At 44.0% G+C, this 64,052-nt stretch overlaps 1 protein-coding gene and 1 non-coding gene across 4 annotated transcripts; both read right to left on the bottom strand.

The window, feature by feature from the left end:
* Positions 1–5,486: 5,486 nt before the first annotated feature.
* On the bottom strand, positions 5,487–45,055 carry RBP2 (retinol binding protein 2). 3 transcript variants are annotated; one of them, XM_045539278.1, is made up of 5 exons: positions 44,914–45,055; positions 41,990–42,113; positions 28,510–28,688; positions 21,288–21,389; positions 5,487–5,607 (listed from the first exon to the last, which is right to left on the bottom strand). In XM_045539278.1, the coding sequence occupies exons 2-5, from the start codon at positions 42,060–42,062 to the stop codon at positions 5,590–5,592; spliced, it is 372 nt and encodes a 123-aa protein (XP_045395234.1). In that variant the 5' UTR covers positions 42,063–42,113; positions 44,914–45,055; the 3' UTR covers positions 5,487–5,589. The 3 variants fall into 3 exon arrangements, with proteins under 3 accessions (XP_045395234.1, XP_045395225.1, XP_045395226.1); XM_045539269.1 differs by lacking the exon at positions 5,487–5,607 and adding an exon at positions 8,436–8,876; XM_045539270.1 differs by lacking the exon at positions 5,487–5,607 and adding an exon at positions 19,480–19,752.
* An 8,821-nt stretch (positions 45,056–53,876) lies between these two features.
* On the bottom strand, positions 53,877–53,983 carry LOC123631070. The gene has a single exon (XR_006732947.1). It is a non-coding gene; the product is annotated as a U6 spliceosomal RNA (small nuclear RNA).
* Positions 53,984–64,052: the final 10,069 nt, after the last annotated feature.

A 64,052-nucleotide genomic window follows, 5' to 3' on the forward strand; every position in this document is an offset into this window, starting at 1 on the left:
CACTTACACATACAGCTGATTATTTTTTTACTTTTTATTTTGCAACAACTTTTGACTTACAGAAAAGTTGCAAAAAAAAAAAAAAAAAAAAAAAAAGCAGACAGAGAGTATCCATAAACTCATTGCTTGGCTTCCCTAAATGTTTAGGTAACATCTTACATTAAAGCCATAAAATTAACATTGGTACTGTTAATGTTATTATTGATGCCATTAGTTATTATTAATTAAAGTGCAGGCCTAATTTGAATTTTGCCAGTTCTTCCACCAATGTGGATCTCACATTGCATTTGGTGATCATGTCTCCTAAGTCTCCTCCAGTCTGCAACGGTTCCTCAGGCTTTCCTTGTCTTTTGTGACCTTGCCACTTTTAAAGAACACTGTCAGTTATCTCGCAGAATAGCTGTCACTTAGCGTTTGTTTGATGTTTTCTCACTATGGTTTGAGGTCATGCGTTTTGGGCACAAATACCACAGTGATGCGACCTTCTCAGCCTGTGTCTCGGTGTACATGGTGTCAACACGTCTTAGCACTAGCGATAATTAACCTTGATCATTTGGTTAAGGTGGTGTCTGCTGGCTTTCTCCACTGCAAAATTACCATTTTTCCTGCTATATCATAAGTAGTAAATATCTTGAAGGAGATACTTTGAGTCTATGCAACTCTTTGGTTTCTCCTCAAACTTTCTCACACTAATTTGAGCATCTATTAGATTTTGCCTGTAATAATTATTACTGTAGTGTTTGCCTAATGATGATTTTTTAAAAAACAATTCTCACTTCATGTACATTTATGAATTGGAATTCTTCCACTGCTACTCAGCAAAACAAACAAACAAAAACAAAAGGGAGTGAACATGCAACCATGGATGGCTCCCAGAAACCTGATGAATGAAAGAAGGCAGATAAAAAAGTCTACATGTCACAAAATTCCACTTATATGACATTCTGGCAACTTTACATAAGGGTGTTTTGGAAAAAACAACATGGTGATGTACAGGTGGCCTGACTTGCAGAGATCCCCGGGATGGGGCACCTGCCAGGAAGTTGGTTTGGTTACCCTGGCTTGACCTCATGGCAGATGGAACTGGGGGTTGGTCAGAGAGGGAGGTGTGAACATCAAGGGAATTGTACAGAGACCTGCCTTTGCATCCTGGCTCTGCTGGGTATAAAATGTATGCTGTTGGGCAAGTCACTTAACCACTCTGGGTTTCAGTTTTCTCATCAGTAAAATAGGAATAAAAATCTAGCCCTAAGGAAAGTGAGAGGTGAGCTGGGGTTACAGGTAAAGTGTCTCACACAGGGAAACTCTGTGAAGATTAATTTCCTTCCCTGTTGGTTTCTTCCCATTGACCCTCAGTGATGTGTGTCTTGCTCCTTCCCTCCACCTCACTTCTTTACGAAATGTAAGCACTAACCTAAGCTGGGTCAAATATGTCTCCTAGGCAGCTTCTTTCCAGCACCAGCCCTCAGTGGGGTCCTTCTTGGGTACACCTTAGCCCCTAACTCCCATGTGACTTTGGGCAAGCCCACCTCCTTCTCTGGTGTCTTCTCTAAAGTGAAGAGCTTAGATCAGATGATTTCTATGGGTGCCAATTTCAGCTTCTTCACTCCAGGATTCTAGTTCGGGAATGAAAAGCAGAACTGAAGAAGCAGTTGCATATGAAAGTCCGAGGGAGGAGTAAGATCCTCTGAGACCTTGGGCCTGGGTCTGTGGTCCAGCCCAGAGTGGAAAGAGGGCCTTAGGAGGAGTCTGTGTGGAGGAAAAGGGTGATGGAATCAAGGGGGCTCCTATCCCCTTACCCCCTGCACAATGCCCTTCCCTGCAAAGTGCTGAGTGGTGGGTGGGGACACTGTCCTTTTTCCAAGGAAAGTCAGGCCCTGAGTGCTCTAAACCAGAGGTGCCAATCTCTGCTCTCCCTGGCACATCAGATTTATCAATAGCTTCCAATGAATAATGACTCTTGGCCATAGCCCATCTTCTTGAATTACTGGTTTTCAAAGAATAATGCCCTGTGATTTCTGTCAGGCTTAAATGCCAAAGCAATGACAAAAAAATCTACTTTCTCAGCTGTCTCCTTGGGGGAGCTGCCTATTTTGGGATGTTTTGATGAGTGGCAATTCCAGAGTGGATTTGGCTCCTTCCTTATCTGTATTCCTTGTGATGATTAAGACATTTCATATGGGAATAAACTGCCCGTTCAGGGAGTTCTTCATGTCCTGAGATTAACCAGACACCAATAAGGTCTGCATTCCCAGATCCCCTCCTGTCCTCTCTACTGGCCTCCAGGAAGTAGTGCCTGGTCTCTGCAGTGAACAAGGAGGCCCCGGGCCCCACTCATGTGGCGGCGAGGGCAAGACAGGATTAGGATGTGTGGGGGCGTGGCTGGTTGCACAGGCCTCCAGCAACACCCGCTGTGTGGGGAGGATGGCAGAGCGCCACTGTGGACCCTGTGGCTTCTGCCTCCAGGGCGGAGCTTTCAAGCAGGCAGCTGAGCAGCCTCAGGGGAAAGAGCCAAAGAAGAGCCATTCGCCTCCCTAGGCTGGGGATGATTGGTTTCAGCCAGAGATGCCCTTTTTCTTCAAGCTATGATACTTAGTAATTTCTGAATTGTCCTTGCTGCATCAGCCCCGAGTTCTAGCTAGACCAGCATTTTGTCTCTGATGGGCACATATTTTGTAAAAAGACCATGTAGTCACATCCATCTGGGTCCAGACTTTGGTTCTTGTCTTCAGACAAGTAACTTAGCTTGTGTGTGCCTCAGTTTCCCCGTCTGTTTAATGAGGTTGGTAAACCCACTTCAAAGAGTCATCGTGAAAAGTAACTAAATAAATGCAAAATGTCCAGTGCAGTGGTCTGTACTGGTGGATACTCCATAAATGGTGATTATTTTTATAATTGTTTTAAGACCCCCGCCATAGGAAAGGATCACATATACCAGACTGTTTTGGGTACACTAAGGTTCATTTTACTAGATCAGTAGTTCTCAGTGTGGCATGCTGACTGGCAGTATCTGGGAACTGGTTAGAAATGCAAATTCTCAGGCTTCACCTCAGATGTGCTAAATCAGAAGCTGTGCAAGTGAGCCTCAGTAATCTGTTTCAATAAGCCCTCTAGATGATTGTGATGCACACTCGGGTTTGAAAACAATTATGCTTTTTTATTTTTTTGCAAATTTGAGCTAAGAAGATTTAAATAGTGTAGTATAATACATTAATTGGTCTCATTTTATGTACCAAATTTGAAATAATGCAAATTTTCCAAATAAATATGTCATCATGATTGGTATCATTTTAAATCTAGTGAGTTGAATGAATTTTGAACAATATTTTACACTGTATCTACTTGGTAGTGCCTTTTTATTTGGCATCAGTTAGGATGCTTTTGGTAGCTGATAATAGAAGATCCTGACTGAAACTGGCTTAAGAAATAGGAAAATGCATTAGTTCGTATGATAAAAACTCCACAGATGGGTGCATCTGGAAAGAGTCTGTCAGGGCACTTGGCTGCTCTGGAATTCTTTCTGTTCTGTGTGCGTCTCCATGTTGGTTTATCCTAAGGGTGGGGGCATTTGACTGCAGTAGTTCCAGATGCCACACCCAGACTTGACAACTCTTTGGGGAAGAAGCCTATTTTTGTGACTCTTTGGGAACGAAGAAGCCTTTCCTATGAAATTCTGGAAGGTTTCCCCTCAGGTCTCATTGGCTATTCCTAAATTACATGCCTATTTATAAACTAGTGACCAGCAAGAAGGGAAGAACATAATTGGCTTATACCAATCTCTTGGGGTTGTTATGGGTTGAATCATGTCCCTCCCTTCAAAATTCATATGTTGAAGTCCTTACCCCCAGTACCTCAGAATGTGACCTTATTTGGAAATAGGGTCATTGTAGATGTAACCAGTTAAGATGAGGTCATAATACAGCAGGGTGGACCCTAATCTACTCTGGCTGAGTTCTTACACCAAGGGGAAATTGAGACTCACACAGGGATAACATCATGCGACGTGAAGGCAGAGACTGGGGTAATGCAGCAGAAGGCAAAGAATGCCAGGGACTGGGAGTGGCATGGAACAGATTTTCAACTTCACAGCCCTTACAAGTAGCCAATCCTGCCAACATCTCGATCTTGGACTTCTATCCTCCAGAACTGTGAGACAATACATTTCTGTTGTTTAAGCCACCCACTTTGTGGTACTTTGTTATGGAAGCCTTAGCAAATTAATAACATAGAGGTGGACTAGATGCTGGGGAATCAATCACCATGACCACTGCACTTGTCATCAGGTAATGAATGTTATCTAATATCTCTTTTACAATGTACAGCTAAAATGTGAGAGAAGCAGCATCATGAAATAGAAAGTCCCCAGGCTTTGGGATCCAAAGATCTGGGTTTAAGCTGTATTCCAGATTAGCTGCGTGACCTTGGGAAAATTCCTTAGTTCTTTGAACCCCTCAACTGTGAAGTCTACCACTGAACTATGAGATGCGATATCAATTATTAGCATGGAAGTTTTTAAAGATATTCCACCTCTTCCAGCCCACGAAAGACAGCACCACCAAATTTCCACCTGCTTCAATTGTATCCCTACCTCAATTCCTCCACACTCCACCTCCACCCCCACACCATGACAGTTTGAGTTTGTTTCTGCAGAACTAATTGGGTGGAGAAGGACAAGAGAGTAGGGAAGAAGGAAGGAAGAGGGGAAGACCTTAGACTCTAGGGAAGGAGGGCAGTCTGAAGAATAGAGTTGAGAAAAAGATGGGAGGAGACGAGGGGGGAAATGTTGAGAAGGCTAGGGGTAGAGAGAATTTTGAGGGCCTTCAGCTAGTGAGGAACTTTAGAGATAGTGGGGTACAAGAGATTTAGGAAGAAAAGAAAATAGATTTTCAAGATTTGTTAGGGGTTATGGATTAGATCACCTTTTTACACTTTCAAAAGGCTCCAATAGGGAATGGAATTCCTGGGCTTTGGATAGGGAATGAAACTGGATCATAAACTTGCCCTTCCAGAATGCTTAATGAAAAAAAGTTAAAAGTTAAAGTTTAAAGTTAAAACCATCTCCCCCTCCAATCCCCTGGTCTCCAGCAGCAGCCAGTCAAATGTCAGTTCCCTCCTTGAAGTCTTTCCATTTTGCTGTTATAATTAGACTTTCATTTTATTGATGATTGGATCTTGGGTTGAGGGCAAATATATTTGGAAATGTTTGTGGCAGGATGAATACCCTCCCTGCCCCCCAGTCTACCCCACAAACCGAGTGGTCAACACACTTCAGGATTTCACGACTGGTAGGAGTCTTATACTTTGAATATTTGTTTCCAGAACTTGATTTCCCCATGCATTATCTCATTTGATATGTGAGAAACAAGAGAATTCTACTGTAATTTCTATGAATAGAACATGATTAAACAGTTGTCAGAAAATCAGAACAAAGGGAATGCTTTGCACTCAAAAGGCTCACAAGCAGCGATCAAAGTCCAGGATGGCCTCAGTCATCTGAGATAGAGATGGGGTTTCCATTACCCCGCAGGGTGATGGGCTCTTGTCTCCCAGATTTTCATCTCTGGATTTCAGCTCAATTAAACAGCGGAGTCAGCCTGCTGCCCTGGGCTGAAACACAAGTTGAGCACATTTGGTTACTCCAGTTTATTCAGAGCAGCAATTTAGGAGTTTAAAAAATAATTAAGAAGAGTTAACCAGTCATTCTCTTTCTGGAGGGACAGGGTTTCCTGGGGTGTGGTGGAAACATTTTCCCTAAAGTCAGTTTAACATAGGAACCAAGCAAAAAGGAACTGCTCACCATATTAGAGTTCTGGAAACAATGTTTAAAACAAAAAATATTTTGTGGCAACAAGTATACCAAAGCAGTGAGTGCAAAGAGCTGGATTCCAGTTTGGGCACCAAGCATGTGGCCATGGGATCCAGGATTAAATCAGAACAAATAAACATTTTACATAGTCCAGGCAGTTCTCCCTCAGCTGACGTTTGTGTTTGAATGTTGAGGAAGGATGGATTCACAAGCAAACCTAGATGCCTGCTTGGGCCAGGGGCTTCGGGAATAAAAAACGTAGAAAGGGCCATGCAGTAACTTGCCCAGGTCAGAGTCCCTGACCAGGCAGATTTCCCCTCTGTTGGGGCAAGCGTGTGAGCACGGGCTTGACAACATCTTGAACCTCACAAACGTGCTCTGTTTGAGAGGAGGGGAGTGGGGAAGCTTTGAGGGTTCTTGGGTTGAACACATTAGGGAGTGACGATGCCAATGAATCAACCACCACCAAATAGTTTGGCATTGGTAACCATGGAATTAGTAAGTTGGCCCATCTTGAGTGTCACTGTATGTATGCGTGTGTGTGTTTGTGCACACACCCATTAAGTGGAATAAGAACAGAAAAAAAATTCTGAACAATTGCCCAATTAGCTGTCCTCGCAATTACCGGAATGTGCCATTCAGTTAAAAATGCAGTGATCGTTTTAAATTAAATTGCTCATTTTGAAAGCATTCTCCTGGCTCAGTCACCATGTCAACTGGTTCTTAGAGTGGTGCCCATTGCTTTTCAGAGGCGGGCACAATACTGTCCCTCACGCCAAGTCCGAGCCAGCTTTCTTAATTAACAGAGTTGAAACCAGGGAGGGAAAGCGTTGTGCTGGGAGCTGGGGGCTCAGCCAGACTCCCTTTGCGGTGATTTCCCAGGCTTGAGGATGGCCTGCGCGGCCACTGCGTCTGAGGAAACATGCCGGGGAGAGGTAGGGCAGGGCTGGGACGCCTGCCTGCGCAGGGACGTCATTGTGCAATCAGTTAAAGTCCCTTTGCAAAGCAGGGTGGTGTATGGCAAAAATGAAAGACAAGTGAATAGGAGCAAAATGGCAGATCCCGAGAGTCAGCAACATTACTGATGGCCCAACTGGATTCTGGCCAACATTTCCTCCTGGCATTCAGAAAACTGAGAGGGCGACAGAACCTAAAAACTCTTCTTCCTCCCTTTGTTTGCAAGTGCCTGGTCTCATGGACTGACCTGCTTGCCTCCCCCCCCAGAGCCCATCTCCTGGGCACACAAGAACCTCAGTTTCCTTTGGCCGTGTTCCCTCCTGGCTCTGCGCCCACCGGCCGCCCACCCATAAAGGGAACAAAGCCTGAATACAGTGGGTCCCACTGTTCCCACACGTATTGTTTTCACATCCTGGAGCTCAGAAAGAAGGGGCTGAGGAGAATGAGGATTTCAAAAGGCACTGGGCCTGCTCTAGGACAGGCTTCTGCCTTGGGTGGCAGCTCAGATCCCGGAGCCTGGGGAGGGCTCTGCACCCCGTGAATGCTTAACAAATGCAGGTTCCTCTGACACAGAGGCATTCCTGAGAAAGCCCATTAGCCAACACTTCTGCTCCCCTGCACTATGAAATGTGGTGCTCGTAATGGTCCTATTGTAGGACATTAAGCAGCACTTGCTTAAGAGCCACGGGGGCTTTGAGAGTTGGGTTCGCTGTAGGCTCTGCTGCTTTGCAGCTGGGGGAAATAGGATAAGTTACCTGAATGTTCCGAGCATCAGGGAGCCTTGTCTGTAAAATGGGGATTAAAATGGTCCCTACCCCACTGAGTTATTGTGAGAACTAAATAAGCAAATGCTTGGGAGGGGCCCGGCTCTGCACCTGATACAAGGTAATACTAAAAAATGGTGGCCTTTGTTACTACTGATGTATTAGTCCTTTCAAAAGATGACTCAGTGTCGAAGCTGGGCCTCCCAGAGAGGATCCATCAACCAATCCCTCAGCCCGGCACACAGCCCCTGGGGCCTGGTTGCTGAGACACTGGTCACTGGGGCCCAGTTTATGATTCACCCTCCACACGGCCTCCAGTGGGTCTTTCTAATAATGTAGCTCCAAAGCATATTTCCTGCACTACCTGAAGCCCTTCAGTGGCTGTCACTGACCACAGGATACAGCTGGGGCTTCTTGCATGACCAGAGAGTCCCTTAATATCACCTGGGGCCTGGGGTGAAGAGATGTGCCCAACTGAGGACACTGCCCCTTGGGGAAAGGGCCTGGGGTCCTGCAAGGCTCAGGGTCCAGGGTTCAGTCAGGTCTAGGGAAGACTCTGGAATGGAATGAAACAGATCTGGGCAAACATTTCAGGACCTAAGGCAGGCTGGGAGGAAGGGAGAGCCTTCGTGATGGCTGGACCTGAGAGTGACCGTTGATCCTGGGGACTTCCCTCTGTCCCACCATGTGGCTGCCTCACCTCCTAGTGTGTGTGGAGATGTCGCAGCCTCCACCAGCACCTGCGACCACTTCAGTGTCTGGCTTGTGAAAGAAGCCCTCACCTTCGGCAGTGAAGATGCTTTGGGTTGTAAGTAACAGAAACTCCAATTCAAATGGACTTGAAAAATAGAGACATTTGTTTTCTTATGACTCTAGAAGTCCAGAGGTAAGGCAGACTCCAGGTAAGGGACTACTGGTGGCTCAGTGATGTCATCAAGAATGCTGGCTCTCCTTGTGTCTCGGCTCTGCCATCCTTACAGTGGACCTCCTCCTCAGGGGCCTTTCTTCAGAGTCTCAGGATGGCGGCCAGGGAACAGTTGCCTTCTGGTGAGGGTGGGGGAGAGCACAAGAGACCTCTCCCCCAACCATGAAATGTCTTTCTCTTCATCCTTTCTGGGCCAAGGTAGGGAACCCTGGACCATTAGTGTGGTTCTCCTCTGGAGATGGATAGACCTCAGAACAAATGTGAGGCTCTACTGGAAAAGGAGCCGGGGAGAAATGTAGGTTGGGTAGGCAAGCAACCTTCAGTCCTGTCCTAATGAATAACATTCCTCACACTGGCACATGGTAAACACTCCCAGATTTTCAGGGCTGTGATGTCCTCCAGCTCCTTGAAGATCCATAGCAACCTTGTGAGGGAAACAAGGATAAGTTGACAGAAAAGTGCTCAGAGAGGTTAAGAAACTGGCTCAAGGTCACACAGGTGGAGAAGCAGCAGTGACGGGTCTTTCTTTTACCTCCCTGCCCACTCAGAGCTTGTTTGTGGTCTGGTATCCTATGGAGGTCCAGAGGGAGGCCTATGGGTGGTTGATAACTATTAATATTGACTCAGAGACAACCCCGCAACACAAATATCTTAGAACTTTGGCACGACTCCCCTCTTGTCCCCAGCCCCAGCCCTTAGCCAGCCAGCTAATTGCTCACCAACTCCCAGCCTTCCCTGCCACTGTTTGCACGTCCTACCTATGGCCTTGCTTCTCCATGTTTTCTCTGCCCACCTCTGTGAGACCTTTGTCTCAAAACTCCTCACTGATATCAATGAATGACAAAGGCCTTCTAATGGAAGTGTGGCAAGCAAAGGCCTCCCAGCATGAGGAGGAAGGAGAGAGGAAGGACTTTCTTGTGCAGAGGCTGGGGCAGCTGCCCCCAAGGCAACCTGGCAGTGAAGCCCACTTGAGCAGATCTGGGCACATTGGCCCAGGGATTGGCTGCCAGAGCAGCAACTCCATTAGGGCAGACACATCAATTTGTCCATTGTAAGATGTGGTTCCTTCCAAGCAGTTTCCCTGTTGATACTTGGTGTAAAATAAGGGATTGGGAGTAGGACTTTGGACAAGCTGGCTTTCAAAGTAGCCAAGGGGCAGAGTCCACTGGTTGGCTGGTGGGCTTAACTTTTGTTCCTAGAGGGGAGCAAAGGAGGGGGATGTGTTTTTTTTCTCTTTCATCTTCCTACTTTAATGGGAGAACCAGAGTCAAGGGGTATCTATTCTCTCTCCTGCCCTTGACAAGGAGGCTCCTCTGAACACTGAGACGCCCTCCCTGCCAGGGAGTCTGAGGTGGCACCAGGGACTGCCTGAGCTTCTCACTTTTTCCAGAGCCCCTGCTCTTCCTTCTCAGAGGAAGTCTCCCAAATGTGAATGGGGATTCCTGGGCACCCTTGGGTTTCTTCTCCTGTTTGGAATTCCAGACAGTAAATATGAGCCCCCAAAGAGTGGGGGAAACTCTGGGACAAGGGCTAGGAGAGGGGTGGTAAAGTGCCAGCTCTGCCGTTAGCTTCCTGGACCAGGAAAAATCATCTAACCCCTTTGTGCCTCAGTTTCCTTATCTCCCAATGGGATTTTGATACTATCTTTTCTTCCTGGTTCTTATAAAGATTACACAAGATAAGTATGAAAATGTCATAAAGACTGGCTCTTCATAAATGTAAGGTGGTCCTTTTAGTTACCGCAGCTCAATGCTGTGCTTTGCAATGGAAATTTGGAAATCATTTCCCATTTGGAAATCAGAGCATGGGAGGAGCAGTGTGGCTTTCAGTGAGGTGGCTATTTTCCTTAGACATCATCAAAATTGGGAAAAGCTCTGGAGAGCAAGTCAGGAAAATCTGAATTTGAGTCCCTGCTTCCTCTATCACTAAGTGACCTTAGTAAGTCCCTTCTCTGGCCTCTAGCAGAGAGGAGGAGTGTCAGGTGACCTCTGAGGCCCCTCCAGCTCTAGCTCTGTAAGTTACTGAACTCCTTACCCCCATAGCCAGAGATAACCAGGTCCCATCATAGAGTCTTGACTTAAAAATAAAAAATAAGTAAAAGCTTTATTGAAGTATAACTGACATACAATAAACCAGGGACTCCCACTTCTGGCCGAGGTAAAGTACCAGGGACCAGAGTTTCGACACTTGTGGGTATTTAATAGCCTCCTGTTTTAGAGAAAATGGAGTTGCTTCCCAGCGGATGCCTTTGCAGCCCCCAGAGCCTCACCCTGATTAAGGAAAGCAGCACTATTTTTTCTAATTATCCTGACATTTCTGACAAGGCCATTGTTCCGTAATCCTAAAAAGATTTGGAATAGTTATAATCTGGCTGGGCTCATGTCACATGGCACTGGCTTCCAGGGTTCCCATTAGCGAGAAGTGCGTTAACATTTCCCAAAGGTCATAATGGGCTAAGAAGGGGCCTCTAGGCCTGTGATATGGGAGAGAAAGAAGTCTGAGACAGTGATCCTTTACAATTGTAACTCAAGCTTTGGAACCCTGACTCTTTCTGCAAGGATCCTTCCACACACCTCCTGCGGGCTCCCTGAGAGAGCCAGTCAGACCCAAGGAGGGTGGGATGAGCCAAACCGGGGCAACACCTCAAAGCCATTCTCTAGTGGAATCTATAGGCAATGGCAACTCTTCTGAAGTCTCTGAAGTTGGGGTAAAGCAGATTAGTCCTATGCTAGGGTTACAAGAAACAAAACGTCTTTTTTTCCAATTTATTCCAGGAAGTCATCAGCCATGTGATCAATCACTCTGTATCTACTGAGAATAATGTTATAAAAGAATAATTAACAACCCTGGAAAAGTACTTACTAGACCAGTTTGTCATCCTCTGTACTAGTGACATTTGGGGCTGAAAAATTCTTTCTTGTGGGGGCTGCTCTGTGTGTTGTAGGGTGGTTAGCAGCATCCCTGGCCTTTACCCAGTAGGTGCCAGTAGCACCCCACCCCCGGTTATGACAACCAAAAATGTCTCCAGACATTGCTGAATGTCCTTTGGGGGGCAAAATTGTCCCTCATTGAGAAGCACTGCATTAGAGCAATATGGTCCCATTTTGGTTTAAAACAAGAAAGTAATAATAGACTATTGTTTTAGCTACTATTTATTGTGTGATTGTTACTTGCCAGGCACTGTGTTAAGACTTACAGATACGATCTCATTTATCTGTGGCTAGTACATTATGAGGACCACTGATTTATTATTACAAGAAACACATAAAGCAACAGGGTCTTCCAATTTCTCTGGTTATTAATAATTTGCAGGTTCTCCCTCTGCCTGCTGTCCCACCGAGCAAGGGGGAGGGGCAGTGCTGGGCAGGGAAAAGAAGAGTCCTGGCCCCGCCACTCCTTAGGAGTGTGCTTTTGAACATTCTGCTCACCGTGTGTGAGCCTCAGTCTTCCCATTTATAAAATGAGGACAATGACACCCGCCTTGCAAGGCTGTGAGGCTTAAAAACAAAATCTGTGATGAAAGGGAACGTGTCTGCTTTACTTACCACTATCTCTTTATCCCAGATGATCAATAAATGCTCCTTAAATGAATAGGCTGATTAAAAAAATGTCTGGCATCTATCACAGGCGCTGGCACTGGTAAGTGCTGCATGAATACTGACTGGCTGACTGGGAGGGACGCAGCCAGGCAAAGGACAGCGACGCCAGCCGGCTTCTGATGCAACAGAGGACAGGACACAAACGGAGCTGCCGCGGCCCTGGTGGAGTTTCTAACCCAGGAGAACGGGAACAACGATTAACAATAGGTGCAAATCATTAAATAGCTGCAAGTGCAAGGAGCACTGCAAAGTGGAAAAGTGGAGGTTCACATCGCCGCATGTGCACGTCTGGCGCAAGCACACCCAGCCTCTGCCAGGTTGAGACCGCCTGCGTGCCCAGGGGCTGTCCGGCCTGTGGGTTTGTGGTTAGACCAAGGAGCTGGGCTCTGGAGAAGTTTTAAGTTTTAAAACATTGCCTTTGAAGCTTAAAACAAGAACTTATAATAAGAGAAAACATTTCCATTGAGCTTTTAAACACTTAATAGGAGTTAAAAGTTGTAATGCTGATAAATAGTCTGTTTTGTTCCAATTCACTAAATACTTTCTTTTATTAACGTCATTGTCTTTTTTTTTTTTTTTTTGAGACAGAGTCTCCCTTTGTTGCCCTGGCTAGAGTGAGTGCCGTGGCATCAGCCTAGCTCACAGCAACCTCAAACTCCTGGGCTTAAGCGATCCTACTGCCTCAGCCTCCCGAGTAGCTGGGACTACAGGCATGCGCCACCATGCCCGGCTAATTTTTTCTATATATATTTTTAGTTGTCCAGATAATTTCTTTCTATTTTTAGTAGAGACGGGGTCTCGCTCTTGCTGGTCTCGAACTTCTGACCTCGAGCAATCCACCCGCCTCGGCCTCTCAGAGTGCTAGGATTACAGGCGTGAGCCACCGCACCCAGCCAACGTCATTGTCTTTTAAGATTTGGTTTAAGATTTGTTTGCATTTGGAAAAGGTCACATTTGCCTGAGGACTGATGGGTGCCGGCAGGAAGGCACCCCTCATGCTGGGGGAAGCCAGCAAGAAACTGGGCTCTGTGAAACTGCATTCCAGCTCCCGCCCCTCATGCCCTGGCTGTCACCTGGGCATGTTTTTCATGTCCTGCTAAGCCTCGGCTCCCTCATTTGTAGACTGAGAGCAATGCCACAGAGTGAGGTGGTGTTGAGGATTACAGGTGCCAAGGTGTGTATGTAAAGCACCTGGCACAGCCCAGGGTGCAGGAGGGCGGTGTTAGTTCAGGATGACCCCCTCGCCTCTTCCCTTTGCTTCAGAGATGTCCTCTCCGAGTCACATTCACTCTTCAAAACTCAGGGCAGGCGACAGTGCTGGTGCCTGGCATGGTTTCTGTTTCCCTGCCGGGACTCAGACTGGTGCATTCGGGGTGCCCAGCCTCTGACACAGCACCTGACCTGTGGTGGGATCTCAGGAAGGTCTTTTTGGCTGAGTACATGTTCCACTGCAATATTCCGGAAAAGGTGGGATTTTGTTCACCTTTTGTAGGCTTTCTCCTGGGTCCCCCGTCACTGTTCATAACTTCAGCAATCCAGAAGCATGAACACTCCAAGTGAGGGCCAGTCCCAGAAAATTCATGGCTAAATCGTTAAAGTTCTTAAAAGGTCTATTTCTATTTCATTTTCTCAAGCCCCAGCTTCTAATTGTATCCATCTCCATAACAAGTGTAATCAGTGAGCCAAAATTAAATATCCCCAACCCCTGCCCTTGTAATCAATCACAGATGAAAAGAGCAGGTTCAAGTGGAAGAATCGGCTCTGGGAGGCAGCTCTGTCGTCAGCTCTGTTAGGCTCTGCAGGGAGGCAGGACCTAACCCCCCAGCAGGGAAAATGCAAATGAGCCACTTCCAGTGAAATCCTGCCGTCTGCAGTGGTGTTAGTCTTGAAGGAGATTTCAAGTGAATAGTGATTTAAGAAAAGTAAAGCCGATTTCAAATGATCGGGAAGAAATAGGATTAGAGGTCTCTGGAGATGCCAGGGGTCTGGAGCTTGCTGCAGAAGGGCTGCCCTGGCCTGTCAGGGGTTGCCTCCTATGTGGAGGGCCTCGGGCTCTGGACAGAGCCACCAGGGTTCAAATTCTGCCTCTGCCACTTACTGGATGGGGGGCCTTGGGTGAGTGAGTGATCCAGTCTGAGTCTCAGTTTCTTCATCTGTAAAATGGGCACCTACTTTGTAATACGGGAGAGAGCTCTTATAAGGACAGAGGAGACACTTAACAAAGAGTTAAGCCTATAACCTGGATCTGTTCCTTGCCTTGAGGACCAGTTAAGGGTCCAGGCCAAGCCTCCGGTGGGTGCACTAGCTCTGCCTTAATTGTCTAGTTGTTTTTAAATGACTCTTCCTGTGCTTTGGAGAAAAACAACAAAAACTAGAGAAAGCCCCTAGGATCTGCTGCTGTTGTTATTGCTCTGGCTATGGCCTGGGTACCTGGCTAGTCGAGATGCAGTTCCCATCACTCCTTCTCTCTGCGCTCCTTGGTGACGAACAGCTTCTCCTCCCCACCCCTCTCCCTTCTTTTCACTTATTCGTCTCTTCCCCTCCTCTCCCTGTCCTCCTCCTATTCCCTCCTCTCCTCTCTCCCATTATTCCCCCTCCTCTGCCCTCTCCTCCTCTCCTTGTCTTTCCTCTCCCTCTCCCCCCCCCTTTACTTCCCTCTCCTCCTATACTTCCCCACCTTTCCCCCTCCCCCTCCTCGCCTCCCTTCTTCTCTGCCTCCTCCCGTTCCACTCCCTTCTGTTCTCTCTCTTCCTCCTTTCTCTTCTCTCCCATTCTCCCCTCCCTTTCTCTCTTACTCCCCTTACCCTGGTGACTTGTCATCTCCCAGCCTCAAAAAACTGGCTGCAGCAGGCTGACTTCTCCATCAGCTCCGGCCCTGGCCCAGGCCTCCCTCCCTCCGCAATTGGCAGGTGCTGTTAGGTTCCTTGAAGTGGGCAAGGCTTAGTTACTGGAGGGTGGCAGTGGGCGAGGGGGACAGGGCACGCTGGCCTTTGTGATCATTGCTCTGTCGCCTCACGTGAACAGGCCTAACCCAAACCCATGATGTTCGCCCTGGAACCCCCCCGTCCCCCTGCCGCTGCTGAGCTGTGCTGAGGACCGCCCTTCTCTCCCTTCCTAAAATCCACAACCATCTCTATGTCCTCACCTCCCTGTGAGCTTCATGCCCTTGTTGCCCAGGGCAGCAGCTCCTCCAAGCAGCTCTCTTGTTCTTCCCTTTCGTCCTGTGACCACTCCGCAGCCCGCATGTGGGTCCCTGACTGCTTCACCCCTGAGCTACTTGAGCCTGGGTTCCTCTCCCCGCCCTCATCTCTCCTGCCGACGGTGGCTGGAGTGCTTTCCTGGGCCGTGTCCCTGTAGGGGCGAAAAGGTGTGATCCCTCTCCTTCCCATCAGAAGAACAAAAGACAGGTTAACAAGAGAAAAGAATAACAAATTCAGTTAATCAAAGTTTTCTATGATACCACAGCCTTCAGGAATGAAGACCCAAAGACCCAGGGAAAACTTTTATGCTTATGTTCGATGAAGAGTGGACAGCCGTGTAGAAATGTGATTGCACAAAAAGAGTGTGATCTAACGGTCATAGACTGAGTGGAGAAGCCCAGCAAGTTCTGTCTGTTTGGGTTCTTCTTGGCCTCTCTGTTGTAGCATTTTCTCCTCCCAGGTATGGGGTAGGATCCTTCTGGAATGAAGGTCTTACGACCTAATATCAGACTAGGCTAAGTCTTTTCCTAGACAGAAAGGCAAGAGAAGGTTAGAGTAATATTTCTAGGCTTTACAGGCAGCTTTGGAGGAGAGGGGTTCTAGTTTCTACGACCCGCCTAGGAGAAGAGGAATTCTGGTTTCTATAACTCGCTTTGGGGGAGGATGGGGGCGAGGGCAGGAGGTCAGTGAGACCTTGGTTCTGAGCTGCTTCTGAGGCCTTCCAATGCTCTTTAGTTCTAAGTACTCAGCATGCCACAGCAGCACACTTTGTGGGCATCATTTTCTGAGCTCCAACATCCCAGATCACATCACTCTGTGCTCAGAAGCCTGCACTGGCTCCCATGGTGCACTGACTGAGGCCAAGCGAGGCGTTCACAACCTACCCTAGTCTGAGATGACAGCCCCTGGCCCTCCCTTCTTCCACCACAGGCTGGTGGCCACACACCCACTTCTTTGCCTTTTTCTGCCTCGTGCCTTTGCTTGTGCTAGTTCCTTCTCCACTATACCCTGTCCCACCACCGGCAGCCATCTCCCTGTGCCTAAACACCTCCCCCATCACAAAGCTGCTGCAGAGAGGGCAACATCACTTCTCTTGCAGGACTCATGGGACACAGGCAGGGGCCCTGATACTGCATCAGCAGAGAGATATGTGAATGGTTCACACGAAATTTGGACACCAGCTAACCTAGCTTTGCCCACCTGTGGAGATGGACTTGGGCTTTTGCTTGAGAGTGTGGGTACGCATAAGTGGGTGAATATGTGTTTTAAAATGATCATGTTTTAAATGAACGAGGCAGGGTTTATCAGTGTGCTTGCCAAGCACCTGAAGGGGACTCACCTGAGGAGCTTGCAATGGTACAGATTTCTGGGCCCTATCCCTGACCGCAGAACCAGAACTGGTGAGTGGGCAGAAATCTGTGTCTTCAATAAATCCTTTTGTTTGATCTTCAAGTTTGAAAATGACCATAGTGAGGGATCACAGTGCTAAAGCTTTCAGAAAACAAAGAGTTTTCATGAAGGGAATCACCACCTCGTCATATATATATATGTGAAGGAGAATGTATGTGTGTGTGTGTGTGTGTGTGTGTGTGTGTGTGTGTGTGTGTGAGAGAGAGAGAGAGAGAGAGAGAGAGAGAGAGAGAGAGAGAGAGAGAGAGAGAGAGGGAGAATTGACTGTTTCAGGCATTGTGCTAGGATCTTATTCAGCCTTCACTACCCCCTATGCAGCAAGTTCTGTAGTCCTCATTTTACAGATGAGAGGATACAGGCCCAGAGAGGGGAAGTAACTGCCACATAGTCACACAGCTGGAGAGTACTGAGGTTTGAACCAAAGGCTGATGACAAAGTCCATGCTTGAGCCACCCTGCAGTGCTGCCCATTTGTGAACCTGGACTTTCCTGGCACAAGTGTTCTTTAACTTGCAAGAACAGCCACCCTGGTTGATAGCTAAGTCCATCTTTTCTCATGATACCCCTAGGGGCTGGGTTCTGAGATTCTGAGAGTCCTTCCCACCAGACCCCCAGCCCCACCCCCAGTGTAAGCCCCAGATGGGAATTAAAAGGTAACCTTTCCCCTTCCATTCCCACCTAGGCTTGTTGGTGCTGGAGTGAAGCATTCCTGCCATGGTTGGGTTTTGAAACAGGCCAAGGAAATAGAAATATGAGGCAGGTGACGACTCATCCTGTCCACAGTGAGAAACAGAAGGGAGGCCCTGGCCCAAATAACTACCCTGGCTTTGAAGTGGGGCCTCAAATTTGAGTTTAGATGCATCTTTTTGGAAAAAGAATTATTAGTAGCATGAGTACAGCCACTATCAGTCTTTCACACTGTAGGCAAACTAATTCATTCAGTTACATATCAGTTGTGGAAAAAATATAATGAGAGTATCCCACTTGGAAAATGAGAGTTTTAAATTATATTGTTTGTTATCCATAATGTAAAAAGTGGTATGCACATGTGGGGAACGAGTACAGTGCTTCTGAAACACCCGTGGAGTCAAACTCTGTTGGGTGAAAGGGATCCCAAGGATTATTTGCTGCAGAATTTTTCAGAGCTTTAAAAATACTAATTCTCATTGTGAAGTTCTAGGAAGGGGATATGGTTCTCCAAATTTCTGAAGTTAATTTGACTATGAACATTTTCACAGAATCTTGGGGGACTATTGTCTTTCAGAAACCCAGGATCAAAAGTCACTAATAAATACTAACCCCTTCCCTGGGCAGAACACTTCCCAGTTCCCAGTGGGCTTCAGACATCTCGTTCAGTAGGGTTTTCTTGAGGGGCAAAAGAGAGGGTCATTGAGGCTGCTCAGGGAGCAAGGGCGAGACTGGGGGAGCACCAGGGCTGTGGGGCTCCTGGGCAACCTCTGGGAAGGTAGCACAAAGGGCCCACTTCATCAGTCCCTCTGCTTAGCCCCCCGTCTTTTCCCCAGTTGGCACGAGGCTCCAGCCAGGTGCTTTCCTGGCTTTTCTGCTGCAGGAATGTGGCACGGTCATTTGGGACCACAGCTTGCTAGGAGGCCCATGGCATGGCCGCTTGGTCAGAGGGCTTGAGCCAAGGCTGGCCCTGGGCCACATGGCCAGATTGCAGCCTTTCTAGCCATCCCCCTAGTCCCATTTACGATGCTCAGGGTCAATGGGAAGATCTGATCATTCAAATCACACATGGTGCTAACACCATGTGCTACCCTCTTGGGATACACCTGCTTTTCAAAGGACATTCTTTCCTCATGGTGGGATTCCAGGCCCTCTGCAGAGGGATGAAGGAGATGGCTTTGACCTATAGGACCCTATGGACTCAGGACCCCTTGAATGATCCATCACAAATCCATCCTCATTAACCACTATGCCCTTCCAAGTGCATTATTTCATTTGTGTATGCAGCAGCAAGATGCACTTCTGCTCAGAGTAATAAACCTAAGGTTTGAAATCACCAGGCCATGGAGGTACTGACCTATTGTTACTTAGCATCCACTCACCCGGACCCCTGAGATCGTGGAGGGAGTAATTTAGCATAAGGCTCAGAGATAACAGGGACTGAGCCCTTACCAGGTACAAGGACCCGTTTCAAGCATTCTGAGGATATTAAATTGCTTAATCCTCACAGTGACCCAGTGGAGGAGATGATAGTTTTATCTCTCCTCTATTTTATAGGAAAGGAAAATGAGTACAGAGAGGCCAAATGCCAGGCCCATGGTCACCCAGCTAAGAAGTAGAGTGGCAGGACTTGAACTCAGGCCTCCTGGCCCCAGAGCCTGCAGAGTCCTTCATGGGGCAGTGGTTGAGAAGCCACACTGAGGCTGGGCAGACACGTGCTCAGTGACTCTCTGCAGCACAGGGCTGAAGGGCAGAGGGCTGGCCTGGGCCAAGAGCAGCTGGCACTGCCTATCTGCTGAAGCTTTTGGGGATATCTCTGCCCGGGCTATTCAGGGCAAGGTGTAAACTGGAAGTCACATGTATCTTGAAATAGAATTTTTGAGAAATAATGTGCTGGTGAAAGGAATGAATCTCAAATGAGGGATGTTCAGGAATCAGTAGGCAATGCTGTGTTTGCCAGAGAATGCTTCTAGGTAAAACAGGCCCCCATCCGTAACCCCAAAAAACAAACAAAAATGAAAAAATAAAATAAAATGAAATGAAATGAACAAACAACAACAATGAAGCCATGCAAAAAAACCAAGCAGGCAGTCACCTCTTTTGACAGCTCTAGAAATAAAGGGAGACAGATATGAAAGGTTTCAAAGTACAGTAGTGATTTTTGTCTTTCCATTTAATGCTAGGTTTCAAAGGAGAAAGAATAAGTCTGTCACGGTTGCGCGGCCATTCTGTTTAAAACACACCCAGATGCCCTGATGGGGCTCCATCAGGAGTGTGAGGTCCCCACGCTGCTTCCCAAGGCCAGCGGGGAGGGAAGTGGGGAGCACGTGGTGAGCAGGCCTCCCGTGCGGCCATTACTTCTTTTTGAACGCTTGGCGGCACACCTGGTCGCCACAGGTCAGCTCCTGCAACATCAGAAAGTGGATGAGGGGCCAACAAACCAGGGCTTCCGTCTGCCCAGCTGCTGGCCCTCCCCGTGTCTGGGGATGGGAGGTTGGAATGAAAAAGACACTTAGTCATTCTGGGCAAAGGGCATCTCACAGACCCCTCAGCTGGCATGCCCTGTAGGTAGCAGTAATTCAGTTTTGACACTTGAATTGAGCCTGAACAACTATAAAAATGAAAAATGCAAAGAAATGACCCTCTCGGGTGGGATTTCTCCTACTCCTATGATGAAAGCAACATCACCTAATTTATAAAAGGCAGCAAAGCCATGAGGAAGGGAAGGGTCTAGTGTGGAGAAGTGTTTGGCAGGTAAGGGCCCGGAGGATGCTGCCTGGGGAGCTGGCCCCAACCTGTGGGCTTTCTGTCCTCTGATGATTAGAACATAGGCTGGTGGAGGCACACGAAATGACTGGGGTGACCTGCAGAAGGGCTCTCTTAGGCCTGCCTGTGCAGCCACAGGTGCTGTTTTTCATACAGACACAGGGAGATCCAGGCCTTATTTGACCCTCTCTGACCCTTGAAGGAGGACAGAAAAACGTGAGCGTGGGGACAACCACCACAATCACGCAGCTGATGATGGATCCATTGTCTCAGCCACAGGGACCATTGGGATTGTATTACAATTAAAAAAATCCATCATCTAACCCAGAGCAGGTAGAGAAAGTCGTCAATGGAAAACATGGTGGATGCCTCCCATATATCATTGGCCGACATTGCCTCTGAAATACAGATCTCAGATGAAGCAAGGCTGTCTCTGAAGGGCACAATGGCACCAGGAATACTGACATTGGAGTCAGGCACCTGCCTGACTCCATAGGTGAATGAAGGAAGGAAGGAAGGAAGGGCTATTGATTGAGACATTCATTTACAAATGAATGACTGAATGCACGAAGGAGGGAAAGATTTTTCACCATTTGAATGCTGGATCCATAAATTACCTTGAAGATTGAAGAGTGAAAAATTAAACTGTCTAGACAGATATAAATTATTTAAGGATATCAGCTATTGTTCCTACCACTCTGTTTTAATACCAAATTAACCTAAAATATTTGGGGGTCAGGCAGACACACGTCATAGAGAGAGGTCAATGCCTGAGGCAGTTCCCAGACCCAGCTGCCCCTTCTCCACCCCATGCCCCCTTTCTTCCAGGCTCCCATAACTGTGAGAGGGCATCTACATTCTATGGTTCACATATCTCCCCAGCTGGTCTTTAACAGGTTCCTTGCATTTCTCCTTGGATCTCGGCTTCCTAACTCAGCATTTTGAACTTTCTTTTTAATTGCAGCCATTCACAGAAACAGCCATATATATAGATTTCTTCCTGGAGTTCCCTGAGCCAGATCGGAATGGCCTTCTGACTATATGACTACACACATTTGGCTGGAGCTCAGGGGAGAAGCTCGAGGCCATTTTTCTTGTCAAAGGACCCAGCTAGGTGACCACAGTAGTTTGTACAAGCAGAGTGTAAGGGAGCTGGGCAGACCCCAGGACTTACCAGGTACAGCTTGTCCCCCTCAACCCACTGCCTCCAGCCGCGGTTCTCTTTATCTCCCTTTTGCACAGCCACAAGGACATCACCTTCCCAGACGATCAGTGTCTGCAATGACAGATTCCCAGGCAAATCAAAATGTGGTCTTGAGGGACTGAACAAATCTAAACCTGCACCTGCAATTCCTGCAGCCATTCCTGGCTCCTGCTTGCAGAGCCCTCAGCCTCAGGGAGCCAAGATCTTTCTGATCTTATTTTCTACACACACTCTCCATTCCAGCCAAACTGGCATATTGTGGCTTGCTCTGTTCCCTTTTAAGGAATTTACTCTGCCATTTTTCCATAGGGTAAAGATAGCACTTCAAATCAGTGGGGGAAGATGATAAATTTCACTATGTAACAATATAAAATTTCTAGAAGGGGAAAATACCTTCAAAGTCAACAGAGAAATAAAAAACTGGGGGAAAAATTGTAACTTATCAGCAAAGACCTGATTTCCTTAAAGGGATCTTTAAAATAAGAAAATGATCATTAACTTAATAGTTCATGTCAACAAAAGACATGAACCAACAGCTTGTAAGGGGAAAATAAAAAACCCAAACCCTAGCAGATGGCTTTTAAACATAAGAAAAGATATTCAGCTTCACTCATAATAAGAGAAATGCAAATTAAGACTTTGCTTTTCAGATATAATTCATCATATGGTCAAAGATCCAAGAGTTTGATAATATACTGAGTTAGAGGGGGTATGGCAGGAGGGAATATAAACTAGTATGAATCTCTTTGGAGGGAACTTTTATATTACCTTTCAAAAATATAAAATTGCATATACTTTTGACCTAGAAATTCTACTTCTGGGATTTTTTTCCTACAAGAATCACATTGTGAGGATTGTCCACTGTAGGATATGAAAAAGGCAGGGGAGCTGCTAAACAGGGGTCACCCAGATGGCTCCAGTGCCAGTCTTCTCTTCCAGAACCAGGAGGGGGGACCTTCTCCTGGTCCTCGGTTTCCACCAGGCAGCAGTGCCAACTGGTTAGTAGCACAGGGCCAGCAGCACAACTTGTGATGCACAACCAGGTGAGCTGGCCAGCAGGTTGGAGAAGCCATAGGCCTGCTGAACCCCAAGAGCACTCAAACCCTTGTGCACATGTTAACTTATTATGTAACTCCCCAAACTCCCCCTGCTTCTATCCCCCACCTTCACCTTGCCTACTACCTCCCTTGGTATAATCTGTACCACCCCCAAGTGGTCCTGCAGGGACAACCACCTCTTTGTCCAAATTAGGCTTGCACACGCACCTCCTAAGATGATTTTGTTATTCCCATCCAAGAATGGCTTTGTGTCTGTGCAGTTCTTCCCTGGGCATGACCCTGATGCTAGTTGATTTTCTTCCAAGTATGTGCAAACCATATCACGCCCCTCTGAACAATATTATGCTAAGGACCAGACATTTATTTTCCTTTATATCTTGTAAACCCAGTTGGTGATAAACTCACCTGTGATCTTTTTCCACTGTCCTTGCATATTCGGAGCTGAGTTTTGGTGCAAATCTGTTTTCCACAGATTGTTAAATCTACCTATTTCTAAAATAATATTTGACCTTACCATATTATATATTTTATGTACAATTTTATTCCTCCTCATTTTACTACCCAATGCATTACAGCATTGTTTGTTACAGCAAAGGACTAGAAGCTTCATAAATTCTGTCAGTGGGGGGCTAGTTAAATATGGTTGGTTCACCCCTGCTATGCAGTCATTGAAAGAATACAGCCACAGTGTATTGTCTAAGTTGAAAAAACAAGGAGTGGAGCTATGTGCATAAAACAGGAGGGGGATGTCTATATATGCATATATTTCCACACATTCTCTGCAAGGAGGTAAAAGAAACCCTTAATAGTGATTTTCCCTCAGGAGGGAACTGGGTGCCGGGGGGCTAGGATGGGAAAAAAATTTTACGTTCTACGGTTTGAATTTTTTTAACCATCTGTCTATATTAATATTCCCACAGCTAATTTAAAAATAAAATTCTACATGCTTTATAAAGAAAGTCTCCTCCTCCTTCTGGGCTATCCAAAGCCTCATATCTTTGAGGGGTTAGAGAAGCTCAATTCGCAGGGTGCTTTCCTCGCTCTTCTGGGAGGGAGATGTTGTCTGGAATACTTATTTGCTGTTGTCCATGGTTGGCTTCAGACGCTGAGTTTCCTCCCAAATAAATGAGAAAGGACTCATGTCTTCTATTCTCCCCACTCCCAGATTGCCTTGTACACAATAGGCACCTAGTACATGTCAGTTGAATTAACATCTGTCTCCCCCAATAGACAATAAGCTCTATGAAAGAAGAGGGCACGCCTGCTGTTCATTTCTGCAACATCAGACTTAGCACAGTGTCCAGCATTGTTGAATGACTCTCTGTGACTGAATGATTTTATTGAAACGGGATCTTGCGGTAAGTCCACTTGCCTCCTTGCCTTAGTTTCCATGGTCCCACCAGAGTACATACATGTACATCAACAGGGACACTGTATAGTCCCTGTCCATCTACTTGTCTGTCTTCCCCATGAGGCTTGAGATGCCTGACGGCAGGAAGGGGGTCTGATTCATCATTTTACCTCTAGTTCCTGACTCAGACCTGGCATGTAGTAAGGGTTTAGCAAATTTTGTGGAAGGAAGGAGGGAAGGAAGAAAGGAAGGAAGGAGAAAACTGTTAATGTAAGGGGCCTGTCCTAATATTTTATTTTAATAACTCATATTGCACAGCAAGATTAAAAGTTATTCTGACCCTAAAATAAATCATGATAATACTTACAATATTATAGCCTTACTCCTACGTAAAACAGACAATGGGAAGCAGAAACAAAGAAGAGAATGGTTAAATGAACTAAAATTCCACAATTCAATTTGCTTTTAGTTGGCGTCCTTCATTGCTACATCAGAGGAGGTTTTAAGAAAAGACTCAATTGCCTTAAAAGATCCTGAGGTTGAGGAAACAGATACAAGCGAAGAAAGTCATTGCTTCTGAGCTGGGGATGAAGAGGGAGTGTGTCCCAAGGGTAGGTGGTTGTGCACAGAAGGAGGAAACTGGGCCCCCACAATGATGTCTCCTATCACAGTGTCCAAAATTAACATCCTTAAAAACATCCCTTTATGGTACGTTAGATACGGGTACTGTATTCATGTTAAAGTTATAGAAGTTGATACCTATACTGTGGTTGTATAAGAGAATTTCCTAATTCTTAGAAAATACATACTGAATTATTTAGAGGTAATGCATCAGGTTTTTTAGAAACAAAATATATGTCTATTAAAGAGAAACCATGTAAAAATGATGAAGCAAACAGGGCAAAATGTTAACAATCGGTAACCCTTGGTAAACAGTATACAGGTGTTCGCTGTTATAGTCTTATAACTTTTCTATAAATTTGAATCACTCCCCAATAAATTTGTTTTTTAGAAAAGAAAAGAACAGATCTTTAAATTCAGAGCATTAACATGCTTAACCCATCCACGCACTTGTCTTCATGGAAGAGTTCTTCCATCCTTGAGTGCTGCCGGAGGGAGGAGGCAGATTCCTCGACTACCTGCCACCTTCTCCGGGCGCTCCTGTCTTCTCCTGGCGTCACAGCAGCATTATGGGTTCTAACTGTCATCGTCTACACCTGCTTTCCCTGCTTTTACTATCTGCCCCCAATTTCAATTACTTATTTTATTATTGAGATATAATTCACAAACCATAAAACTCACCCTTTTAAGGTACACAATTCAGTAGTTTTTAGTACGCAAGGTTGTGCACTAAACCATCACCACTATCTAAATCCAGGTGATTTTCATAATCCCCCAAAGGAACTTTGTACCTGTTAGCAGTCACTACCCATTTCCTCTGTCCCCAACCCCAGTGGCAAACACTTTCTGTCTTTACGAATTTGCCTATTCTGGACATTTCATATAAATCATACAATATGTGGCCTTTTGTGTGTGGCTTCTGTCAGTTAACGTATTTTCCAAGTTCATCCATATGGTAGCATGAATCAGTACTTCATCCTCTCTTACGGCTGCGGGACACTCCATATTCCATTACATGAACATCAATTACTTCTATTTAATGTAATTTTATTTTGGGGTAGCTTGTGTAGTTTTGAAAGGAGCCCTAAACTCTCTGAGAAACGAGTCAAGGTAGGCAGTTAGGAATATGTATGACCCACAGGAAGGAAGAAGGGGATGCCAGGACCCTCAGAGAAGAGCAGACCCCACGATCAACGTGGTTTCATTGCTTCTGCGCTGGGCTGGCATAGAACCGGGCACTAGAGGGCGGTACACGCACCTCTCCTCCAAACTGGGGAGTGGGGAGATGTTCAGAGGGTTCCTGAGGGTGACTGAGGAGTTGAGAAGCGGAGCCCTGGGGCACAACCGCATGAGGAGTGCAGCACACACACACACACACAGACACACACGTGTGTGTGCACTCAGACATGCCACCAAGCGTGGGCAACAGAAATTAACCAGAGAGAGCGGCTCACCCACTCCCTGGCGTCCTCTCCGGCTGAAGGGTTCCAGTCCACTTGCAGGAAGTAGGCAGTCCCAAGGGCACCTGCTCTGCATTGTGATCCTCATGGGAAAGGCCCTTTGTTGGAAGCTGTGCAAACTGTCCTGGGTACTTCTCACCCCCCACAGATCGTGTGCGTGTGTGTGTGTGTGTGTGTGTGTGTGTGTGTGTGTGTGTGTGCGCGCGCGCGCGTGTGTTTGCTCTAGCTTTCTGCTGCAGGCAAAGAGGAGACAAGCTGTGGGAAAGGATTCTCTGTAAAGGGTTGACCGCTGGTCTTGGAGGGAGGAAGGAGAATGGAAAGGGAAGAGGCAGGAGAAGGGTAGGTGTGGTGTTAACAGATGGAGTCCTTTCAGAGTTAGGAAAGACCAGAAGGGCGTGATTGATTTCAGGAAGAGCAAGTTCTCCACCATCAAAGGTGGTAAAGGAATAAGTCAGACAGGACAGTCCTATTTTTCAAGAGCCTATACCCCAAACTGAAAGGTGATGGAAAATGAATCATTTTGCATTGATTAGGTTGGAACAGTAGAGTGATGCAAAAATTCTGAGACAAATTTTCCTAGCAGTTCTGGTGTCGCATGAATTTGCCTTTCAGCCACATGGTTCAGAGGTTCAGAAAAGGCGTGTGGATCCATTACGCACTCAGGGAGGGGGTCTATTAGTGGGTGTTCCAGGGCCCGGAAGCTTATGCTCTCATGCCAGGACTGCTCTGATGGAAGAATTTCCAAAGTGGTTTTCATGTCCCTACTTTCTTTAGCAAGGAACACTAAATGTAATTCAACCTTGATTTAATGGGTGAGATTTATCAATGCTATAGGACAACTTGATTGAGAAATAAAATGTCCTGTTTTCTTGGCTTTAGAGTCAGCACCAAAGAATTACAATAGCTTTTCTTCCCCACTCCAGGAGAGCAGCCAGAGCTTTTGCCCCCTGCTTTGAGGGAGAGTTAAGGCCTCTGACTTTGAAAGAGCTTCTAAAAGCACAAGGTAAGAGTTGGAGGGTGGTGGCCTGACCCTGGGAGGATGGGGCTCATGGTGAGAGGGGAGGGACAGGGTGGAGGGTCCTGCTTCTTTGTGTCACCCTGGATCCCTAGGGACTGGCTCCTTGCAGGGGGTGAGAGCATGGTTACCTTGGGAAAGAGTCCTCAGCTCTGCCCTCCCTCTGCTTGGGAGCAGGGACAGATGTTCCAGGGGCTGATTTGGCACAATGGGAAAGGATCCTGGCCAGGCGCGGTGGCTCAAGCCTGTAATCCTAGCACTTGGGAGGCTGAGGCGGGCGGATTGTGTGAGCTCAGGAGTTCGAGACCAGCCTGAGCAAGAGCGAGACCCCGTCTCTACTAAAAAAATAGAAAGAAACTATATGGACAGCTAAAAATATATATAGAAAAAAAATTAGCCGGGCATGATGGCACATGCCTGTAGTCCCAGCAACTCGGGAGGCTGAGGCAGTAGGATCGCTTAAGCCCAGGAGTTTGAGGTTGCTGTGAGCTAGGCTGACGCCACGGCACTCACTCTAGCCCGGGCAACAGAGTGACACTCTGTCTCAAAAAAAAAAAAAAAAAAAAGAAAGGATCCTATGAATATTCAAACTGCCCACCCTCATATAAACTGCATGGGCACGGACGGTGAACTGTCAGTGGCAACCGTGACAAACCAGAAACCCTTCCAAGTCTCCTGGACATGTATCCCTGGGGTTCTTTTTGAAGGAATCCTTATATACAGCTGAGGTTGGATTTCTCCCTATTCCTGTTTGGTGGGGACAGAAGAGGTGTAATTTGATTTGGAAAACCAAAGGCAGGCACACTGAGCATGCATGTGAGCAGGGGGGCAGGTCACTGGGCTGGGGTGCCAGTGCTGTGAGCCCTGCCTGCCCCAGCACCACCCCACTTCTCCCTGTTGCCTGGGAGGGCCTGCCTCTTCTGCAGACTCAAGTTTTTGGGCTTTGAGATAACTTCCCATTTCCTGCCCAGAGTTGTCTTCTGATTGCTTTCAGGGTCCTACCTACATTCAAATAGTTCAAATAGTTGCAAGGCCTGCCTTTGGCTGCCCGGAGGATTTCCTAGGTTACGTCTTGTGAGTTAAGGCCATGCTAGCATGGAAGCCACAAACTTGCCCGAGCCTTCTCCAAGTTACTAGGACTGGATGAACCCTGTCTTCATTTAGTTTACTGATTCTTTTTTTGTTTGATTTGCCTCATACTTTTTTTTAAAAAAAATTAAATCAGTTGGGATTATCTAAAATTGAGATATTTTATATAGAAACTTCTGATTCCTCAACATCTCTTAAAAACAAATCTGGCACTGCAAGGCTTTGCTGCTCCATGGCAGTGCCTGGCTGGAGCTGGGCAGAGCTGTCCCTTACACGAAGCTGTACTACCCAACTGGCACAGTCACTGTCCCATGACGTTGCACCTCACCCTCTTCCCTTTGCCTGCTGGGCCCATGTCCATAGGTGACCCATAGGCCCCTGCCCCACATCCCGGAGAGGTTGGGATGTTCATCTCTCCTTATCCTGCCTCTTCCTACTAAACTTTCAATACGTGCTTCGTGCCCGCATCGTTAAGTTTATTCTGGTCCCCCTTTCCTGATCCTTCTGGGGTTGTTTCTATCATTTTTTTTCATCATGAAGCCAAATAGCCAGCCCTTGCACAGAGCATGTGAGTGGAAAACACCAGGCGGATCAATACCTTAACGAGCCGGTTGTCTAGGCCCTTTGTGTGCTCGTCAAACTCCACCCCAACAGTGAAATCCAAGTTATAGTTGCGGAACGTGCTGTTGGTTTTCGTCTTGAACTTATCACCATCTTGATCAATGATCTTTGTCTGAGTCAAATGTACTGCAATCTTGCGGGTGGCAAAATCAATATCTGTTGGCAAAGGGAATTGCAGAGGTTATGATGTGCTCAGCCAGACTCATTCATTTCTTTAACAAGGCCAAACATTCAGGACCAGAAACACAGATCATGGACAAGCCACTTGTCTTTGCTTAAGTAGAAAACAAACAGTTGTCTTACACATGGCCAAGTCGGGCATCTCAGTCCATTGCTGGGAAACCTAGGGGTCTCTCCACACCTCCTCGGGAATCCTGTTGGGAGGGCGACATAGCAGGTGGGGCTCACTCCTGAGCTGCAGCTCCCAACACACATGTACGCACACGCACACACATATATACACCCTTCCGCCACAGTAGCTCTGTTCTGTCTACTGGACACATTGGCCTTCCTCCTAAGAGTTTGCTGAACAAAAAGATCTTATGGTTTAAAAGAAAAAAGACTTGGAAAACCACTAGTCTTGATCATGGATAAAGATGAAACTTTGTTAATGTCCACAGCAGGGAGGGATAGTTACAAACTTCCACTTTTAAAGGAGATTGGAGGCTTACTTAGCTAGGCTGTTCTGCCTCGGTTATAAGCCCCCAGTATAGTTTTATGCATATTCTAGACAATAAACACTTGCTCAGAGATTTTTTTTTTTTTGTTTTTAAGGGAAAGGTTAATAATTTTTTTTATTTCAGCATATTATGGGGGTACAAATGTTTAGGTTACATATATTGCCTTTGCCCCCACCCGAGTCAGAGCTTCAAGCGTGTCCATCCCCCAGACGGTGCGCACCACACCCATTAGGTGTGTACATATCCATCCCCTCCTCCCCACTCCCATCTGCACAACATCAATTTAGGTTTTCATTAGGAAAACTTTCAAACAAATCAATGGTGTGTTTGATTTCCCAAGCTTTGCATGTTACAAGAAGCTAAGTGCTGAGCCCACCTACTTGCTAAACTCTGGTTCAGCATAAAATGTCACTTAAGACAAAAAGTTGTCCAGTGGAATAGATCTAGAAACAGAGGGTAATTCTGGACCGCCAAGTTTCTATCCTTGTGATGAACATCATCAAGCTCTTGGTCTTTAGTTAAATCATGTCCTTTGTGCCTGTGAATGCTGCAGATATCTTTGGTTACCAATCTAAAGCTGCATTTTTTTCCAGAAAATCCCCCAGAAGGTTTTCAGAAACACTAAGACCGAGTCTATTAAAACCCAAGGGTAGTAATGAACTCAAAAGTAAGAACAGTTCAAATTTATTGAGTGCTATTTCTCTGAGAATTCCAGCCCCATCTCTATGGGAGGTAGGTGACTAAATTTCACCTTCTGGTGTGGGATAAACACGATATTGTGCTCATGAGAGAGACGAGCAGGTATCAGCAGTTCAGGAAGCTCCTGTCGATTTGGAGAGTGACACTTCTGCTGCCCTTCCCGTGGGAGCCACGCACTACTTCCCTCACCCTCTCCCCCATTTCCTGTATGACCCATTTCCTTCTGAGTTCCCCTTTGGTTGCTATTACTCCCCTTCTCCCAAAGGACCAAGGAGAGGCTGAGCTGGCCACTTGAACCTCACTTTGGGCCGGCAGGTTGGCCAGAGCTGGAAACCCACAATGGAATCACATCTGCATAGGGAACCGCCCTGGGTAATCTTTTGGACCCTAAATTGTATAAAGTCAGATTTGAGCCCGAGGGAATAATTATAAGTAGCATTAGATAGTCCAGGAAGTAAAAGGATTACATATCCATATTCCAAGTCAAAAAGAGAAATAGATTCAAGTTGGTGTGAGCTGGCACATGAATGCCAGTGCCTTGCTCACCTATCATTCCCAACATTTACTGAGTATCTGCCATGTCTAAGAATTCACCAGTGGGTCCCAAAGCTAGCTACCCTTCAGGATCACCCGGGGAGATGCAAAAACTACAGATTTCTGGGTCCTGTCCCAGGTCCAGCATCTCTGGATGGTAGGGCCCAGTGATTTTAGATTTTGGACTTTGTCCTAGGAAGCTGTTTGGAGGAAGATTTCCAGGGTGTAAAATTTGAAAGCCACTGTTTAAATGCCTACTTGTCATGTTAGAGATGAGGAAGTGAAAACCTAGGGTGGCTAGGGAACTTGTCTACACATACACAGCTGAAACAGTGGTCACAGGGGCTTGGTAATTGGATGGATGTGTAGAGGGATCAAGCTGAGAGGAGAAAACAGTGGTTTTGAGCTTGAGTGACCAAGGTGAGAGCCAGGGAAGTTAAAGAGAGAACTAGTTTCATAGGGGAACACAGTGAGCTGAATTTTAGGTGAGGTGAATCCGGGGCCATGCTGTGTGGACTCTTGGTAATATTTGGGGTGGTGATTCAGATGCTGTTTGGAACCAACTAGGAATGGTGCCCCGTGGTGGAACCTCCCTTGGGAAACCTTGTTCACTATATTCTGCAAACACACCCACAGGGTATGTGTTCTATTAGCTCCATTTTACCAATGAGGAAACTCAGAGAAGTTGTGTCACTTGCCCTGGATTATATGATGAGGAAGCAATCGAGGTGGTATCTGAATGGACCGTCTGTCTCTAGCGCCAGTGCTGTGCCCCCAAAGCTCTGAATAGCCTAGTTAGGCCACCCCCATTTGTGCACTTTCCATGGCTGTCCAAGACACTAGTAACTGATGACTCTTGTTAAATTTCCCTTGGAGACACAGGGCTTTTGGATCCAGCTGGGTAAGTCCCCCCTGTTTGAGGCAGTTTGTTTTCCAGGGCTCTTGCATACTGTCCCACCCGACCCCCTGCTGGCCCCAGCAATTGTTTTCTAGGCCCAGGGCTATACGAGGTCAGTCCAGGAAGTATTCAGCCATGTAATATGAAAATAGAGACATTTATTGAAGAAGATACAAGAAACATTGTACATAGGGCAAGGACCCCTCAGTCCCCTTCAAAGTAGGCACCTTGGGACCTTACACAATTCTCCCAGCGTCTCTTAACCTAACCCATCAGTATATGTTCAACAACATTCTCAGGTGTTCTGCTTGTTGCAGCCCTTCTAGAATGTGGTCACTTTCAACAGATTCTTAACCATCCTTGAAGCGTTTGTGCCACACTTTTATTTGTGCTGCACTAATTGCATCATTCCTGAAAGCCTTCTGAATCATCTGAATAGTTTTCATGGAGGAATGTTCAAGCTTAACACAAAATCTGATGCAGATTCGTTGCTCTACTTGCTCAGTCATTTTGAATGCGATGGTCACACAGTACACATGCTCACTCAACAGTGTCTAGCGCCCCGCTGACTAGTACGGTGAGGGTGTTATTGCTCACGCATGTGCATTCCAGTCCACTCTCCTCGGCTGCCAGGTTACATCCATGTCGTGTGAACTGTGCTTATTATATTAATAATGGCTGGATACTTTCCGGACAGACCTCGTATAAGTCAGAACTGGAGCAATCACATGCCATCCCCTGTACATTCCCTGGCAGCTTGCTTAGCTTCAGCTCTGGCTTACGGAATTGTCTGTGAGCATGTCCAAGCCACACAGCCTGCAGGCCTTAGATGCAGGGTGAGATGAAGGCTCTCTCGGCTGCCTTCGGTGCTGTGAATACCTCTAGTCTTCTTGACCAGCATTCACAGAGCCCAGGGGTCCCCACTGCATTTGCTGTGGGCCTCAGCTCCGTGGGACGTTCAGTGGTTAATAAATGGGCTCCTGCTCAAATGAGTTTGGAAAATGAGGTATTAAAATGAAGAGAAGCTGATTTCTGCACTGAAGAATTTCACGGAAACTTTAATATAGGAAAAATGCTGTGTTACTCCAAGGTGGGAGGAGAGGACACAGGATGTAGCCTTTCAAAATCTTATGCACCTGCTGTGAAACCCCTCTGTGGAGGGACATCCTGCTGGGCAGGTGTTCCACGTGACATAATGTGGAAAACCCTTTCTGAGGCATTGATCTCAGCCACCTTGGCCCTGCAATCATGGAAATGTCTATTTAATTTTTCTCCCTTCAAGGCAACTGCTCACCTGTTTAGACAGGACCAAGTGGTCAAGCATTTCTGACTTAAAAATGAATCCTTCCTTAAAATTGCTAAAAACCACTGAAAATGTCCTCCACATTCTAGTCAGTGTAAGCATGTGCTTGTGGCAGGCAGAGGAGCTGGCAAGAGGCTGACATGTCACATTCCCACTCCTATTTCTCTCCTTCTGCCCTAGAGATAAGGTCTAGCGAGTCAGGTGACGTCTGTGTGTCTAGCTCCAGTCGCATGGCTGGACACTTGGGTCCAGATCTAGAAGCAGCAGAGAGCGGTGGCCGTAAGTGGAGCTATTATTAACTGCATCAGCTTGTTGTGAGGACTAAATGCGACAGTGTTTGTGAAGAGCTCTGCCGTGGCTGGCAGCCTGTGGTAACAGCTTCGTAAGTGGTAGCTGTCATCATCGTAATCATCATTATTAAGCCTCCTGACCTCACAGGCCAGTTCCCCCGTGTCCTTTGCATTTTCCCAAGGACTCCTTGACCATTTCCTCCCTGAATCCCTGCTGCTGTCCTCCCAGCTCCCCAAATCTCATCAGCTCCAGCCCCGGCCTTGCCTACTCCAGCCTCTGCTCTTACTTGCCTGCTTCCTCACCTGCTATCCAGGCCACATGGTTTTACCCCCTGTCCCCAACACTACTTAGCATTTTCTCCTGACTCTTTCAGGTTCAGGGCTAGGAACATAGTAGGCACTCAAGAAACATGATGTCTCGGTTAATGGGAGCAGCACGGTCCAGGACAGTGGTTCTCACAGTGAGGTTCCCGGGCTGGCATCACCATCAGCAACTGGAGACCGATTAGAAATGAAGATTCTGGGCCCACCCCAGACCTGTTAAATAAGAGCTCTGCAGGTCAGGCCCTGCTTGTTCTTACGTGTCTTTTAAGTAATTCCATGCATGCTAAAGTTTAGAACCACTGGTATAAACGAGCAAAGGTAAGGGGAAGAGCTGGGTATAATCCTGTCCCTTATTCATCAGCTATGTGACGTTGGAGAAGTCCCTTTCTCTTTCTGGGAAAATGAGGAAAAGATCACTTCATAGGACTATTTATGGTGTGAATTTAGTAAAAATGATGGTAAAATGCTTTACAGAGTAGCAAGGAGCTTGTGGGTACTCGATGCACATTGGTCATACTGCTGGAACCATAGTTGGAAGAGAAAAATCTAAGGTCATCTATTAATCAGACGAAACAAAAGAGAGGGATCCAGGCAAAACTACTAAAGAGGAATCCAAAATTACAGAAAAATTTAGAACTGAAGTGTTTCTCTAAGAATAAGTCTATTTTCACTCTATTGGTGTGGAAACTGAGGCCCAGAGAATTTAAGTGGTGGGTTTGGAGTCCCCCAGTTAGCATAGAACTCCTGAGACACTCTGTCATTCACAACTAATGCCACCACCATAAAAACTGTCGCTTGTCCCTGGTTGCTTAGAAAGCTAGATCACAGCTAAAAAATGTCTATTGCTGAGAGGACTGGTTTGTCCTGGAAACTGCATCCCTAGTCAATCTTTCTGACCACTGCCGGGGGAAACTTATTAGAAGACTATGCAAATGGAATCAAGCATCACTTCTCCTCTGGATTGAAAAATGGCTTGGCCTCTTGGCCACCCTTTAGCGTTTGCACAGGCCAGTAAATCATGTCACCTCTGCTCCACCCCAGGGAAGGGAGCCAAATGTTCTGTTGGTGGATTCATGATATTTCTAATCAAAAGGGTTTAACTGCAGATGTAGAACACACACACATACACACACACGCACAGATATTACAAAAACACTTCCTCTTTGTACTTTGCAGAGAAAATTATTTTTCTGATATGCTATTTTAACACCAGGGTTATCAAGTATGTTTTATCTGATTTTCTGGATTAAAGGTATCTGAGAGTCTGATTTATAGCCAGGTAAAATGAATTTCTATCTCAGAAGGAAAGGTCCAAAGACAAGCTATTTCTGAATAATATATATGGCTTGTAGTTGCTGCAGAACAACAAAAAAAAAAACAACACCGAACTGACTTTATTAAACCATACTTTTCATAACTGCATTTTGAACAATGCAAGCCATAAAGTTGAAATATGAGTATGCTACTCAACGTTAAAATGCTTTGTAATGTGCTTGTGAAAAAAGCTATAGTTGCAGGCTAAAAGGGCAGGTGTTCTTTGTAAATTAAAGAGCAGAGAGGCACACATATTCATCATATGAAATCTGAGAACCGTTCAAAGTACAGCTTTGATGGGCTTCGAACCTGGACTCTTTAATTCTCAAATCATCCACAATCTTAGGCAATTGAGAGAAGCAGAGTGGAAGAGCAATCTTCTCCTTTTTTTTCCGTGCCATTTCCTCCTCCAGAGAACACATTTAGAGAGGAATTAGACTGGCTCCCTGCCTACCTCCTCCTCTCACTCCCTCCTGGACACCGGAGGCTGGAGACCCTGGGGATCCCCCCTGATCCCCATGCACTACCCCCCCCTGTAGTCTAGTTCTCACCATGGAGACGGGGACGGGGATGGGGGGTGGAGGCGCTGCCAACACATGCAAGGAGAGAGCTGTAAGAAGGGCCTGCACTTATTACCACCTGGGCTCTTTCCACCCCTCAGCACTTTCTCCTTTGAAGTCCAACCAGGTACCATGTGGTTCAAATAGAGACTTTGCAAATGTGTATAACTTCATTGATGTGTGGGCACCAGTAGGAATCCAAATTTTGTGAAATAAATTCATCCTTGGGTCATCAGACATTTATTTATTCATCTATCCATCCATCCAGACATTCATTTTTATCCAGTGACTGTGAGTGATTCTTACAATATTTATGAGGGTCCTGCCTGTCTCTTTTGGATGCCCCTATCCTGACCAAACTTATTCAGAATAAAGCTGCTCCTCCCCTCTCCGCATGTCTGGTACCCCCACCTAGAGCAGTGCTGTGGAAAGGACCATGGGTGTTAGAAGCTGGTAGACTGGGCTTCTGTCCAGGTGCCACCATTTTCCAGCCACATGTGGCCATGGGCAAGTCTCTCCACTTCTTTGGGCTTCAGATTCCTCACCCCATAAAATGGGAAGCATTCTTTCTGTATTTATCCCTGACTATACCCTGAGCTCTAGGTGTTAGATCAATGTACCAATTTTAATACTCCATCTGGGTGTGTAACAGGTATCTGAAATCAAATTATGCAAAATAGAATTCTTAATGCATCCCCCCCAACTGGCACCCCACCCAAACTCACCCCTCCCCATGTCTTCCCCATTTCAGCTGATGGGATCACAGCCTTCCCAGTCACTCAGGCCTAAATCTGGGACTCATCTTCATTTCCTCCAGTTCCTCTCCATAATCATCTGCAAGCCCCGCCAGCTCTATCCTCCAAATATATGCTGAATCCATCCTCTCTGCTCCAGCCCCACAGGCACTGCCCTAGCCCAAGCCACCATCAGCCCCGGCATGGACAGCACAGCAGTCTCCTGGCTGGCCTCTCTGCTTCCAGCCTTGCCCTCCTACGATTCATTCTCTACACTGTGGGCAGAGAGATCCTTAAAGAATATAAAGATTGATTTGGTCTTATAAGCATAAGGCCAGTGTGGTCTGTCCTCTGCCTACCTTTCCACGCTCACCCTCTCCCTTGCCTTCTCCCTGTTCACACATTCCCACTGCACCAGCCTTCTTGTGTCCTTGAACACACCCAAAGCCTTGGCACTTGCTGTCCCCTGTGCCCAGAACAACACTTCTCAGCACTCAAGCTTCGGCTCCACTGTGACCCCCTCACATGGCCTTCCCTGAACATCCATCACACTGCACCCCATTATTCTTTTTTATTTTCTCTGAAACACTTACCACTACCTAAAATCGTCTGTCTCCCCACTAGCATGTAAACCCCATGACAGCAGGGAACCTGTCTCCTGGTCCCCACTGTATCGCCAATGCCTAGCACACTCCCTGATGTGTCATAGGTGATCAATGCATTTGTTGAAAATTTAATTAATTAAAATGAAATAATGTATATAAAGCTCTAGCATGATGCTTATCATGATGTGAAAATAATTTGTGCACATGCTCACCTCTGATGCTAGATTTCGAGCTCCCAAAGGGTCTGGATGGAATTTTGCACATTGCAGATATTCAGGAACTATTACCTGGCAGAGGCCACTCAGGTGGGGGCTGTCTGATTTCAGCCTTTAAGGCTTCCACCTTCCTAGTGGAGCTTTCCAGAGATCCACTGGAACTGTTTAGAGTAGTCACTGCTCTTTAAAGTCTGTGCATGTTAATTTAAATGAAAAAGTAGTTCTTCATTGAAGATGATTTTCACCTTCTATTGTGAATTAAGAGAAGACGGGGTTATTTCCAAATACTTACAATTTAGGGACTACAGAGTTCCTAAAAGATGGTCTAAATTTAACATTATCCAAATAATCTTAGGACACATTTCTTCCTCATCTTCACTGATTAAAGTTACATGGTGGTGTTTCATTTTCTAGGCTGACCTCTCCCTGGTTCTTCCCAATCCAGTCACCACAGCTAGTCTGTTGCCTGCTCTGGACACCTCCCCATCCACCCTTCTCAGCACTGCTCTCCCACCCATCACCACCTTCCCAAGGCCATTGCAATAACCTCTTCAGTCCTCTGCTGTCAGAGTGAGCGTTGATAGTGTCTCCCTCCTCTGCATATAATTCCTCCCCAACCTCCCCCTTGCAGGATGAAGTCCACACATGGCACACTGCCTTAAAGGTCCTGTTGCCTTTCCAGACTCTTCCTTCTCTGCCTCCTTCACTTCGCCCTCTGGCAATGTACTTCCCTCTGGTCTCCCAGGCCATGCCTGTGCACATGCCCATGGGGCCAGGCCTGCCTCCATCTCTGCATGGAGTACTCCTCTTCTTCCTTCAAAACCCTACCCAGAAGTCCTCAGGAAGTATGGACTCACGTACTATAGCTCCCTTCACCACCCTGCACATGCTTTTTCTTACTATTGTTCTAATGATACTATTGCTCTTTAGGGCCCAAGGCATATAGTCACCCACTGGCCCATCTGTGGCAGATATTTTATTAAATGGCTGTGACAATACCTCTCATCCTCCATGTTGTTCTTACAATGTGACTTTGACGTTCATCCCACTGAGGGGGAGGATCTACATCACTTCCTTTTAAACACAGGTGGGCTTGTAACACTTCGACCAATAAAATACAGTGAATATGACACCTGGTGATTTCTGGGGCTGGGTCACAAAAGGCCATGCAGCTTCTGCCTCCTCTCTCATCAGACACAGCCAGCCAGCATGCTGTGAGGAAACCCAGGCCACGTGGGAAGACCACATATAGACGTCAACAGCCCCAGCTGAAGCCTCAGCTGCCAGCCAGCACCGACTGCCAGACGTACACGTGAGTGGGGAAGCCTTTGAGATGGCTCCGGCTCCAGCCACTGTCCAGCTGTAACCGAATGAGAGCCTTTGAGCAAGAACACCTAGGTGAACCCAGTCAATCCCCAGAACTGTGAGAGATACCCAGTCAATCCCCAGAACTGTGAGAGATAATAATTAAATGACTGTGGTTGTTTCAAACCACTACATTTTCAGGAGATTTGTCATATGCTAATAAAAAACAGGAACACCATTTGTGTATGACTGTAACTTGACAGTCTACACCAATTTGTGCTCCTTGAGAAGAGAGATCAGGTTTGGTTCTGCTTCAGATGGCACATTCCCTGGTTCCAAGGCAACTTCTAAAGCTTTGGTAGAGGAGTCCCGTGATTCTCACCTGGCAGAGTTAATGGGCTCTCTCCTTCTTCTTTCACATTGCTGGGACCTCCTTGTGTCTGTCCTCCTTGGCCTTGCCTTTAAAATGAAGACCACTCCTCCCACTCCTTCTTCCCTGATCTGACCTGAAGGAGGACCTTGGGACATGACAAATTCCTCAGGGAAAAAGAGTTCCCCATGTGCTTTCCTTGCTGTCAAGAAAGAGTCTGGGGACTTAAGAAACACCAGTTGCCCAAGGAGGCAGGAAAGGAGGTACCATTGATCCCTGGCTCACTTACCCTTCGAACTCTTAGTGACTGATAATTTGAGGCAAACCCAAAGGTTGCCATGATGTGTCCCTCTGCTGAATCATGTGGGGAGGCCAGTGTGTGGAGTGACTCACTGGGCAAGTGACAAAGCCAGTTTTCTGCCCAGACCCACATCTCAGCAGGGTTTCTCTTTTCTTACTGAGCTAACAACCAGGCCTGCAGAGAAAGCCAACGTCCTAGTGCTGGGGGTTAAAGTCTAAGAAATTAATAGTTCTTAGACAGGGAACGGCATCATACTTAGTATTTACACATCTGGGGAATTGCAGAAATCTCCACACATGCTCTTCCCAAATGCCAAGAGACTCAGTGCTCAAAAGGGCAAGGAAGGCAAGTTTCGTTGAGTTCTCAGTGTTGGGAAAGGAAATCTGCCTTGTAGCCTGGGCATGGAGGAAACTGTACAGATCTGCGGGGCTGCTTTTAGATTGAGGGGAAGCCCCACCTTGCCTGCTTCTGGCTCAGCCTCTTGAGACCTGTCTTTAATCACTGCGAGTTGCTGCCCCACCCACATCCTCCTGGGCAGGTGAGAGGGGCCAGGTGTCTTGCTTGTTTCATTGGTGGGAAGGTGACTCCGGCTAAGGCAGTTCTGCACATGGCATCATGGACTCGAGCTGGGCAAGTTCCTGGGGTCCTGAGACACTGTGGGCTATCAGCAGCTGGGGAAACCAGGCACCAAGCACATCCACATTCTGGGTTTAGCTAGTACTACCACCTACGGTGTAAATCTTAATCAGCAAAGTGTCAGCCTAACCCTCTAGGCTGCAGAGACCTTAATACACAGAGGTCAAACAACTTGCTCATTAAGGTGAAATCAATGTAATATGACATTAAATTGGAAGTTTTGGCTGAAGCTCTAAGAAATGACAAGTATTTGATACCGAGGAGAATTAGAAAACAATCCAAACCATCATCTGATGGAGATATCCTAATAACACATTCATGCCTTGTGAGCCCCTGAGTCACACTGAGGGTGTAAGCTGGAGTGCAAGTGTGCAGAGGAAGGCTGTTGTTAGAGGATTTCCTGGGGAGAGCTGATGGTGTGCCCTGCATCCTCCCAACCCCCTAGAGGGGAAAGAGGATGGTAGGAATGTTTGCCTCCACCTTGGGCCTGGAGAGATGGGCTTTAGGGGCACACCCTGCAGAGCCATCAAATAAACTGAGACTGGATTTTACACCTAAAGTCACTACAGGACTTTTTACTATTTAAGCATAAGCAGCAAAAGACACAAGGTTGCTTTCTAATTATATTAAATGAGTCTGGCTTATTCAGCATACTGCTGAAACCTTGAAACTTCCAAACAGCCCTCATTAAAGCTCTTTCAGTTCCTGAAAACCGCAACTACACCTAACATCATCTGCCCACATCTCATAGGACCTGCCCACACAGGTAGGATGAGAAAGAAACATGGCCGTGGGTGAGGCTGGAGGCCCAATAAGATGTATATAATGGTGGGAGGTCTTTCCAAGAATGGGAATCATGGGTTTTTCTGTGCAGTTAACTCCTAGCTCGAACATCTCCACATCAATGCACAAGGAGAGCAGTGACGTATTTCACAATTTATGGAGCTTAGCACTTTCTTCACGTACTTCAGACACACTTCCAGCACTCACCAGCTTTCTTCTCATTCTGGTCATCAGAATTTTACTTCAGTATACTTGAGGGGATGAAGGAAGAGGCAAAAATCCTCCTATGGGTGCCCACCCTCAACCCTGTGGCACTTGTTTTTGAGAACCATGAGTGGCCAACAGAAGTGGAATTCTGATTCTACACATGGGTACATGCTTTGGAGCATAGTTCAGAGATATATTTCTTAACAAGACTATACAGATGAGGAAGCCAAACCAGAAGGGTCAACATAACTGGGGCTAGGACTTGCTCTGGGACCTTGAACCAGTGTTTTAACCCTTCAGAACCTCATCTTCCTCATCTGCCAAAGAAGGATAATAGCACCAGCCTTGCCTTTCTCTCCAGATGAGGTTCTGAAGGGTTAAAACCCTGGTTCAAGGTCCCAGAGCAAGTCCCAGCCCCAGTTATGTTGACCCTTCTGGTTTGGCTTCCTCATCTGTATAGTCTTGTTAAGAAATATATCTCTGAACTACACTCCAAAGCATGTACCCATGTGTAGAATCAGAATTCCACTTCTGTTGGCCACTCATGGTTCTCAAAAACAAGTGCCACAGGGTTGAGGGTGGGCACCCATAGGAGGATTTTTGCCTCTTCCTTCATCCCCTCAAGTATACTGAAGTAAAATTCTGATGACCAGAATGAGAAGAAAGCTGGTGAGTGCTGGAAGTGTGTCTGAAGTACGTGAAGAAAGTGCTAAGCTCCATAAATTGTGAAATACGTCACTGCTCTCCTTGTGCATTGATGTGGAGATGTTCGAGCTAGGAGTTAACTGCACAGAAAAACCCATGATTCCCATTCTTGGAAAGACCTCCCACCATTATATACATCTTATTGGGCCTCCAGCCTCACCCACGGCCATGTTTCTTTCTCATCCTACCTGTGTGGGCAGGTCCTACGAGGTAACTCCACCTGTGGGGAAGAGCGAAGCTGGAACAGGGGATGAAGAGGCTGCTGCAGGGATGACGTGGGACAGGCAGCTGAAGCTCCTCGCCCAGTGCAGGAGCACGGGAGCCCCTTGCTGTGGGCCCACTCACTCTGGTCTCACGTGGGGCCCGCAGGCTGCACAGGGCGATGTGTTTTCTGCCAGCTCCACAAGAGACCCACCCTGTATTCAACTCAGGATGCACACAGACTGGCAGCCTTTGGCCTGGAGCCCAGTTCAGAAGTCAGGTAAACAGTGGGTTGTTTGAGCTAGATTACAAAAGCCTCTCCTAGCCTTTCTCGGGCGTGATTTTCCCCAGGCTGAGAGATTTGCTTCCTTTTCTGCTTCCCTGTTACAAGACCGACAAAAGAGCAATGCAAGGGTCATTGGTGGGTAACATCAGGTCCAAGTGGTTGTCAAAAGATGGTGATCACAAGGCAGGGGAGCAACTACATCATCCTCTCAGGTTTGTGTGTGTGTGTGTGTGTGTGTGTGTCCTTCATTCAGCGTATGTTTTCTCTGGGCCAGGCACTGTGCCAAGGACCTTCTAAACAAAATCTCATTTATCATTATTCCCAATTTGCAGATGAGGAAACTGAGCCTCAGAGAATTTTTATGACTTGCTTGATATTACACAGCTCTATGTGAGGAGTGAGGATTTGCACACAGGTCTGTTGAACCCCACAGCAGCACTGTCTAGAGGGCCAGATCACAGTCCTCCCAACATCCTCTTCCCTCCTCAACCCCAGCCTCCCCCTTACCTAGGGCCTTCATGTAGCCATCAAAGTTGTCATTACTCTCCATCTCCCAGGTTCCATTCTGGTCCCTTGTCATAGTGGCAGCTTCTGGTTTCGTGTGGGTGTGTGGTGGACGTCAAGGAGCAGGCTGCAGGGAGAATGTGTTGGAATGAGTTGCTTTTATACCCTAGTGGACCAGTTTTATGGCTCTGCAGATAAGAGGTCCAAAGGTCATAAGCACAACTCAAAAGAACTTTCCTTCCCTTTGCAAGGTTCAGAAAGACAATGGGCTACCCAGGCACAAAGTCCTAGTGTGGCCAGGTGTGGCTATCCCAGTGATCTCCACCATACACAAGGCCCTAAAGCAGGTCACTCAGGGCTGGCTGGGCTCCCAGTGGGCCCCTGAACTCACCCAGAATACTTCACCCACACTTGAGGAAAACATACACCCAGTGTCCACCCACTATGCACACAAGTCACCAGTACCCAGGCCTCAAATGTGGAGTCTATCAGCCATGTAGCCAGCACTTCTGGCCAGGCTGGTGAAGCTGAGAAGGTGGAACTCAAACCTGTTGAACTCTCCTCGACATTATGCCAGGCAGCATACATACTTCATCTTGTTTCAGCTTACAAGAACTCTGTGAGTTATGTTTAATCATCCCCATTTTACAGATGAGAAAGGCTTATGGAGGTTAAGTCCCATGACTAATAACAATTATACTGGAGTCAGGAATACAGAGTGAAAAATGGCCCAGCTATTGTCAAAAGACTAATGAAGGAGGAAGGGAAAGAGTTAGGGATAACTTTCCCAAAACCAGAATATGAATTAAGACAGCAGGAGTGGACAGATAAGGTATCTTGGAGATTTATCCTTTGAGGCCCAGTCAGAAGCTACTATAGGCAGAGCATTCTACCTCTTGGGCTGGAGAAGTAGGTATTCCCCTCTAGGCTCAGATTTAAGGGCATGCACACAATCCCTCCTGACCCCAGAAGAGTACCCCATAGGTCTCCCTTGCAAGAATGTAATGAAATGCTGGCCTGGTAGGAGAAAGGCTTGGAGACAAGAAAGGGGTCACCAATTACAGTAAGCCAGAGGCTTATGTTATAATGGGCATTCGGGGAGGAGGCATTGATCTTGGTGTCAGGCATAAAGTTGAAACTCAGATGCCTCCATAAAGCCAGAACACCTGAAGAGATACTACCTCAGTGAGAGTATGAATTAGTCAAAATCTGCAACAATAGACAACAAGAAAGTTTATCTATTTGGCATGAAATTTATATAGATTAAAAAAAAGTTCTGCCCTGCTCTGACTCTGGTTTGGGGTTTGAATTTGTACTTTCTGCTAGCCAAGATATTAAAATGAAAAGAGTCCTGTGCTTGTAATACTTTTAGGCTGTAAGGAAGAAGTAAATGTAAAAACTGTGTGGAGGAACACACCTTCAAAACCAGGCCAACCAATATTCTCTGTGATAAAGCCATGCCAAGTATGAGCTCATAATCCAAAATTGTAAGATACACACAAAACACACAGTCAAATTAGATTTCCAAGAGCTTCAGATAATAAAATGATCAGATACAGACTACAGCATGAGTATGTTTAAAATGAATAAAGAAATTTTAAAAGCACCTAAAAATATGAAAAAGGAATAAAATGTTTTTTAAAAAACAGATTAAAAATAACCAGAGTAGTTCTAGAAATTAAAAAATATAATCACTAAAATTAAAAGGGTGATAGATTGTTTAAAGCAGCTGATTAAACACAGCTGAAGAGAGAATTAGTGAAATGGAAGATAGAGTCAAGGAAATTACCCAGAATATAAGTAATGCAGAACACACTGTGGTGAAAATTCAAATCAAAATCAAAATAAAATTCTAAAATATCCCAGTAAGAACAAAAAGAACCACACAATTATCTATAAAGGAACAATGCAGTAATCAGATTGATATTAGGCTTTTCAACAACTCTGATGGAATACAATAATGGAAAAATATCTTAATATAATGATGAGGGAAAGTAAGTTCAAACAAAATTCTAAACCCAGCCAACCATCATTTGAGTATAATAGCCCCAATCTGGAAACAACCCCATCAACAACAAGTTTATATAAACAAATTTGTTATATTCACACAATGGAATATTACTCAACAGTAAAAATGAACACTCTCCTGATGACATATGCAACAACATAGATGAATCTCATAAACATTATGCTGAGGTAAAGAAGCTTGACACAAAAGATCATATAGTATATGATTCTACCTACAAAAAGTTCTAGAGAAGAACAAATCTAATCTATAGTGATATAAAGCAGATCAATGCTTGGTAGATATGGTGAGAGCAGATGAAGGTAGATCAGGAAAGGGCACAAGGAAAATTTCTTGGGTCAGAGTGGAAATGTTCTATAGTTTGATTGGGGTGGTGGTTACATGACAATTGTCAAAATTTAAACTCTACACTTGTTGTAAGCCTTCAACAAAACACAGCTTCAGCATGCTTTCCATCCCAGATCTGGGAGCTGGGGAGCAGGGAGGGATACTGGATGAGAAAAAGCAATTTCCACTCAACAAGTCAGCTAGTATTGTCCCCTACACCTTGCATTTAAGGAAGACCACTATCTTAGAATTGGCAGCAGAGTCTCAATTTCAAAGGTTCTGTCCTAGGGCTCCCCAACTCTGTCTACGAGTACTAACAAACTACATACCTGGATGTTCCAGTTTTTCAGTCGCCTGGGCAATTCCACTTCTGAACTTACTTACCTATTTGTGGAATACCTCAGGTGACTCTTAAGACTGGGAAAAATTATTAGCCATGACTAGTCTTTCTAGGTTGTAAGAACCTTTCTGGAGACCACGTGAACAAGTGCAGATATGGGTATCCTTAGAAGCTGGGGTCTGAGACAAATCAGTCAGCTCAGAGTGAGCACAGCACAGCCCCCCAGGCATTTACCTGCAGTCCTCAGGAGTATCTGACTCCCAGCAGCTGGACTCCTGTGCTGGCTCTCTATAGTCAGGCAGCTTCTCCCAGCCCAGGCCCGTCCAGGCTTGCTCAGCTCTGTCTTGCTTTCTCCTTCCTCTTGGAGTGAGTAAGAGTTTCCTCAGCAGGCAAAGGGCCAGCTGGATGATTGCTTAGTTTGTAAGCATGGTTTCTTTTCTTCTCCTCCCCTTAGACAATGCCCTTGTGACACGCACAATTAGCCAAATTGGATGTGCTCAGTAGAGCTAGAACTAGATGCTCTATCAGATTTGTCTTCACCTGGAGGCACCAGGAAGAAGGGCACCTGAGAGTTTCTTCCACCACCAGGTAGTGCTGGGCCTAATCTTAGTTTTTCATGTAAATTGTGCCCCTTCTTCACTTTGTAGGGCAGGAGAGCAGGGAAGTCACAGATCCTCATTCCTCTGACAGCCACAGGGATCAAATTGCTCTGGCCCAAGTGAGGGCCCTTTGCAATCCCTTTGTCCTCCCCACCTGCCCCCCACCCTCTTACAACAGGAGTAGGTAGTGAGCAGCAGGGGTCATTCCAAACCACCTCTTCCTAGGAGGGCTGTCCCTGCCTCTCCTCCAAGGATCCTTGGAATGCCCATGGCAATCCCACCCAGTGGAAACTGGGATTCCCTGACCCTTCCTTCCACCAGACCCAAGGAATGTTTGACATTTTCCAGATTAGGCAAAGCCTGTTTATTTACTGTCTCTCTCCTTGAGATTAGGGACCACTTTCTGTTTTGTTTATCACCATATCCCCAGTGCCTAGCAAATTATAGATGAGGAATACATGAATGTTTATGGAATGAAGACTGCCTGTCTTGAGTGTCAGTGGGGGAGGGTCTTTTTTCCACAGAATGTTCTAATTTTCTACATATGCCATGGATGAGAGGACAGAAGGACTATGACCTATCAGCAGTCCTTCTTTTCAAGACTTCAAATTAAATGAAAACATTGGTGAGTTAATCAATAAGATATTGGTCCATAGACTCTCCTACCATTTATCAAATGCATTAAAATCAAGAAAGATATGCTTATTCAAAAGCTTTTATTATATAATATTTTGTTTCCAATAAGTGTTTTGACCCATGATTAGAATAAGAATCATGACCTTGATCAGAGCACTTATCCTGGCTTATTTCATTTAACTCTCTTAATAACCCTTCAAGGGAGGAGGTGTCACCGAATTCCCACATTAAGGGTGATGAAGATGAGGTACAGAGAGGTTAGGAGCCTTCCCAAAGGTCACACAGCTAGTAAAAGGATGGTGGATTTGAACCCAGAAATTCTTCTATATGGCCTATTAGGCCTTGTTTTCTCATGGAGGAAAATAATATTTATTTTTTAAGGCAGTGTTGAGGATTAATTTGGATAATGTCTGAAAGGAGTTTATTGCAATGGTTCTCCAACTTTGGTCCTGTCAGAATCACTGGGTGAACTTGGAAAAAGCACAACACGGACTGTGCTACTTCAAGGGTCCTGGGGCTCTGTGCCTTTTTATCTCCCTAGGTGATTCTGATACCCACTGAAGTGAGAGAACCACTGATGCAACACATTATATACACTAAAACATGGGGGAGCTAGAAAACAAACAAGCAGATACAAAATTCCCACAGGTCTCAGAGGTGAAGAGGGAGTAGAGGGTGGCCAAAGATAAGGGGCCAGAGAAAGTGCCAGGATTGTACCATCCCCGCAGCACCCCGCATTCTGCAGGTGCTGCCCCCTGGGCTTGGGAGAGCCAGGCCTCTGGAGGAGGTATGAGTGATAGCCACAGCCATGGCTGCCCTCGTGCCCACAGCAGCCTCAGGGCAGCACTGGGGAGCGTGTCCCTGTGTTTGGGCCGACGCTGGGCTGCTGGCGAGGAGCACCTGGTCATGCTGCCCTTCACCGGGCAGGTTGCCCGCCCTTGCCATGGACATAAGACTGAGTGTTTCCCAACCCAACAGCCCCACGAGGCTTTTGGAGTCAGGCAAATCTGTCCCCACTGCCGACGAGAGGTGACCCTGAGTAAATCTTCAGAGCTAGTCAGGCTGGGGTATGAGCTATCAGATTTATTTTCACCTGGAGGCTCCAGGAGGAAAGGGTCTCAGAGTTCCTTCAGGTCACATTGATGCTGTCAGGTGGCACTGGGTCTCAACTTAGTTTTTCATGTAAATTGTGCCCCGTCTTTACTTTTGCTCCCAGAGGTCAGGGCAGAAGAGCAGAGAGTTCACAAACCCTCATCTCTCCTAGAGCGAGAGGGATCAACTTGCTCTGGCCCAAGAAGGGATCCTTTGCAATCCCCTTGTCCTCCCCACCCTCCCCCCACCCTCTTACAACAGTCAGGAGTAGGTCATGAGCAGCAGGGGTCAATCCAAACCACCTCTTCCTAAGGGGACTGTTGCTGCCTCTCCTCCAGGGATTCTTAGAATGCCCTTGGCAATCCCACCAAGGAATTGTGATTCCCCGACCCTTCCTTCCACTAGATCTAAGGAATGTCTGACATTTTCATTTGACCTATCGTGGAAATCTTTCTAAATCAACACATATGTTCTATTTCATTCTTGTTTGTTTATCTATTAATATTTTATTAAAAGTTTTGAATAGGTAGCATTCACATGGTTCAAAATTCAAGCAATATGAAAGATATGCAATGAAAAGTCTGGTTCACGTATGTGAATTGGTTCCCACCCCTGTTATTGCCAAACAGGAAACTATTTGTGTTAATTTCTTGTGTATCTTTCTAGAATTTCTTTATACACATAAAATCAAATATGAAAATATATTCTCCTTCTTGCCCTTTTACTCAAAAAGTAGAATACAACAAACTTGCATCCCCATTTTTTATTTACTTAATAGATCTTGGCAAACTTTCCATGTCAATGCAGAGAGAACTTCCTCATTCTGACTACTGCATAATATCCCACTGCTTGCAAGCACCGTAATTCACTTAGCCACCCTATTCTTAGTCATAGGTCATTTGGGTTCTCTATTGCTTGTAATAACAAACAGTGTTACTCTGACCTGACTGTATATTTTTGTGCACATTACACAAATGTCAAAGAGGTTTTGAGTATATGAGTATATGAGAGTTCTTATTTTTTTCACATTCTTGGCAACCATGAGTATTAGTAAAATGATTTAAATCTATCTGCCAATCAGATAGGTTTGTAAAAAAATGTATTTTGTTTTAATGTGAATTTCTTTGATTATATATACAATTGAGTATATTTTCAAATAGTTGTGAACTATTTTTCTTTTTTGTGAGCTGCTTTTTCATGTCCTTTGTTGATTTTAATTGGGATGTTAGTCTTTTTAAAATTGATTTAATGAGACTTTTTTATATATTAAAGCTTTTTATATATTAGCTGATTTAAAGAGCTTTTTATATATAATAGATATTAATCTTATTATGTATTAGTTAAAAATAGTTTCCCCAGTTTCTTGTTTGCTTTTTAGCTTTCTTTATTATAGTTTTAAAATATTTTCTATTTTCTCCCAAAATGATAAATGTAGTTATTACAAAAGTAAAAGTACTATAAGCCTTATAATAAAGTAGAAGTTTTTGTCCCACCCCTTCTCACTAAGTCCCTGATTCCCAGAAGCATCTGTTCTTACCTCTTTTAGTTGTTTCTCTGGCACTTACCTTCAACTTCTAAATAATAATAAGCTTCTGTCGCTTTTCTTTATTATACCAGTTTTAGACATTTTCTATTGACTTCTGTCAATGGATTTTGAAAATTTATCACTTTTAATACCAGCTTCTCCTTCCCCTCCCAAATATACATTTATACCCTCTGTTGGCTCTCTCTCTATATGTACTATTTAATTTTCAGTTAGGTCAATATACAGTGCTTATATTATTTTGATTATTTAAATATTATTTGTATTTGGGCCGGGCACGGTGGCTCACGCCTATAATCCTAGCACTTGGGAGGCTGAGGTGGGGGGATCACTGGAGGTCAGGAGTTCGAGACCAGCCTGAGCAAGAGTGAGACCCTGTCTCTACTAAAACTAGAAAGAAATGATCTGGACAGCTAAAAATATATAGAAAAAATTATCCAGGCATGGTGGCACATGCCTGTAGTCCCAGCTACCCTGGAGGCTGAGGCAGAAGGATCGCTTGAGCCCAGGAGTTTGAGGTTGCTATGAGCTAGGCTGACGCCACGGTACTCTAGCCTGGGCAACAGAGCGAGACTCTGTTTCAAAAAAAAAAAAAAAATATATATATATATATATTATTTGTATTTGAACTAAATAATTTACTGTGATTAGATTTCCATTCCTATCAACTCTTTGTTTTTCCTGGAGTTAACAGCAACCTCAGGTTTTTGTTTGTTCAGTTGAAATTGTTGGTTTTTGTAGGTCCAACATAGTTGAATATTTTCAGGTTCATATATTCCAATCTAATACACACCTTTCACTAATTCTTTCCAAATGCTCAAATATATCATAAAAGTATTCTCACTAGAATCAAGCACACTGAATAAGATATTTTTTCTTGAAGATACCATCCTGGAGCCCTTCAACCTCTTATAGTAGTCCTCCTGCTTAGGTTGTAAGATGCAACCTAAGAAGGAGGGTTGCTGTGTCTGGTGTGCTGTGCCTGGTGTCCTTGGGTCCGGAAGCCCACTGGGATAATTTCTTAGACAGTAAACCTGCTGTTTAGGGTTAGGTAGGCTTGGTCAATTTTTTGGATGGGATAGAGGTCAAAATATGAGATCCTAGTTTTTCTTTTTATAAACATTTAATTGATCCTTCTGCTTTCAGTCTTCATCCTCACCTTCTGGGGCATTTGGTGCTTCTAGCTTCTGAGCCCCTCAGGGGTTCTGTGAATAAATTGGATTGCTTCTCATTGATGTATGTCTTTGTGACTCTTGGGTTTCCATTTTCTTGCTCTGCTGAGTCAGTTACCACTCATCTAACCACTTTTATAATTTTTCCCATCACTCATCTGCTTCCACCTCTTTCACTTTCTTTGCTTTTGTGAATTTATACCATCTTTACTGTTTTATGAAAAACTGCCAAAAATTTTGAAATGGTTAAAAATTATTAGTGAGTGTTCTGTCTAGGCCACTCATTCAGGTGATCTCTGCCTCTGGCTATTTTACAATTAAAGCAAAGTTAACTTGTAGAACTGAACATAATGCAAGTATTTCCAGTCTATACCTATGTAAATTATTCCTGACCACAGCAGTGCAAATAGGTTTTGTCCAGTAGGAAATGTAAATCTCTGCAAGTCAAATCCTCGTTTGAATCAGTAGTAACATCTTACTGGTTCCCTCATTAATTAATGAGTTAATTTAAAATCTTTGCCAAGTGTTCATTTTATATTTATGTGAGTTATGATATTATCTTTTGAAAAAAAATTATCTTTTAACAATTTTGGAGTTCCTGCTAAGATACATAATAAATTCACCTGGCAGAGCCAGGTAAACTATGTGCCCAGAGAAGTACACTTCCTGAGCAGGTTAAGCGAAGACACATTTTATTCTTGGCTTCTGTGGGTGAATACCAAGTGGCAATAGACCTCTAACATTGCCAACTCTATTCTCTTGGGTTTTTTCCCCCTCTCAATTAATTTTGTGTTTTGTTTTAGATTCATTTATGGCCAATAGGTTATACTTCATTGGTAGTAGCAATGACTGGGAATTTGGCTTTAAGGTCTGACCATTTGGTGATCTCTGTAGATAGGTGATAGATACCTATTCTCTGTTGGGTAAGAGATGACAGAGAATCTGATTTGTTTGCTTCCATGTTTGTCTATTTTGAATGCAAATCAATTAAAAATTTCATGCCTACTAGAAAGGATATTTCTTTGCTATCTGGAATGGTGAGTTTTTGTTTTTAATTTCTGTGTCTCTTGTGTCACTTGACTTGTGGCTCAAATTGTAGAATTGAGGCTATAAGCACTCTAACTGCCTATAATTTGGAAAAGTCTTTGCCTCTCAATGTGTGCGTATATTTTCCTATTTCTGGAGGGTGTAAATAAATTAGATTACAAAGTCTTTTAAATTAAAGGAGCTTTGCTCTTATTGGTTTATAGAATAAATAAGTGCCTATATAAAATCCCTAAAACATAAGGTAATTAAATTTCTACTACTTTAATATGCTATAAAAATGTACTAAAAGTGGTTCTTCCTAAGCTAACTCAAAAACCTTTTAAGAATCTGAATTCACATAACTAAAATAAATGTTTGGCAAACAAGACTAGTTTACCAATGTGGGTTCATAAAAACATCTTTGTTTTCTCTGATTTATCACTATTAAGTATAATACAAGAAAGTAGTTTATTCTACTTGGGTATGCTTTTCCTAAGCACATTTTTACTGATCAAATAAGATAGCATTAATGTTCAAGATTCTGAAAAATGTAAATTTATGTTCAACAAAATGGAATCATTATTCTGACAAACTTTTTATTTCAGTAGTAATTATGTTTTGTAGTATGTCATATTGAGAATAATTTCCAAGATCTATAGGTAACTTAAAACATTGGCCTGATAGCAAATTAAATTAAGTGGTATGTAATCAATAGATACCTAGGTACTTTCTAAGTAGGATAGAACACTGACACATTGATTACTAAGCATAATTTTGCTTGTTTTTAAATGATATCAGGGAAGCTATAGCCACGGGTCATGTTAACGAATGTGCTCATTTTTGCCACACGGGAATGCATGTGACTGTAAAAACTTGTGCTATGAGCGTTGTTAATCTGCTAAAATGCTTCAGTATGACAGAAAGTTCTTAATTATCCAGTCTCTAGTTCTCTCTGTGAAATAGAAGCTAATTACTTCAGTTACATGTTATAATTAATATGAGTGGTTTCAACTGCACCTGGAACAATAGTGACAGAGAAATGCAACTGAAATATGCTTTTGCTTCTCCTTAAAAGCAGCAGTTCTTTGGAATTTTTATTTTCATACCACTTCACCATTATTGAGGACCTCAAAGAGCTTTTGTTTATGTGGTTACAACTATTTGTGTTTACTATATTAAAATCAAAACTGAGAAATACTTAAAATACTCATTTATTCATTTATTTGAAGAGGACAATGATAAATGTATAGCATGCTATCATAAATAACACCTTAATATTATTATAAAATTAGTTTTGAACTTGTGAATCCTCTGAGATCTGTAGTAGAATAAAAGTGTCACCAGAGTATTAAAGAGCATAGTAAATGAATTTTACTTGCCTGATTTATAATATTAAGCCTGAAAAGCTTAGTATTTATGCTAGCAAATGTATTAAACATTTTTGCAACATTCACTCAGTCTAGATGGGCTTGCTTCCTTCATTCACTGATTAATGTCTTCACCTACAATGTGAATGGCTATTCTTTCTAGGGTAAACAACCTCCCAGGGACTGAAGGGTTTCCTGGATGTGGAACTTTCTGTGCTGGAACCAGGACAGTACTGGAGAGAACAGGATAGCTAGTTGCCCTACTTACCTTCAGTGTCATCTGCCTAGAAACCAAAGACTCTGTGACCTCTCTGAATAATTTTATATCCTGCATGTTGACTTTATGCTCTTAGTTATGAGAAAGAAGAAGAAAAAGAAAGAGAAGGAGGAAGAGGACAGAAAAGATAAGGAAAAACGTTCCTCACTTATGAAAGTGCTAAGGTTATTTACAATCATTTTGCCCTCTACATTTATTGTTAAATGTTTTATTGTCACTTTGACTCAGTAGGAAACTGAGTACTATTTCTCAGGCACCCACGATCGTATCTTGATCAAGTGTCCAAATCTTCTCTGACCTTTTTTTTGATTTTTGCCTTTCAAAAATAAGGTCTGAAATATAAACGAAAATAAAATAAAACTTGCAGGACATCTTTTACACCTAAAACAGTCTTTGAGATTTCTTAGAAGCTTCCTGGAAAATCATAAAGATTTGTTCTTTGACCTTATAAAGAGAGGTACTAGGAATAATTAGATTTGGTGGGGTGCATGGGAAAAGTGAAATCAGGAGAGATATTCAGTCATTCCTAGGTTAAATTTGTATAGGTAAGCTGCTATTAATATAAACATTTCAGAAAATTTATGCCTTATGAGATATTTGTCAATGTTTTGATTTCTGTATGTTTTAATTTTAAGGAAAACACTGATCAAAAGTCTTACAGAATAGTTCTTTTTGTTTTAACGGCTCAAGCACAATAGTTTATTTCTCACATAACAGTTCAAAGCAGATGTTCCTATTTGGCCAAGAGCTTTCCTCTGTCAGTGATTCAGGGATCTTGGCTTTCTTCCTCCTGTGGTTTCGCCATCATTTCCTGGGACCTCATCATCTGTAATCAGCCACTGGAAATGGAAAGAGTGCCTGGAGTGGGCACATCTGCTTCTTAAATGCTTTGACCTGGAAGTATCCCATATCACGTCTGCTCGCAATTCACCCTCGAGAACCAGTCACATGGGCACACAAGAGCCAAAGGGGGCTGGGAATTGTAATCCCTGGTTGGAAGGGTCTTTCTGAGAGACATGGGAAGAGGCAGGGGAGCACAAACTTTAATGGACACCTACCTACAACCACCATGTCACTTAGTACCAACTGATGAAGAGAAGGCTCCAGGAGAATCACTTGTAGAGATCGGAGGTGCCCACAAGAAGGAAAAGCTACCACCTCACCCCTTGGGTGGAGGCTTACTGAGCCGCACAATCTCAATCTTGCTCTGGCATTGCCTTCCAGAGAGGGGCGGAGTTCTTGGGACATCTTATGGTACATCCACTGATGGGGGAAAAGAGACGCTTCTGAGTCCAAAGACTAGAGCTTGCTTTTTGTCTGGGTATTCCTTTTTTAAAATTAATTAATTATTTATTTTTAAATTTCAGAATATTACGGGGGTACAAACATTGTGGTTACATATGTTGCCTTTGCATGGCCCAAGCCAGAGCTACGAGTGTGCCAATCCCCCAGACAGTGCCCTCCACATCCATTAGTTATGAATTTAAAAACATGGAACGCTTCACAAATCTGTGTGTCATCCTTGCTCAGGGGCCATGCTAATCTTCTCTGTATCGTTCCAATTTTAGTATATGTGCTGCCGAAGTGAGCACCTTATAAAATAGTTCTGTTGAATTGTCCTGTATTTATCTGAGTCTTAGTGTTTTACCTGATGATATTGAGCAACAATATATTTCAACTGTTCTTTAAGATATTGATTAGCCAACAGCCTTTTTTCTTTTTTAAAAATGTTTGAATCAAGTAATTTTTAGGTCAGTGGTTCTCAATGAATATCAGGCCTACTCACGAAGTTTTGTAGAAATAGAGATGTCTAAGCCTTATTCCAGACTTACTGAATCTCTTTACTTGACATTCTTGATATAGTATATTAATATAATGCTATAGCTAAGGATTATTAGATATTTTGTATCTTAAGAGTTTTTTCTCTATGAAAATACATTCATATAGTTTTATAAAGTAGACATTCACTGACTTCTTAGTAGACTGAATTGTTACCCTAGGAGATATTTGTTTAACTTCTTTTGGTGAATGGGTTTATTATCTTTGTTTTGCATGCCACCAACCAATGAACGTTCCTTGTGTTATTCTTGCGTTATTCTTATTATGGATTCTCATCAGTCCTTTTACATTGCGAAATTTTCATTAATAAAAGAACCACAGATCTGTCATTTATAAGTAGTTTTTGTTTTACTCTAATGCTTGCTGAAGTCTCTCCTATTAGCTATAGGCCAGAGTTTGTGTCTTCAACAAAGAAAGACAGACTCAGAGCTTTATGGAAAAAGATAATTGAAATACTGACCTTTCCAAGAACTGACTCTTAGGTAGAGGTATCTGAACTGCAATCACTTAGGCAACTTTCAGATCATCTCAGTGGATGGAGCCAGGATTTCTAGAACTCTTTTTAGTTGAGAAACAGGTAGCCTCCTGAGACCACTATCCATGTATACATTTGTATCATCTATAAATAATGATAGTCTTGCCTCCTTATTTCCAATTTTTATACTTTATTGCTTTCAATTGTCTAACTGCAATGGCTAATCCTTCCAGAAAAATATTAAATGATACTGATGATAGTGGACATCTTTTTTATTCTTGATTTTAGTAAAAATGCTTTTACTGTTTTGCCAATAAGACTGATTAGTTTTTAGTCTAATATATCTTGTTAAGAAGTCAGCCATTCACATCTATTTTATTAAGCTTTTATTTTTAAGTTAGTATCAGTAGTAGATGTTCAGCATCATATGACATTCTCCTTTGACATATTAATATAAGAAATCACATTGAATCTTCCTTATATTCTAGGAATTAACACCATTGTTTATGGTATATTTCTTAATGTGCTTCCTGATTATATTTGACTATATTTATTTAGAATATTTACATGTATATTTATGAATAAGGTTAACACATCTTTTTATTTATTTAGAATATCTTGTCTGATTTGGGTATAAATATTGCACTGGTTTGTAAAATGAATTTGGAAGCTTTTCTTCTTTTTCTCTTTGTTCTAGATTATTTTATATAAGAGGTATAATGGTTGGAAGTGAAGACTTAAAACTGTCCTTATTTGAGGTTATAAAATTATTTACCTAGGAAAAATCAGAAAAAACACCCAATCTGTTAGAACTGATAAGAGTTTGCCAGATATAAGAGCAATCTACAAAAATCAATAGCATTGCCAACCAGAACTTACTGAAAAAAATATAATAAAAAAAGAAGAAATTGTTCACAAGGGCAAGAAATCTACAAAGAACCCAGGAATTAACAGAAGCAAAAACACACAAGATCTCTAAGGAAAAATCTTAAAACCTCGTTAAAGGACACAGAAGATGATTAAATAAAAGGGGAGACATTCCATGCTCTTGGATTGGGTAATTTAAAGCTGTAAAGGTTTCTGTCCCCCATAAATTCACCTATAAACTCAATATACTCCCAAATAAAATTCCAGGCAGATTTTTTTGAATATGATAAAATTACTCTAAAATTTATATAGAAGGATAAAATCCCATGAATAGCTAAGTTTTTATAAAGAAGAGTGACAGATGGGGATTTGTCTCACCAGATATTAAGATACACTACAAAGCCAAAGTAATAAATACACAATGATATTAACACAAGTTCAGACAAACAGACCAATGGAGCAGAACAGAGAGCTCAGAGACAGACCCCTGTGTATATGGGAAGTTAATGTACAATGGAAGTGGCACCACAAATCAATGGGAAAAGGACAGAGAATGAGGAAACTAGTTCATTATACAGAGAAAAATAAAGCAACATATCTCCTGAACACTCCATACAAAGGTGTATTCTAGGTAAACTAAAGATTTAAATGTTAATGGTAAAAATATATAACTTTGGATGAAATTATGGGAGACATTTTTGGACCTAAGAAAGGAAGATTTCTTAAACAAAACTTCAGAAGCTCAAAGCATAAGGCAAAAAAAAAATCATTATATTTATTACATATAAATTAAAGGTTTTGGAAAATAATAGAGAAATTTCTAACATTTAAAAAAGATAAATTTCTAACATTTCTCCCCCAAAATTAATGATTTCTGTTCAACAAAGGATATCATTGACAAGATTAATTTATAACAGAATGGGAGAAGACAGTTGCAATATCTAAAATCAAGTGAATAATATCTAGAATATACAAGAAATCCCTGCAAATCAATGAGAAAGAGATAATAATCCTAACTTTTAAAATGGGCAAAGGACACATACTAGCACTAGTACTAGCGCAGAAAAGAAAACTCAAAATTATATAATAACAAAGAAATAAAGTGTTGTGCAAACTCATCAAGACTCAGAGAAGTATGAATTAGACAATAATGTGATATCACTTTACAGCCATTAAACCGGCCAAAGGTAGAAAGCCAACTGCGGTGGGAATTAGGGCACACAGGGATATGGCAGCTTGAGGACGTGTAGATGACTCAGCCATCCTTGAACACAATCTGGCCCTACTCAGTGAAACACATAAAGTCTACACATTGCCTGCGTCTTTCCATTTCTGTTCCTGAGTGTACATCCTGAGGCAATTCTCACAGAGATCCTTGAGGGGATTGGATAGGGACGTGGTAGGAAACCTGTGTATCCATTACTGGGAAGGCGGAGAGGTGAAATGTGATAGATGTACGTCATAGAATATTATGAAGCAATTAGAAGCAATTTATTAAATGCATACAGAGCAACATGAAGAATCCAACCCATGAATGGAGCAAAAAAAAAAAAAAAAAGTAAGAAACACAGTGAAATATATAATACAATGCCGTTTACATAGATTAAAGGTATAGTACCACAAAACAATGCATATCTTGTAAAAATATGTTGACATTAAACCTATTTATATGGTTCCTTATGGAGAAGGAAGGAATGAGAGAACAAAGAAAAAAAGAAATAAAGTTATTCACACCAAAAAAAAAAAGAGGAAATCTTGAAAGAAAAAAATGCGATGGTATTATTTGTTCCTTAAAAATTTAATAAAAATTTGCCTATGAAACTGTCTGGGCCTAGTGCTTTTGTGAAAAAGGGTAGTTCTTTGACAACTTTCTCAATTTCATCTAAGGTACTTGGTCTCTTTAGATTTTCTGTCTATTCTGGGATCAGTTTTGGTCTTATTTTATTTTATTTTTTTGATTTCAGCATATTATGGGGGTACAAATGTTTAGGTTACATATATTGCCTTTGTCACACCCGAGTCAGAGCTTCAAGCGTGTCCATCCCCCAGACGGTGCGCACCACACCCATTAGGTGTGTATATACCCATCCCCTCCTCCCCACTCCCTCCTCCCCGACACCTGATGAATGTTACTACTAAATGTGCACTTAAGTATTGATCAGTTAATACCAATTTGATGGTGAGTACCTGTGGTGCTTGTTTTTCCATTCTTGTGATACTTGAGATAGGGTCTCACTCTCTTGCTCAGGCTGGGATACAATGGTATGATCATAGCTCAGTGCAACCTCAAACTCCTGGGCTCAAGTGATTCTCCTGCCTCGGCCTCCCAAAGTGCTATGATTACAGGTGTGAGCCACCATACCTGGCCTGGTCTTTTTTATTTTACTTGAAAATCTTCCATTTCTTGAAGAAATAGTATCTGTGGCTATTTCTCCACTCTATCTTTAATTTGTTTATTTATAATTTACTTTTTCTTAATTTGGTTAGCTAGTGGTTCTCTATTTTTAAAGATCTAACCCTTCGGTTTGCTCTGTTTTTCTGTTTTCAATGTCATTAATTTCTGCTTTTTGCCTTAGCAATTTCTTCTTTCTATTATCCTTATGCTTATTTTGTTATTCTTTTTCTAACTTTTAAATTCTTAATTTCATTATGTCCATACTTTCTTTGTTGAGCAATGTTAAGTATTTAAGGACATGAATATTTCCTCTGAGCCCTGTTTTAACTATATTCCTTAAGATTTTATATGTAGCCTTATTTTAAAAGCCTTTTATTTTGAAACAGTTATAGACTCACAAGAATTGCAAAAATGGTCCAGAAAGGTCCCCTATACCCACCATCCAGCTCCCCTTATATAATGAGAGAACATGATCAAGACCAGGAAATTGCTACAATTAATACAATTAACTAGACTACAGATTTCACTCAGATTTTGGAAGTTTTTTCATGTTTGCATTTTTGCATATCTTTGTGTACAATTTTATGCTATTTAGTCGCATGTGTAGACTTGTATAACCATCAGCACAGTCCTGACACAGAACTGCTCTGTCCCCACAAAGGAGCTTTCTAACGCTGCCCCCGTGCTACCCCTTAGACCCACCTCTTTCCACCTCTTCCCCAGCCCCTGGCACACACTGATGTGTTCATTCTCCATCTCTATAATTTTGTCATTTAGATACTGTCATATAAATGGAATCATACATTATGTAACTTTGAGATTGGCTTTTTTCACTTTGCATTATGCCCTAAGATCCATTCAAATTGTAAGTATCAACAGTTTGTTCCTTTTGTATTGCATTCATACATTGCATGGGTGTACCAGTTTTTTAACCTCTTACCTGCTAAAGGACCTTTGGAATTGTCTTTATTTTTTGGCTATTACAAATAAAATGGCTATCAACATTCATGCACAGGTTTTTGTGTGAACATAAGGTTTCATTTCTCTGGGAAAAATACCTAAGAGTGTGATTGCTGGATTGTATGGTAAGTGTATGTTTTATTTTTTAAGCAACTGACAGACTCATTTCCAGAGTTTCCCTACCATTTTGTATTTCCATCAGCAATGCACGAGTGATCCAGTACTTCCGCATCTTTGCTAGCATTTAGTATTATCAGTATTTTAAATTTTAGCCATTCTAACAAGTATTTGACAGTATATCATTGTGGTTTTAATTTGCATTTTCCTAATGTCTAATGATGTTGAACATCTTTCAGTGTGTTTATTTGCTATCTTAGTATCTTCGTTGGTGAAGTGTTTGCTGAAGTTTTTTGCCCATTTTCTAATTGGATTTGTTTTCTTACTGTTGAGTTTAGAGAGTTCTTCATTTATTTTGGATATGAGTCCTTTGTTGAATATGTGATTTGTAAATATTTTCTCCCATATAGTTTTAAAAATTATCATCAATTTCTAACCATTTTGCCATTTAAGTTTTGATTTACGGTTTGATCCAAAAGTTTTTTTTAAGAGAGTTAATGGACCACAAAAAGAATGGAGTTTATTAATGACACAGTGTCAGTCAGGAGACGTTACCCAGGTCCGATAGAAAGGCATCTTGCTTAGGTGGGGATTTTAGCTGAGTCTTGAAGAATAGGTACGGCTTGGGGGAAAAATCTGTGGTTGATTGCAGCAACCTTGAGGGTAATTAATCAGGGGCTATAAAATGGTGAGAGTCCCAAAGTACAAAATAGCAGAGATTTCCTTAAGAAATCCCTAGGCATTATCTTAATACCCTAGATTAGGTGATGCAATGCCGACCTCATCTAGAGAACAGACCCTCTCAGATGTGACCTCTTCTGTGGGCCAAAGGTCCCCACCTACGGCTACGTGGCAGGAAGATTTCTTAACATGGTCTGGAAGTCTTCATAGAAGGGCCACAATGAAAGCATGGTCAAGGTTGGGTTGATAACCACAGTGTGTGAAGTTCAGGCTATTAATTAACTTACTTGTGCTGTCTAGTACACAGTAACTCAGAAAGCACAGGAAGGGGTGGGGAGGGAGAGGAGAACAGCATGAGACCAGGTCCTAGCTGGCTAGAGGAAGTCTGATGGAGGCCCTGTGTTGATCAAATGGGTCAATAACAAGGAGATCCTTGACAGGCAACCTGCCTTGGCCCTTGTGCCAAGATTACAGCAGCACCAAACCAATTGAAATTGAGTGAAATTAGTTAGGAAAGTGTCGGTCAAGGAGGGCTTCCTGGAGGAGGAAGTTCATAAGAATTTGCTAGAAAGGGAAGGACCAGGCATTTTTCAGGGGAAAATGGGAAGAAAAATAGTGTAGTTCAGAAAGCATCACATTCATGTTAGTATCCTGGCTCAAACAGAAAGGGTGTGTCCAGGATCTTCAGAGGACGGACTTAGGGGCCTTAAACACCAAAATGAGGAGAGCACATGTTATATGACAGGAGTTAAAAGTGCCACCGTGGGCACAGGCAGTTCCCCAAACTCTCTCACCAACCACTTGTCATGGTGTCTGAGATGTCACAGAGCATCTAAGAGCATTTCTTTGCTTTACGGCTCATTGCTCCCTTCAGGTTCTTCCTCTAGAAGCAAAAAGTCTGAAGATATTTCTTCCCTCTGATAATCTCCCCACACAGTGGACCAGCCCAATGTACTCCACCTGGGGCTGCATGTCCGCGCTTGCTAGAAATTTCCCCCCTTACCTTTCCAAATATCCATCCGACTTTTGAGGGGTCTTTCTAGACTGCTGCATCCCATACTGCTCTCTACATGCCAGTGAGCTCCTGGAGCACTGTCCGGGGTAATCATTTGGCCCCTGGCCTTGATGTAACATTTCCTTGGTGAATGGCCCAGCCATGGCCCCAGCGATGAGCAGGTGACCAAAACACATTTACAGAGGAACGAAAGACACCAGGGGGACATCTCAGTCCCTTAAGGCCATTTTGAAATTGTTATCTGACATTGCTCCCATCTGTTTATTTTATTTCATTGGTTTCTTTTTTTTTCTTGTTGCTGTTGTTCTTGTTTGTCTTGGTGCTTTTTGTATTTCGGCTTATAACAACAAAAATTTATTCTTTCAGTTCAAGAGGCCAGAAGTTAAAAAATCCAAGTGAAGGCAGGTTGGTTCTTTCTGGAGGTTCTGAGGGAGCGTCTGTTCAGTGACTGTGTCCTAGTTTTCAGTGGTTGCCAGCAATCCCTGGCATTCTTTGTCTTGTGAACATGTCACTCTAATTTTTGCCTACTTATTTAAATAACCACCTTCTGAGTGTGTCTCTTTCTGTCTTTTATAAGGATAATCTTATTGGATTTAGGGCTCACCCTAATCCAGTATGATCTCATCTCAATCCCTACTTTAATCACATCTCCATTGGGTTTTAAGTAATTAAATTTCTAAGAGAACCACCATTTTATTGTATTCTCTAATTCTTGGCTTCTCTAGGATTCAGAACAAGCTGAGGTTTGTTAGCTCTTCCCCCCACCTCTGCTACAATGCCCCCCCCTTTTTTTTTAGCTTTTTGGCATCCACGCTGTGAAATGTGGCCCCATGGGAAGGGCATAGTCTTTGGCATCATTAAGACCCAGGTGCCAATTCCAATGCTGCTGCCTCTTGGTTCTGCCTGTAAATCCCTATGGAGCAGAAAGGATGTCTTGCCATCTGCGGATAGGCCAGACACATGGGGTCCAGAGGACTGGGCACAGTGGTCTTTACTGGTTCCCATCAAGGCACTGTCAGTCCACACGGAGGCCACCCAGATTGTGTATCTGAGACCGCCTGTATTAGTTACCCATTTCTGTGGAATAAATTACCCCCAAACATGGTAGCTTGAAACAACACAAACATTTACTATCTCACAGTTCTATGGGTCAAGAATTTGAGAGTAGCTTAGCTGGACTAGAGAATCTTCTTTAAAGGTGGCTCACAGGCTGTTGGTGAGAAGTGTCAGTTGCTCTCCACATGGGCCTCTCCCGAGGGCTGCCCAGGTGTCCTCATGGCCTAGTGGCTGGCTTCCCTCAGATCAAGTAGGGTCCAGGAGAGAGAGCAGGTGGGAAGCTGTATCCTTTTATGACCTACTCTTGGAAGTCACATGCTATCACTGTGGCCACCAGTCCGCATTCAAGAGGAAGGGAATTAGTTTCCACCTTTTGAAGTAAGGTGTATCAAAGAATTTGCCAAAGTATTTTAAAACCACCCCAACTCCCTTCTCCACTAGGTCTCCACTGGCTTCACCTACTTGGTCTCATTACTACTCTGCTCCCCTTGCCTCCTACCACCCACCCCTGGGGTCCAGGATCTACATCAGGGTGGTGAGTTTGCGTGTGGCAGTGGGTGTGGTGGGTGTCAGATTCAATCCTAGAAGCCTTTGGCACAAACTGGAGGGGGGCTTTATGTCCTTCCAATTTTAAAACCTAAGTGTCTACAAGAAAACTCTTTCTCTGGTTAATACTGAGCCTGCATCTTGTTGTATAAGCTCAGTGCTCTCAAAAATCTCTTCTTATTCAGTCTTCCAAAGAACCTCTCCCATTAAAAGATGGGTGAGGTAAGAAAGAAAAGGGTTAGGAAGAAAGAATACCCTATTTTGACATATGTAAGTGCATAATTTTAAGCAATTTCACTAACTTCTTGGAGATTCAATTTATCAGGAGGTTGAGGATAATAATATTTATCTCACAATATTGTTACATTAGGACTATTTTAGTTGCGAGTAATAGAACTCCAACTCATGCTAGTTAAGGAAAAACAAAGAATCAAATCGGCTCACAAGTAAAAGGTCCAAGGTTAGGGTGGCTTCAGGAAGGGCTGGATCCTGATGCTCAAATGATGAAGCACCTCTTCATCTCTTGCCTCTGCTTTCCTCCATGGAGGTGTCATTTCAGCAAGGCTCCATCCACGTGATGGCTCTCAGCAGCTCCAGGCTGACACTCTACCCCTTTGGTATTCCCAAATGATAAAGAATACCTCTTCCCCGGTAGTTAAACTAAAAACCCAAGATTATGTACTTGTCCCAGTACAGGGACCTTGAGTTGGATTGGCCAGGTCTGTGCTGTGTGCTGTGTGGAAATGGCTGTGGGCAAAGGAGGTCCATCCTATCTGAACTTCATGGACTGAGTGTTAATACCAGAAGGGGAACACATGTGTGACAAGCAAATTGGCAGTGGTCCCTGCACTGATGGTGAAGATTGAAGGAGATAAAGGATATACACTGGCTGGTATTTGATGAGAAATTTTTTTCTGGATTCTTCTCCTTTCCTCTTTCTCCATATTTGATCATTTGGTAAGTCCTTTGCATTCTCCCTTAGCATTGCTGTTTGCAGCTGCTCCCTCCTCTCCATCCTGCTGCCTTGCTACGGCCCCTTGGTGCTGCTGGACTACTGGAGCACCACACCACTGACTCCACTCTCATTCTCTCAGAGTACCTGAACCTGGACTTGGCTCTGGATGATCCATCATCTCCACACTCTTTCCAACATCCCCTTGTCTACAGAGGTCCATGTTGATGGTTTATGCCAGAGCAAGCTGGCTGCAGGTGGGTGGTAGAGCGAGCTGGCTGGGATGGAGTGGAGATGCATGGTAGCCACGATGCTGGCTCCACGGTTCCCAGTGCAGCCCTGGAGACCAGAGCATCTATGAACCGAGGGAGAACAGATGACTAGAGTGCACTAGAGCTTCTCAGTCTCCACATCCAAGTAGCTTCCCCCTCCATCTCCCCCACAGGAGAAGTGGCACTTTCTGTGCTTTGATCCACAATAGAATGTGCCTGGCTAACCCTGCTGGCCAGCTCTGCAAGGGTATTCATAGTGAAGCCAGGTGGAGTTTGATTTTGTGCAAGCTCATTTATTTATTTATTTTAACTAGCTTAAGAAGTGTTTATCATTGAATATTTCAAACATCTACACAAGCAGACAGGATAGCTGAATGAATTCCATATACCCATCACTCAGCTTCAACATCTATCAACTCATGGCCAGTTTTATTTTGTCTCCATTTCTGCTACTTCTTCCCTCCCCAATTATATTGAAACAAATCC

The sequence above is a fragment of the Lemur catta genome, chromosome 1 (assembly GCF_020740605.2).
Source record: "Lemur catta isolate mLemCat1 chromosome 1, mLemCat1.pri, whole genome shotgun sequence".
NCBI lineage: Eukaryota > Metazoa > Chordata > Mammalia > Primates > Lemuridae > Lemur > Lemur catta.

What these genes read in the sequence shown, in the direction of transcription:
- RBP2 (XM_045539269.1), bottom strand. Translation starts at nt 42,062, where the DNA reads ATGACAAGGGACCAGAATGGAACCTGGGAGATGGAGAGTAATGACAAC. An exon ending in TGGCTACATGAAGGCCCTAG is followed by an intron (nt 28,689 to 41,989) that starts GTAAGGGGGAGG and finishes CTTTGCCAACAG; the next exon opens with ATATTGATTTTGCCACCCGC. An exon ending in AGGGGGACAAGCTGTACCTG is followed by an intron (nt 8,877 to 21,287) that starts GTAAGTCCTGGG and finishes TTCCCTCACAAG; the next exon opens with GTTGCTATGGATCTTCAAGG.